Here is a 71,788-nt window from a genome sequence, read left to right as displayed (position 1 = left end):
AGGAACATGTGGAAACGTGTGTGTTTGTGTGTGTGTGTGTGAGGCAGGCAGTGTCTGTGTACGGAAAACCTAAGAGGAGGGGGCAATTGAAAGGATGGAGAAAGGCAGGCTAGGAAGTTCCAGAGTCCCAGGAGTGGGGACCACCAGCCCAGAATGGCAGACAGCAGTGAGCAGGCAGCCGGAAGAGCCCGGAGCAGAAGGAGAGCCCCCTGGACTTGGAGTAGGGGGGCTTCTGGCATTATTCCAATGGCTGCAATAAACCCAACACCCTTTTCTCCTTGTTTTAGAGGGTCTCTTTAAAGAGACCCCCCCAGCTAAGAAATCACTGCCACTCTCAATTAAATGTATATGATATGTGTACATTTAATACATAATCACACACACAAATTCACACACCGCACGTATTTATGTAAGTAAATGAAATCAGGCACCATCGGCCAGGCAAACAGAGTTAACTCCTCAAACAGCCACCATGCCTTGCCTTGCTAAGCCCGATTATTTTTATTCCTCCACGGCACTGGTTCCTCCATTTCACATGCTCACGCCTGGAGTGTGAGTGGTGTGTGTGGACCTGCGTTTGTGTGTGTGTGTGTGTGTGTGTGTGTGTGTGTGCGCGCGCGCACACTTCCCCTCTGGTCCGTGTCGGATCAAGAGAAGCCCCCTCCCCATGACATGGCCCATGTCCCTCTCCCGTCACCACGCCACAGTTTTCAATAGCCAAGCACACAGCCCGTCATGGGGATGGGGGGGCACAGAACGCCCCCTCCCCCCAGAAAAATCCTGGCCAGACCCAGAAAGTCCCTCCCGAGGCTGCCCCTCTCACTCACCGATCTGGATATTGTTGGGGAAATTGGCACCTACTACCGCGCCCAGGAAACCGGTGCAGAAGAAGGCAAAAATGTGCTGCATATTCCTTTTTGCATTGGCGAGAAAGAAGCCCAGGTCCAATCATAGATTTGGTGTTTTCCCCCTTCCCTGTATTCCGTTCTCTGTTCTGCCTGTTCTTTTCCTCCTGCAGCTCCTTCCTTCCTTGCTTCCTTCCTTGCTTCCTTCCTTCCTTCTTCGAGGTGTGTGTTTCCCTGGGAATCCGAGCACTTAAACTGCAGCGTTAACACCAACTGACAGCCAGATGAACTGAGCACGGGAAAGAGACGCCGTCCTCATGCTCGCCGGAGCGCTGGCTCCCCTCTCCTCCTCTCTTGCAGCCTGCCTCTCTCTCCCTCCCTTGCTCTCGCGCTCCCTCGCTCTCCCCCTCACACTCACACAGGCTGCAAGCTGTGTGCTCATGCCCACCGAGCCAGCGCAGAGTGCCACCACTGCCCTCCTCTCCCTGTCGCTCCCTGCCTCCCGTCCTCACCTTACCCTCCTTTCTGGCTGCTGGCTGACCGGTGGGAGGGTGGGTGAGGGAGCTCGTCCTGAAGGGGAAGATGCCGCTGTCCCCTTCACCCGCCTCCACCTTGCTCAACTCTCTACCCCCTCCCCCAGCTCCCAGCCAGGCAGATGCTCCTGGGAATGTGGGTTCAGCTGTAAGTCAGTAGGTGGCAGGGGGTCCCCGCAATAGTCCTCCATGCACACGCTGCTTGATCTAGGTCACTTTTTCTAGGAGCGCTCGGGCTGTGCTGGATATATCCTGCACTCCACTGGCCCAATTATTCCTACAACTAATTCCTGAGGGGAAGACCCTAGAAATCCCTGCTAGGAGCTTTAAAGGAGAAAAATGCTTTCCCTCCCTAATGGGAGGGGTGACAGAGAGACAAACCGGAGGGTCTCGGATGATTGGCAGGTGCCTAGACTTGGCGAGAGCTGGCTGTACCTGTCTGCCTTTACACGTGGAATTGGTGATCTTTAAGTCCCAGCGTTGGAAATGGGCCCCCTTCCCCACAGCCCTGCATTCCACAGGAGACTAGCATCACGATGTGTGGGTGTATCATGAAGGCGAAGGATAGATACTTACACAGAGCAATTACATGAGTCATTTTGCAGGGATTCTAGTGAGAGAATTCAGGCTTCTTACAGTTCTGGATGCTGGTCATGCCAGTATAAGCTAGAGCTCCACAGACCCTCCTGGGCAGGGGCGTGCACTGAAATACCCTGTAGAGGGAATAACTGTATTCAGGGAAAGAGTGTGGGTAGCTAAGTGGCCGTGGCTACCAGTCACAGCACTTTACAGTTTCTGACACAACTTCCCAGTGTTAATCTGCTCTCTCCTCCTCACACCCATGAGGTGGTCACAACCCTTATTTGGCAGATGAAAAAAAAGTGAGACTCTGGGGATTAAATCATAAAGACATAGCCTACTAAGGTGAAGCTGGACCATCAGGGCCAACATATGGTCCAACCTATGAACTTGAATGCCCTGGGCATTACCGATGGACCCACGAACTGCCCTGATCGGAACTCCCACCTGACAGATGATAATCCTGGAAAGGAAAGCTCACCATTCCTCCGTTGGAAAGAGGGAGAACAGACCTGATCGTGCTTTGATGCTAGACTGGACCATGTCGTTTCAAAGCTCCTCACCTCCCTCACCAACACTGTATCATCTCACACACTTGCAGGACAGCTACAAGGGCTGGGCTGTGCAGGAAACATCTGACCGTGTTTGATGGAGCTGCAAGACTGGGAACAACCTAGAGGTCAGATGCTTCATACTTTCCTATGCATGTTTGCATATATTATTACTATATATAATATATACATATTACATATCATATATTGCATATATTAGCTCAAGTGATTTTTATTTACTGACCATGTGCTGGGTACCATGCTAAGCAGTGTGTATACATTGTTTACTGATGCAGTAATACCTGTGGGAGGTCATCTAATCCCCATTTCACACTTAAGGAGACCAAGGCCTAAAAGTTACCCAAAGTTTCCACTATGAACAAGGAAGAGATGAGGGATTTGAACACAGGAAACTTCGCTATCCAGCCCAAGCTCTTAACCCTTTAGGCTCTAGTAGTGGACAGCACCGGGCAGGAGCATTCTAGAGTTCTGTAAATGTCAGCTTGTGGCGGTGGGATCACAGGTCAGGAAAGATCACCTCTAAGGTCCCTGCTGACACTTGAAGTCTGTGATGCCATGATGCCATCTTTAAAATATAATTTCCCCATTTGCATTTTTTGCCTCTTACTATTTTAAATGGTACTTGGGGAATCTTTAAAGATGTCTGAGCTTTATGCCTGGTAATAATAATAATTAGGCTGTCACCAAAAGCGTCACACCTCTCTGTCACCTTTCAGAGGAAGGTCCCAAAGCCCTCTACAAGAATTAATTAGCAAAACCTCCGCCCCCACCTGGAATAGGCAAGTCTTGTTTCACTTACTTTGGGAAAGAAGGGCTTAAAGGAGTCAAAACCCTGCATTTTCTGCAATCATTATAAAGCATACAGTCAGATAGATGTTCCTAAAATACAGCTGTAGGTATTGCCCTCCTCAAGTAGGGTGAGTGATTCCTCTTGGCCTATTAAATATATGTAGTTTAGTTGTTCAATGACTCAACAAACATGAGTGTTGCATATTTCAAGCTGGGGCATCTAAATCTAAGTATCTTTAGACTCAACTGTTTATCTTCAGAATTCTCTTCGAATATTACCGGGGAGCCTAGTCTGTATCTGACAGAGTGTCAGGTGCTGGGCAATATGGAAGCGAATCAGAAGCGCTCTCCACCCCCAGGCAGGTGAATGTGGTGGGAGATGGGAGAGCGAAACAGACGAAGCCAGCCAGCCGGAGCCGGCCATGACACGTGCTCTGATAGAGATGTAAACACAACGCGGGGGAGCGGAGGAAGGAAGCAACCCATCTGTCTGTCTGTGGGGAGCCAGCAGGGCTTCCAAAGGCCTGAGCCGTGAAACAGGAAACGACAGGCCGAAAGCGAGGGCCCAGGAAAGAGATACAAACCACAGGGAGAGAGCGCCGGCAAGGGCCGGGGGGCAGGAGAAGACGCCATGTGCGGTGCAGACGAGGCGGACAGGGCGGGGAACGGAGAACCCACAAGAGGTCAGGGTCAGGATTTGAAAGCTGCGGAATTCCTGGTGGGCAACGGAGAGCCGCAGGATTATTTTTTAGTATGATAGTTTCTATGACCAGGAATGTGCGTGAGGAAGAAGAGACTGGCCCCAGCATCGCAGGTGAGGACTACCTACTACACCCCACCCAGAGAACCTATTCTGTTGTCATCCTTCATCAGTTTACCATGTTGTCGCTCCTCATGGCTTCCAACCCTATTCGCCGTCCTCATCCTCTGTCCTGGAAAGTTTGACTGTTCAGGGTCTGTTGGACTGATGGCAACTGAACTGTACAGGTCCAGGGCACACTGTGATCTGCACAGCATTCGTCCATCCATTATTCCTGTCATCCTCCCAGCAACCACACAAGGGCAAGGGTGAGATCCTAATTTATACATTAAACAAGAATCAGAGTGGTAGATGTTTAGCTTGAGACAGTGGTTCTCAACTCCGTGAATTTCTCCCCCAGGGGATATTTTCTGATATTGACAGACATTTTTGGTTCTCACACCTGGGGAGGTGCTACTGGCATCTAGTGGGTGGAGGCCAGGGTTCTGCTTTGCCTCTGACAAGACACGGGGCAGCCCCATGACAGAGACTTACCTGGTCCAAAACATCAGTAGTGCTGAGAGCGAAGCACCTTTCTTAAGAGGACATAACAACTGGCACACCAGGAAGGAGACACCAAGGCCCCTCTCTACTGTATTACATTGAAGCACAATTAGATTCGTCTTCTTTCTGGACTTTTCATATCTTAAAAAGGTACATACCTGAAGCTGGGTGTTCCTGAAAGTCCAAATGAGTGAGTATTGTGGAGGGACCCCAGGCAGTGCACAGATCTGAGGAAGAGCCCTCCTGGCTGTGTTCCAGAAGCAGTGTGGCGTCCTCTTCCTAAGATCAATTATAACCTATCCCAGTCCGTATTTTTGGCATACTGTAAGTTCCAATACCGTGAAGCCAAAATAACCTAAAATTCCTTTATTTGGCTTTGGTTTTGCACCGCAAATAAAGACAATGGTGTTGGGCAGGGATTTCAACGGCAAATGCCTCCTGGGGCCAAGCAGGGAAGTGAATGAAGTGAGCCGGGTTGGGGAGAGGACATTGAGGACACAGAGCTAGAGCGCAGGGACCCTGTCCACAGGTGGTGACAAGGCATCGGTGGCAGCTGATGGTCACCGTAGGGTGGCCAGAGCTTTTGATTTATTTTTCAAGAGAAAGCAGACTTACTTCGTTTCTCTCTCCTTTCCTTTCCTTTCCTTTCCTTTCCTTTCCTTTCCTTTCCTCCCCTTTCCTCCCTCCTTTCCTTCCTTCCTTCCTTCCTTCCTTCCTTCCTTCCTTCCTTCCTTCCTTCCCTTCTTTCCTCCCTTCCTCCCTCCTCTCTTTCTTTTTTCTCTTTCCTTTCCCTCCCTTCTTTTCTTTCTTTCTTTTTCTTTTCCTTCCTTCCTTCCTTCCTTCCTTCCTTCCTTCCTTCCTTCCTTCCTTCCCTTCTTTCCCTTCTTTCCTCCCTTCCTCCCTCCTTTCTTTCTTTTTTCTCTTTCCTTTTCTTTCCTTTCCCTCCCTTCTTTCCCTCCCTTCCTCCTTTTCTTGCTTTTCTTTCCTCCCTCCCTCCCTCCCTCCCTCCCTCCCTCCCTCCTTTCTTTCTTTCTTTTTTCTTTCCCTCCCTCCCTCCCTCCCTCCCTCCCTCCCTCCCTCTTTCTTTCTTTCTTTCTTTTCTTTCTCTCTCTCTCTCCCTTCCTTCCTTCCTTCCTTCCTTCCTTCCTTCCTTCCTTCCTTCCTTCCTTCCTTTCTCTCTCTCTCTCTCTCTCTCTCTCTCTCTCTCTCTTTCTTTCTTTCTTTCTTTCTTTCTTTCTTTCTTTCTTTCTTTCGTGTACCTTCATTGCAAGAGCCAGAAAACAAACAGGGGATGTAGCTGGGCTTGATCTGGCCACAAGCCACATAATGCCAGTTCTGGTTCTGTGAAACGCCAGAGACAGGGTACAACCACCCTTGCCAATACCAACTTGGGAGACAGGTCCATTTTGTCTCAGGGCCCCTGTTTCCTTGTCTGTAAAATGACGAGACTTAGGTTAGGCCTTGGTGACACACTGATCTGTCGCTGACCCTCGGTAAGTCCATAGGAGGGCATGGACCTGGGCAAGGAAGAATAAAGAGAAGGGATGGATTAGGTCCAGGTGGCCTGGGCTCCACGCCTCCTGTCACCAGTGGCGGTGGCATTAGTGGGCCCCTTCCCCTCCCTGGGCCCACAGCTCCCCTGTAAATCATGGAGGTTATACTAAGGTGTCTTTTGGTTTGTACATTTTAGATTTCTGGTGTGAAACAATTCAAGGGGGAGGGGGAAGCCATCAAATCTGTGATCTGAAAACAGATCACTGACAGCTAAGAAATTGGCAAAAGAACAGCAGAGAGAGAGAGGGTGCCTTTGCGGCTTTAGCAAGGCCCCGTTTTAAAAGATGCATGAAAATTAATAATGACCACGTGGTCCCTGTCTTTAGCCCAGTCCCTGAAGAAGCCTCCCCCAATACTCCACCCCCTATGTGTGGTGAGGGCAGCGCCCCAAAGTCTGTGCCTACCCACCCTGGCGCTCTGCCAGGTTTAGCTGCACTTGCTACGCCCTTTTTTTTCTTTCAGTCTCCCTCTCCCAACACCCCCCTCTCCAACTCATACAGCATTTTCATAGGCCCTCAGCATCACTAGGTAATTAGGGAGCAGTGCAAGTTCTAGAAAACACCCTGGGGCAAGATCAATGCCTGGAAAAAAAAAGGTCTATCCCGGGGGAAACTCCTACGCAGCCCCATGGTTTCTGGTCGAGGTTGGAGGCGCCAGCACTGTCCTCAGAAAGGTCGCCAGGGCGATGCTGGCGCGGGGGTGGGGTGGGGGGCTGTTCCCATCGCAGCACGTTCCGAGGCCTTCCCGGAAGGCCCTGGTCTGCAGAGCAGGAGCTTGGCCCCACGTGCTGTGCTGTCCTCACTGGACGCACGGCCTCCAGTGAGCCGTTTAACAACCCCTTTGTCTCAGTGTCTTGTCTGTACAATGGTAGGAGGGCCTGCTTCCGGCAGCTGGCCTGAGGATTACTGAAATGTGGTCCGCGAGAACCTGGCTAGGCTCTGAGCACACAGTCAGGACTCTGCCAGCTATTACTGTTACTGTCCAGAGATGTAAAATGTTGTGCTTGTTATTATTTAAAATGATCTCCAGTATACCTTTCATTGTTTTTGCCGTTTAATGCTTTTATTTTATTTTATTGTTTAATTTAAGTATAGTTGGTAGACACCATTATATTGGTTATATTAGTTTTAGATGTACAACAGAGTAGTCCCACATTTTTACACCTTAAAATATGATCACCTCCCCAGAAAGTCCTCAACATGCTTAGAATAAAACCCCAAACCTGGATCCCAGCTCCCTCTTCAACCCCATTTCCTGCACATCGGTCTTTCTTGCTGTTCTTTGCACACACTCAACGCCATCCTGTCTCAGGGCCTTTGCACTTGCTCTTCTTTCTGTCTGGGCAGTTCCTTCCACAGAAAACTACATTGCTTCCTCTCTCACTGCACCCAGGCTTCTGGCCACAAGTCTCCTAGGTACTTTATCTGAAATAGCACCCCACCCCACCATAATTTTTATTTCTCTTACCCTGCTTTATTTTTCTTTGCAGTGTTTTTACCACTGCCTACATACATTATATATTTATTTGTTTAGCATTTGACCCATTACTAGACTGTATCTTGCACTCTCCAGTGCTAAGGAGTATCTAACACAAAGTAAGTTCTCAATAAATACTTGTTACAATAATGAATGGATGGCCCTTATCCACCCCAACCCCCCTTCCCACCTTGAAATATCCTTCCTTTTCTTTGTTACATTATGATTTTTCAAAAACTGCATTCATTTTCCATCTTCCCCATAAGACCTTCCCACACATTTTGGACTCCACGTGCTGTGCTGTGAGTGTTACTTATCACTTACTGCTTTTAACTGCTATTTCACTTAGCCCCTCCCACTTGATTTTCAGCCCCTTAGTAAGAATCATGCCTATTACGTAATAAGAGCTGGGTTTTTCTGAGTACTTACTACGAACTAAGCACAGTGCTAGGCTACATACCTGTGTTATGTCATATAAATTTATAGCAATCCTATGAAGTAGGAACCCTTATTATTCTGTTTATAGGTGGGAAAGAGGGTTGAGATGTTAACTTACTTGTCCAAGCTTATACAACTAATAGAGGCAGGGCTCAGGTTTCAACCTAAATCTGCTTTGGTTCTCCTAACCACTATTCCTATACTATCTCAACGGCCATGCTCATCAATTTGGTAATTTTTCACTGGGCAGGCCCTTGGCAATGTATATCATACTTCTGGAAAGTTGAAATGCTTTGCCCCAGAACACATGGCTAAGAGGTGACCTAGCCCTTGAACCTAGTATTAAAACCCCATCCCATAGTAGCTCAGCCACAGGCTTATAGGAAAGGGATCTGAGAAGCCCTTGAGAAAATGTGTATGAGACTGGCCCTGGCTGGATAGCTCAGTTAGTTAGAGCATTGCACTGAAGCACAGAGATGACTGGTTCGATCCCCAGTCAGGGCACATAGAGGTACAGATCAATGTTCCTCTCTCTCTCTCTCTCTCTCTCTCTCTCTCTCTCTCTCTCAAATCAATAAAATAAACATAAAAAAATAAAACATGTACAAGACTGGAGTTTGCTTTAAAAAAGTTGTCTTAAAAAAGAAGAGAAGATGAATCAATGTTTCTCTCCTCACATCTGGTAGCCTTTTTTGAGGCCAAACAGTAACTATGTTGCTTGTTATAGTCCCCACACACCTTCCCAAACCAAAGGGGGATTTTAAGTTGTCAGGAGTCTCAAAGCACCATGAATTTAATTGACTGTCATACTCCTAGTATTAAATTTTGCTACTTGCCTAACTTCTAGCTTCTCCTCTAAGATGAAGAAAGACAAAACAATACAGAATTGAAAGAAAGGGCTAGGAGTGGGGCATCTCTTACGGCAAAGAGAAACAGGTAGAATGTTAGAGTTTGAAGAAAAGTTTGAGATTGTGGAGTTGAACACCTTCATTGTACAAATGAAACAGGGTCTCAGAAAAGATAACTCGTGTGTCCTGGGCCGCCTGGCCAGATAGGGGCACATCGGAGGCTTGAAACCAAAGCCTGACTGCTTAATGAGTTTTGTATATCTTCTGTATGGGTCACCATGAGCCTGACACAAGGCTCAACTAAAATGGTTTAAGTAATGGCTGTGAAAACTACAGCCCATAGACACACAAGAGACGGGAACTAAGTTAGATTCAGCTTTTAGAAGAGGCAGATGGAGCCCCAGAGAATGTGGTCTGCCCATCAGTCCATAGCTCATGCGGTAATGCTTCCACTGAAGACTTCTGAGACGATATTTCAGCATAACAAAGGTCAGATGCTGAGCCTGCATGCTGCCTGACAGTTGGAGGGTGGAGAGTGTCTTATATGAGAATAAACACAAGCGAGAGTTGAACTCCCCCAGTGTCCTTAACAGAGATCCCCTAATTCAGGAGTCCCCAAACTTTTTACACGGGGCCAGTTCACTCTCCCTCAGACCGTTGGAGGGCCGTACTATAAAAAAAACTATGAACAAATCCCTATGCACACTGCACATATCTTATTTTAAAGTAAAAAAACAAAATGGGAACAAATACAATATTTAAAATAAAGAACAAGTAAATTTAAATCAACAAACTGACCAGTATTTCAATGGGAACTATGCTCCTCTCACTGACCACCAATGAAAGAGTTGCCCCTTCCGGAAGTGCAGCGGGGGCCGGATAAATGGCCTCAGGGGGCTGCATGCGGCCTGCGGGCCGTAGTTTGGGGACCCCTGCCCTAATTACAACTGCACTTCCCCCTCCTCTACTCCTCACTTTGACTCTATCTCTTCTCTTCTCTGTTTGTCCCTTTCACGGACCCCTTGGGTGAAGCATTCTCTGAACCTCATTCCCTGTTCCCACCCTCCTTCCATCCTATGTTATTGCTGGGATAGATTCACATCCCAGGGACCCAGGTCAGTCCCTGCCTGCTCTAAGATGGCCACCTACTCCTCCATTATTTCCATATTCAAAGCCAAGCAGAAACAGCATGTTGGCTTTTAAAGAACAGAACAGAGGGCAGGGATGGCAGAAGGGAACCAGTGCCTCCTTGGGGAAAGTAAGGACAGTAACATAATAATGTCATTAATATCAGCTACCAGTTTTCATCATATAAAAACAGTTTACACATTATAACACTCAGTCCTTCTGACAGCCCTGTGGCACTGTGGGGACCCCATTCTACTGGTGAGGCACACCTTGGTCTATTAGCCTTTGCAGCCTTTGCCACCCACCATTCAGCTCTGTGTGTGACCCCATGAAACCCTCTGGGAACAGTATTGTCAACTCTCCTTTACTTAACTAGTGATAAGACTAACCCAGGAGGCTAATGCACACAACTAGTAAGTGGGAGAACCAGGTCTCAAACCAGACCCTTTCCTTACTCAACACTCTCAGTACCTGCTTCCTATGATGCTCCTCACTCTTTGGGGGGGGACAATCTCCCCACGTCACCTTCCCTCTTCCCTTGAAATCAGGCAAAAGGCAATGAATGATTCCTGCCTTTAACTCTTCAGATGAGGCTCCCAGGGAGGACCAGTGGTTTCATGAATTTTATGGACTCCAAATCATATTTAAAATGATACAGTGTTTAAATAAAATAATACCTGATTCCACAGTTTTGTCTTCTATTATTCTTAGGGCAGAAATACAGCATTTCAACTGTCGTATTGTCAATCGGGCTTTGGTGAGCTCATCTGGAAAACTAACCACCTCATATATAAAAATTTCCACTGAAAACTAACCACGACTTGTTTATAACACTTTCTACCTGAATATAAGAATATACGCTCCCTGGCCTGACCAGACGGTGGTGCAGTGGATAGAGTGTCGGATTGGGATGCGGAGGACTCAGATTCGAGACCCCGAGGTCGCCAACTTTAGCGCAGGCTCATCCAGCTTGAGCAAAAAGCTCACCAGCTTGGACCCAAGGTCGCTGGCTCAAGCAAGGGGTCACTCGGTCTGCTGAAGGCCCACAGTCAAGGCACATATGAGAAAGCAATCAATGAACAACTAAAGTGTCGCAACAAAAAACTGATGATTGATGCTTCTCATCTCTCTTCGTTCCTGTCTGTCTGTCCCTATCTATCCCTCTCTCTGACTTTCTCTGTCTCAGTAAAAAAAAAACAAAAAACAAAAACAAAACCAACCAACCAACAAACAAACAAACAAAAAAAACACCCCAAGAATATACGTTCCCTGAACTCAAACCAATAGGAAGACTTAAAGTCACTGGCAAACTACTTAGGGCTCAAGCTTCTTTCAATGGGCGGGGTCTCCGGAGCTCCCTTCCCCACAGGGGAAGGCACAGTAGCTGGTAAGAGCAGTGCGGAGCTCTGCCTCCAGGGGGATGCAATAGCAAACAGCATCTGGAAGCACCTGGGCATGACTGCGCTTGCTCAGTGCCAAGCACAGGTGCCTGCCTTTGCCCTGGAAATTAAATATGAGATGCACGTCTCCAACTTCAACTCTCCAGGGCCAGCCCTCCATGATGGCTTGACCCCTGCCAGCAGCGCCAGTGAGTCTGCCCAGCCAGGACAGGTTCTCACGGCCAGGGACGCCGCCAGAATGGCTGGTCTCCGGCACCACCTGCCCTCACTCACTATGTGGCAGCCCTGGAATAGAAATAGTTCTGGGGTATCAGGTTGTCCTAATGAAGGGCAGAGGTGAGAAAAAAGAACCGGTCGGAACCGGGGAGCCAGAGTCTGTGGATCTGAAGGGCAGCCCTCGAGTTTCTGCACCCCTCTGATACGGACGTGCACACCTACCCGGGGGTCTGCAGCAGATTTTTGGCAGGACAGATGTCTGAGAGGCATGGGCAGTTAAGAGCTACGACCAGGGCAAAGGTTTCCGTGCGCGGCAGACAGGCGGACCTTTGCCTGCACAGTCTCCGCAGTGTGGCTGAAGGAACCCTCCGCCTTCCCCACAGCTGCGCTCTCCCTCCCCTGCGCTTGCTGAGCTGTGGCTGTTTGTGCGACTGTGATGGCTGACCAGGGAGGGCACTGCAACCCAAGACTGGAAAGCGATGAGAGAAGGGAACATAAGACGCCAGCTGACTTTCTCTCCAAACCCTTCTTTCACTTTAAAGTGTCGGGGTCCTTTGGCCACAGTGTACTCCTGCCTCCTGGTGGGCCCCCCAGCTCCTGACATGGGAGAACAGCCCGCTTTGCCCCCTCTAAAGCTAACCAGCCCATCCTGCTTTGTCTCCCCTGCTCCGGCCCCCCGAGGGCCCCCTCTCTGACTCAGCCTCAGCCTCTCAAAGCTCTGAAGCCATCTCTCACGTGGAAGTCCAAGTGCAGCTAGGGGCCGGGACCTCAGCAGAGGAAGCAGAGTGAATGGCTCAGGATTAGAACCCTGAACACAAGGGCCTCTGGGGGCCGGCTGGGGAAGTGCAGTCGCCGTCGGCCATGTTGGAGCAGCCCTCTGCACTGAGCAGTCAGAGCAAGAGAGCAGAGCTTCTTCCATTCTCACTTCAAACTGTGACAACAAGGAGAAGAAGACAGGTTGTTCAGGAAGGCTCTCCACGCCTGCGCTATGGGGCACACCCAGGGGTATCAGAGACCTGAAGTATGTTCTCTTTAGAATGCCACCAGAAGCGCTCAGCTGCCAGCGGGACCTCTGCTGGGACATCTGGAGTGGGCGGTGGGAAGAGGTGATGGGCATTATTTTTCAAGGAGCCCTTGGTCACTATGGCGATGGCCCAGATATTAACTTAAAACAGTAAGTGTCAAAGCCAAGCTTGCCAAACGGTAACCCACATGATTATTAACTATTCACCCAACTCATACTTACAGCATGGGCTTTGGAATCAGAATGCCTGAGTTTACAGACTACCTCGAAGGCATATTAGTGGTTGACCCTGGGCAATTAATGTTAGGCCCCTGAGCTTCCCTTTCCCTGTCCATAAAATGGGGATGATCATACCTCAGAGGGGCAGGTGTGTGGGGATTGAATGAGAAGCTGCATGTGTAGCACTTGGCACAATGTGTTAGAAGCAGCTGGCCTGCAGGGTATGTCCATGGCTAGCTCTGATTCATTGGTGTCTCATCTGGGCCAGCACTGAACTGGATCCTTGGAACGGAAGAGGCCCCCAGCGAAGGTGTGCACATTCCCAGCAGAGGGAGTGCAGAGACCTCTGGGGCTGCCCTTCAGATCTGCAGACTCTGTCTCCCCAGCTCCGCCTGGGCTCCTGCTTCTCACCTCAGCCCTTTATTAGGACATCCTGATGCCTCAGGATTTACTGTCGGTTTCCCCACCCCTACTGCACTGTGTGGCTTCCTTGCAGGTTGTATCCAGAGTTGCTTCACCTGAAGTGAGCACACAAGAAGTGGTTGTTTATTTCTCAACCGTCTGAACTATTCATGCTTCTTTGATTTGATGGGTTGGAATAAAACAGGCACTAAAAAAAAAAAGTCTGTCTTCTTGGTAGATTTCTGATACAAGCTGTTTCAACAAGCTGGAATGTCTGGAGTCAGAACTCTTGTCTGGTAGTAGCTTTACCGAATACACTCTGGCCTTCTTTAAAGACCTTGGAGGTAAAGAAGCAGGTCATTCAAAATTAGTCCATTTATTATTTTCAGTGCAATGTAATTCATGGGATTCAGAATAGACGGATGTCCCCTAAAAAATACATCTGCACCAAAGGATGACTTAAATATCACTATTAGTACGATACAGGTTTCTGCTAACGGAGAAATCTGTCTCCCCTCCTCTCTACTTTCTTTTCTCAAAAATGCTGGGAAAATGCCTCCAGCTATTTGCATTCGTTTACACTTGAGTTCAAATGAGGTTTAGAATCTTTCCCGAGAGCAGGCTTGCTTTAGGAAAACCATCTGGTCTTCTAGTAAGGGCAGCGGGGCTCAGAGGTCGAAGGCTGGGGTCTCTGCACTGTGAGGCTTTGGGAAGGTGAACGAACTATTCCAGGTTCAAGTGCTGTTATCTGCAAATGGGAGATTCCAATTCGCACTCCGTGTATCTGGCTGATCCCAGTGATAACCTTTAACAGAGAAATTTAGAGTCTGTCCAAATCACCCTTTCTCTCTTTCTCTAAGAAACGTCCTCCCATTCCCCCCCCCCCCCCAGCTGAGGAATGAAATTATGTGTCACCTAAGTGACACGCCTCACCAGCCAAAGCTGCAGGGGCGCCCCGAATTTCAGCAGGGCCGATCGCATCTCTCTTCCAGAATGTTAGCGCTGTGATTTAAAGGTGACAGCTCATCTGTGCTGGTGGGCTGCTGCCACCTGGGAGCCATGGGGTGTCTTTATGCTTTTCAAGTTAACCGAGTAGAGTAGTCCCAACATCTAATTTGCAGAGAGAGAGAGAGAGGATGAAGCAGAGGTACCAAGATGAGCGAGGATGAGAGACTGAGTCACTCCTGGCTTCCTGCAAGCATTTCAGACCTTTATTCCAGGCATTGCTTGATGTCTAGGAATGACATGCCCAGCCTTGGGCTTCTCGGGCATTCTGTTATCTCCGTAAGAATGTAACCTCTTTTTGCCTAAGCTAGCACAGGGTGATTTCTATTTCTTGCAAGCAAACTGACCTTAACCGATTAAGACACTGGTCTTAGGGAGTCCCCCCCCCCCCCGGGAGGGTAGGGGGGAAGGGCGCCTTGTTCAGGAGGAGTGACGAGGCAGAGAAGCAGCCAGCTGGGGAGCTGTCCCCTGTTGTCGGGGTTCCATCCACTGATCCAGCTGAGGTCCCCGAGGACCTCACAACATCCTGATCTAGTAGCCGTTTCTCACTCTGGCCTTCAGCTCTCTGAAACAGCCAGTGCCTTAACCAGTCAATTCTTTCTCTTTTTTCCCCTATAATGCCATTTTTATTTTATGCTTTAATGTTTTTTACGGTTTAGGGAGTTCTAGTCGGTAGACAGGAAGTGAATGGCACATATGTAAAGGGTACAACTTGGTGTTTCTGATACCCGTACACACCTGTGAGACCACCCTACAATCAGGACGATGACTGTATCCATCACCCTGAACGTCTCCCAGCGCCCCTCTGTCAACTCTCTCTTCCCTTCACCCCAAGTTCCCTGGCAACCACAGACCTGCTTTCTGTCACTACAGATTAGCTTTTATTTGTTTTGAATTTTCATATACATGGAATTGCATAATACCTATCTGTTCTTTCTAGAAACCTGTCCTTCAATAAATATTTGAGCACTTAGGCCCCAAGGATACAGCCAAGGACTGAACGGACATGGTTCTTGCCGTCACAGAGGTTCAGTCTACCGAGGAAGGCAGATACTGAATGATAATTACAACGATGTCTCCTGTGTGTTTTTGTAAGAAGGGAAGCAGTGAAGGAGGTCTATAGCAGAAGGACTTAACTTAGGGCTATGAGAGACCGGGAGAGTAAACACGGGTAAGTCCAGGAAAGCGTACAGGGGTGGTCCAGGCGGAGGACACAGAGGGGAAGGGTTCCGGGGAATGAGAAAACATGGCATAGGGCAGGGACAGGAGGAAGGGCAGTGTGGCTGGGGACCTCCAGGGCTGCAGCAAAGAGAAAGGTATGGAGAAATAAGTCCCTGTTGTCCCACCACCTTAGAGTCTCTGTCCTCCCCCTTCTGACTCTCCTTCAACCCTTCCGCCGGTGACTGGTCTTCTTCCATTTCTTTGTCAAGACATTTTAGCCATTTTGTTTGAGGCAAAGCAAAAAACAAAACTAGAGGAGGAATTTCATTACTCAGAGGCCCACAGCTAGCTGGAACCAAAGTGTGGTTATAACTGTTTCCCAAACTCCAAGTCCAGCACTTCTGCATGCCCAGATGGTAGGACAGAACGTCAGTTACCCAGGGGTTTTGAGTACTTGACACCCTAAAAGAGTCCCGTATCATAGTAGGAATCAAGGTGAGTGGACGTGTCAACTGTCAAAGACACGGGACTGAGAGAAGTGGCTCCGCTGACATATTGACAGCCCCACGCCACTTAGCACTTGATCACCTATAGGCAGGAAAGCTTGTTGATGCCATCCCTCACATTTTCCTTCAATTTAATGAAGTAATTAATGCTATAAAAAGTGAGGAAGCCTGACCGGGTGGTGGCGCAGTGGATAGAGCATCGACTGGGATGCGGAAGACCCAGGTTCGAAACCCCGAGGTCACCAGCTTGAGCACAAGCTCATTTGGTTTGAGCAAAAGCTCATCAGCTGGGACCCAAGGTCGCTGGCTCGAGCAAGGGGTTACTGGGTCTGCTGAAGGCCCGCGGTCAAGGCACATATGAGAAAGCAATCAATGAACAACTAAGGTGTTGCAACAAAAAACTGATGATTGATGCTTCTCATTTCTCTTCCTGTCTGTCTGTCCCTGTCTATCCCTCTCTCTGACTCTCACTCTGTCTCTGAAAAAAAAAAAGCGAGGAAAATATAAATGTAAGAAAGCATGTTGCATAATTAATAATATATGCATATGCATGGCAGGGTGCTGCTTTCTGGCATATATATGCGTATGTCGTTAATTGAAACATAATCACTTTGTTTTACTGCCAGGTTGTTGGTATAAGCCACGCAGTCTCTACGCCAGCTCCCAGCCTGACTCCAGGGTTTATTACATTGATCACAGGGAGGACTGGCAGGGAGCAGGGGGCAGCGTGCTGGGGGCAGAGAACTGGGGTGCACTGGCTTCTGGCATCACATCCCTATTAACTCACTTTGCGACGTCAGTTATTTTCCTCTGGGCCTTAGCTTCCCTGCCTGTTCAGTTGGGGGTTGGGCTGCATTGGTAGTTTACACAAGTAAAGGAGCACGTCTCTTTAGTCAAGCAAAACCTTAAGCGGAAACTGATGTATAAAAGATAGAAGTAGAATCTCTACTTAAGTTGAGGGCAGGGACTACCCTCTGGTTCAATGCTCCATGCCTCTCTTGTGACCCTCAAGGATCTATACATTAATTCAAAACATTCTGGGCTAGGTAATTGGAAGAGTTCCTTGTAGCACTGTCCCCTCCCCACCCCTCATCCAGGATTAGCAGCTGCAGAGGGTCACATCGGGCCATGTACTGTGTGGGGAAACTGGACACGGGGCTGAGAGAGTTGAGTTGCCACATGGGCTCTGTTCTGTCTGAGCTCCGCAGCCTCAAAACTGTCTCCTTCTCTACTTGCCTGTCTTGCACTTTCTGTTTGTCAAGAAAAAAAGCCCTCCTTTTCCCCTCTTATCATATAGAGATGTTGAATTAGATATTCTGTATCAACATGCTCTAAAAAAAACGTGGCTGAGCCCAATTGTTTCACTGTGTCCTGACTCTGATCTTGAATCAGTTACTGAACCTTTCTGTGTAGCAGTTTCCTCATCTGGAAGGTGGGCATCGTGATATTACTACGCATACATTGTTGCATTAATTTATTACGTTTTAAAGCAGTGCCTATGTGCAATAAACATCCATTATTAGTGCTATTTTTATATCATCATCAACATTGGTGGAAAGCTTGAGGAGGTTTAGATTCTTACCCTGAAACAATTCCTCCCTAAATGTGAATCCTACAGATCAGAGAATTTTCTTCACAGAGAATTCTAAAGATCACATCAGAGACCAAATGGGGCATTGATAGTAAAATGATTTGTGAAACTAGCACATCTTTACTAATATTGAGTTTAGCTGTACCTTCCAAAGACAAAGCTAAATTAAGTAGTGGTATTAAAAAATGATCCTGGGGGCCCTGGCCGGTTGGCTCAGCGTTAGAGCGTCGGCCTAGCGTGCGGAGGACCTGGGTTCGATTCCCGGCCAGGGCACACAGGAGAAGCACCCATTTGCTTCTCCACCCCTCCGCCGTGCCTTCCTCCCTGTCTCTCTCTTCCCCTCCCGCAGCCAAGGCTCCATTAGAGCAAAGATGGCCCGGCCACTAGGGATGGCTCTGTGGCCTCTGCCTCAGGTGCTAGAGTGGCTCTGGTCGCAACATGGCGATGCCCACGATGGGCAGAGCATCGCCCCCTGGTGGGCAGAGCGTCGCCCCATGGTGGGCGTGCCGGGTGGATCCCGGTCGGGCGCATGCGGGAGTCTGTCTGACTGTCTCTCCCTGTTTCCAGCTTCAGAAAAATGAAAAGAAAAAAAAAAAAAAAGATCCTGGGGGTTAAAAGGAAAAGGTAACAGGTTTAACGTGACATTCAAATTTCTTGGCATAATTTTTGGTTATATTATGAATAAAACATGCTGCATTTTAAAGGACGACTTATACAGAATGAGAGAAAAGGAAATGGCAGATAAATAGTTTGCCACCCCGAGTCAACCGCCCACCTCAGCCTGACAGTCGGGGAGGCCGACACTCAGAGGACAGACCGGGAGAGGGACCGTGGAGGGACAGTTGGTGTTCTGTGAGCCTGTCTGCCAGCCAAGGGGCATGTGGGCAGGAGCCTGCCGCTCACCGGAAGCCTAGGGCGCGGGGCTGTAAGGAGGCTCCTTAGAAAGGACCTCTGTCTTCCCGGGGGTAGGCAATATTGCAGGAGACTGGTGCGCTCATTCCTGAGGGCTGACTGGCTCTTTGAATGGCAGAGTGCAGGGGAGGAGACGAAGAGGACCAGACAGTGGTCCCACAGTGAGGCTCTCAGGACAGGAGATCCCTGAATAAGTTCAGTGGACTTAATGTGGGCCATGAGTGATTGACACTGAAGTGGAGTCACCTCAGGCCTTTCCAAGGTGGCCTCCTGAAACAAGATACGTTCTTACCCAAAAGGGGTGGGAGGTGGACTGCCCATGTCTCAGGGCTTGATCAAGGAGATGCAAGAAATGAGGCATAAGAAAGATGCCTTGGCCCTCTTTAAGGGACCTGTAGGTTCCAGATAGCCATGACTAAAAACTCTCTGAACTGCCCATTCCAAAGAAGAGAGTCCACTGTGGACGGCTCCTGAGCCCTGGGGGGCCGCTCCGCTCTGCAGCTCCAGCCCAGCCAGACCTCCCCTCTGCACTCGGCGCCGCACACCCTCAGCCCTGCGGAGCGGGAAGCTTGGTTAGTGATGTGGAGGAAGGGTTTATGCACAGGGCGGGGAGGAAGATTAGAAGTGATCCATGGTCTGTGTTCTTGTACCTCATTGGCAACTTTCTACCTGTGAAGGGTATAAATTGGATATGGGGAGTTTTTTTTTAAATCTGAGTATATGATTATGACATAAGAGTAGGCATTTTATCTCTGGATTAAACCATGCATATTACCTTGGAAAAGCCATGAAATCACCATGGGCAAGGAGGAGCTAGTCCCCCTTGGTCAAAGGGAGAGAATGAGATGAAAATACAGTTGCTTGATGACATCATTTCTCAGATCGTGGTTCTTTATTTTCTTTTTTCTTTCTTTCTTTCTTTCTTTTTTCTTTCTTTCTTTTTTTTTTTTTTGGTAAGAGGTGGGGAGGCAGAGAGACAGACTCCTGCATGGACAGCAACTGGGATCTACCCGGCAAGCCCATTAGGGGAGGATGCTCTACCCATCTAGGGCCATTGCTCTGCTGCTTGGCAACCGAGCTATTTTAGCATCTGAGGCAGAGGCCACAAAGCCATCCTCAGTGCCTGAGGCCAACTTGCTGGAACCAGTTGAGCCATGGCTGAGGGAGAGGAAGAGAGAGAGAGAGAGAAGGAGGAAGGGTGGAGAAGCAGATGGTCACTTCTCCTGTGTGCCCTGGCCAGGAATCAAACCTGGGACGTCCACATGCTGGGCCAACACTCTATGCACTGAACCAACTGGCCAGGGCCAGATTGTAGTTTTCAAATTAATAATTACCAGGTGTTAAACTGAATGATATGGAAGTCAGTTCTCCTTTATACAAATAGATAAAAACACTTGTTGTTGTTATAATCTGAGAAAGAATGAGGAAAACAATAAGTTTCAGTTCTTACACGGTATCCAAAATGTCAGGGACTCAGAATTAAGTGGCAAACTCAGGGTTATTCAGGGACAGGGCTGAATTTATACACAAGTTCAGCAGTTAACCACTCAAATTATATAATTTTCGAGGGATTGGAAGTTCCGGTCATATCCTCTACCTTCTGCATAAATATATAATATGTTCTTAATATTGCATTTGGTGCTCACAGTTATTCCTTTTGTTTCAAACCTTTGGTCTCTGAGACGATTACCATCCTTCTGGGCGAGTCACATTTTGTCATTCTCTGGAACAGTGTTTGGATTGAGACCCAAAGGAGGTGGGTAGAGACAGTAGTTCAGAATTCCTCGGTTCTAACCTGCCTCCTTTTCCCTCTCCTGCTATAGTTAATCGGGCCTTACATGGCTCAATCTCAATATGCAAAACAGGATATGTTATTGTCCATTTTAAATAGCCAAGCGCGGGGAGTGGTCCAAGGTCACCAGGAAGATAGTAGCTGAGAGCGAAACCTGTCTGTGGACTCCCTCTCTGTGGCTCTTTCTGTCTTATTCCCAGGTGACATCCCAATCAAAAACAAATTTCCAAAAGTTGACAAAATAGCCTCAGATGCAGCAATCTAGACTCCAAATAGGCAACACAGCTTTCAGAATGTCTGCTCTTGTTATTTCTCTCTTCCTGGTACCTAATCAGAGGCTCTAGCGGCCTCTGCTATCAATTAGCAACTCCTGAGATCTGTGGTTCCATCAGTTGTCTGAACCCAGAAGGCTCCGTCCCTGAATTTTCTCTTTTTTTTTTTTTTGACTTTTCTGAAGCTGGAAACAGGGAGAGACAGTCAGACAGACTCCCGCATGCGCCCGACCGGGATCCACCCGGCACGCCCACCAGGGGCGACGCTCTGCCCACCAGGGGGCGATGCTCTGCCCATCCTGGGCGTCGCCATGTTGCGACCAGAGCCACTCTAGCGCCTGAGGAAGAGGCCACAGAGCCATCCCCAGCGCCCGGGCCATCTTTGCTCCAATGGAGCTTTGGCTGCGGGAGGGGAAGAGAGAGACAGAGAGGAAAGCGCGGCGGAGGGGTGGAGAAGCAAATGGGCGCTTCTCCTGTGTGCCCTGGCCGGGAATCGAACCCGGGTCCTCCGCACGCTAGGCCGACGCTCTACCACTGAGCCAACCGGCCAGGGCCTGAATTTTCTCCATAGGAATTCTATAGGGACAGGTGGAGAAGATGGGACCGTGCAGATTGAAAATGCAATCCAACGATTGTTTTTAATTCCTAGCATCAAAACCAAGCAGAGCAGAAAACAAATGTGAAATGAGAAAGATCAAAGGATGTAGATTAAAAAGAGGGGGCCGGGACAGGAGGAGTTTGGCATGGCAGCAATTGCCATGATTCAACACGGCTGGCAGAGATACCATCTGCGTGGCGGCAACAGCGTATCCCAGATTCCTTTGCAAACACACCAGAAAAACATGCACGTGGGCCGCGCCTGAAATGACTGATCATAGACTTTCTAATAGTCAAAAGAATCAAAAGTTTGAATGAGACTTGCTTATTCAAGGGGAAGACGTGACCATTTTTATTCCCTGTGGCAACTTGAGGTCCAGTTCTCCTTTTCCACCACCCTCCTCACAAGTCAGCTGACTAACCATGAACTGCCACACGGCGCAATGTGTGAAAGCCCCTCCCTGGAAGCCACAGCCTGCCTCAGCTCAGTTGCTGCTCAGGCTCCGTGGATTCTCAAGTAGTTTTGTATCCTTAGACAAAGTGCACTTGGCTTTGTTAGCAGATTATTTACTGTTCGTTCATTCATTCATTCATTCATTCATTCATTCATTTGTATAGCTGTTGGGCGTTTACCTTGGCCTGGCACAATTCTAAGCACAGGGGAGTACAGAAGGCCATAGAAGACAAAGTTGCTGCCCTCCTGCGCTCATGGAGTATCCATTTTAGTGCGCTTGGACTATTCACCTGTCTTCCATTTCTTGAACACATTGTGTCTGCTAGGATTTGTGCCAGGTGCTGGGAAAACCTAAATGAATGAGAACATGGACCCCACCCGTTAGTGGTACCAGGGAGTCAAGCAGAGAACTGTATCAGCCCATGGCGGGGCAGTACGGGAGTCTATGAGGGGTGACTGACTTAGTAATATGTGGGGGAAAATATAAAAATAAAATTTCTTAAAAGGACTTGGCTTCATCTTTATGTTTTATACTTACTCATAAACATTTATTTATATCAACAAATAGTTATTTATTCATAGATAGATGACTATACATAGTAAGAAAATTTTAAATATTTATTTATGAAATGCTTAGTAGATTATCTAGCACACATAAGTCCTAGATAGATGATGTTGCTCATATTCCTTAGCAGGGCCTAGGATTAGCCACATAGTAAAATGAGGAATACTGAGCCCAGGGGCAGCTAACTCCACGAGGAGAAGGAGATCAGAGAAATTAAGTAACTTTTCCAAGCAGGAAGTAGAATGCCAATCCCCAGACACCTAGTCTGGGTTCTTTCCAATACGATGCTATTGTACACACTACGGGCAGAGCAGTGGAATTCACTGCATAGGTCTCTATTTTTAAAAAATGAATAATGAGATTTTAACACATTCTTTATAGACAAGCCCAGAGAGCAAATGTGGCTGAATTCCTCCTTTCTCAGCTGTATCAGACCTAGAAAATTCTTTTGGAGTAATGCTCAGTGAGAGAAAGCTTGGGGTTCTGTCACCATCTGTTCTAAGTAAATACCACCACTGGTCTTTATTTAGCAATCTCTCTCCCTAAGATCTCCACGCTCGGGTTTAGAGGAGAAGGATACAGGACACAGGGCAGCCAGCCAAAGTCAAGTGGGAATAGCTGAAAAACAAAACCAAGGCCAGCTAGCCACAGTCTCTGACAGAAACCAGAGTCTGGGGAGGGCACCATGGTTTGGGTTTGGAAAAACCCTGGAAAACAGAAAATTCCTCAAATCCTGCAGCAGCAAAATACAGTTTGGATGTTTAAATCCAGGCATATCTTTCATAACCCTGTGGGTTCTGTTTCCAAAGGCAAATAGTGTTGAGCCAGTCATTCCATCCTGCTGGGCCGTGGGTGGCAGCAGGTTGAGGGGACCGGGAACAGAGCCAGGCCTGGGGAATGTGGCACAGAGGAGAAGCAGGGTGTCGGGGGAGGGCTGGGGTCAAGCCAGGCAGCCAAGTCACCAGAATTACGGGGCAGAGCAAGGTAGGAGGGGCAGGACCCGCCAGATGTTCAGTGGTTCAACATTTGGGAGAAGAAGCAGGAAACTGAGCCAAAGCAGGTACAAGCTACTGCGCGGGGACTGTTTTTGGCCCAGGCTCACCTGTCTTGTACCTCTTTTCATCTCAAGGAGAGCCACTTGTAAGCAAGTCTGACCCCGAGCGCCTGGATGCTACCTTTCGGCTGCCACAGCTGCTCGTGCAGGGGGGTAGGGAACATATAGAACTGCGGCTGTGGCATAGTTATGATATTAAGCTCCAATGAAAGATCTGCAAGGGGTGAGCCCTTTGTAAGAAGTAGGAACAAAACATTGGTTCTTTCATTCAAATATTCATTCAGCACCTTCTATGTGCCAAACATTGTGCTGGAGATAAATCTGACAGACAAAAGCAGCTGTGGTCTCTGCCCTTACATAGCTTACCGACCTGATGGGGAGAATAGATACTAATCAAAAATTTATAAAGAGAGAGAGAGAGAGAGAGAGAATGAATATAAATCGCTATGGTACACACTCCATGATTCTGCCCTTCAGGATCTTAAAAACGTGCAGGTCATCATAGCATGGTAACTGGATGCGATTGGTACTCATAGTGTGTTACCAAGTCATAAAATGTCAGTACGTTAAACCCGCCAAGCTCTTTAATTATCATTTTAATCAACTGGAGGGTTTGTCAAATAGTGCTCCTCAAGAAACTTCATTCTGAAAGAGGTTAAGGTGTGAAGTAGAGGGAAATATATGATATATATTTGATCAAATAAATTTGAGAAACATTCATTTTCTTTTAAGCCATCATGGATCTTAGAGCTACAATGTCATACTGAGAATGTGGCCTGACAGGGGGAAGGACTATACAGGTCTTCCTAAGAATATTTAGCTCTGGAAAGAAACGTGATACTCTTTCCTGGAACACAATTCGTGCAACAGAGGTCATTCCAAGCCACTTGTTTGTAGCACAGGAACATAAGCAAAGAGACTGGCTCTTCTTTTACCCATGATTATTGCCAAGTTTGGCACAGCCCGGACCACTGTCTGAGGGCTCAGGAGGGATTGTAAGGCATTGTTCTGACCCTTTCCCCTGTCCTTACTTGAACAAATAAACCATATTTTTGTGTAGATTTGGGGACTGACAATATACCATGTTGAAATTCAGGTTTTCTTTTTTTTTTTCCTTTTTTGTATTTTCCGAAGCCAGAAACGGGGAGGCAGTCAGACAGACGCCCGCATGTGCCCTACCGGGATTCACCTGGCACGCCCACCAGGGGGCGATGCTCTGCTCATCCGGGGCATTGCTCTGTTGCGACCAGAGCCACTCTAGCACCTGAGCAGAGGCCACAGAGCCATCCTCAACACCCGGGCCAACTTTGCTCCAATGGAGCCTCAGCTGCGGGAGGGGAAGAGAGAGACAGAGAGGAAGGAGAGGGGGAGGGGTGGAGAAACAGATGGGCGTTTCTCCTGTGTGCCCTGGCTGGGAATTGAACCCGGGACTCCTGCATGCCAGGCCGATGCTCTACCATTGAGCCAACTGGCCAGGGCCAGGTTTTCTTTTTAATCCTCACTTTTTTCCCTCTCTGTACCAGGGTCAGGAATGAAAATAGTTAAATTCGACAAATAACAGCCTGCTCTCAGGTTTCAAAGAAATCAAGGGAGAGAGAGGTATGGTTTTTAAGATTATTCAAAGACATAAATAATTTGCTATTATTGCCTGAGTTTTTCAGGACATAAGAGCTCCCTGGGGCTTTTGTCTTCTGCCTTGTAGGGCCTGGTTAATGTTCATGGCTTCAGAGTGGGCGGTGCAGGGACGCCAGACAGCACCATCAGAATGCTCAGTGATTTGTGTAGAAACCTCCGGCTTCAGTACTATAGGGCTTTTCTGCTCCAGACTCTGTGATTACGAATTGTCACCGTGGAAACAGTTCAATATTCTCTTAAAAATATAAAATCAAATGAAATGAAACAACTCCCCAGAATCTCAAGCTCTCTTCAAGTCCATGCTTTCTGTAGAAGCAAGCAGATTGATTTTGTGTTGGGTGATGAGCATGCTTGTCCCCTAAAACAAAAACCAAAACCAAAAGCTCTTTCTTTCATGGCCTGATGATGTGTCCAAAGCCCCACCATTAGTGAGGCATGAGGCTCAAAGAAGGACAAATACCAGCAAACAAATTGGTAGAGACTGTTTGACCGCCAAAGAATAAAAGGAAGGAAGGAAGGAAGGAAGGAAGGAAGGAAGGAAGGAAGGAAGGAAGGAAGGAAGGAAGGGAGGGAGGGAGGGAGGGAGGGAGGGAGGGAGGGAGGGAGGGAGGGAGGAGAGAGGGAGGGAGGGGAAGGACGAAGGGAGGAAAAGAAAAGTCTAGGTGTGTCTAGAAATTTGCTCAACGTTACCAGTGTATACCTACCATATGCTTGTCAGCATTCTCTGTAACAATGGTCCCCAACCTTTTTTGGGCCACGGACCAGTTAATGTCAGAAAATATTTTCATGGACCGGCCTTTAGGGTGGGACGGATAAATGTATCACGTGACCGAGACAAGCGTCAAGAGTGAATCTTAGACAGATGTAACAGAGGGAATCTGGTCATTTTTAAAAAATTAAACATTGTTCAGACTTAAATATAAATAAAATGGAAATAATGTAAGTTATGTATTCTTTCTTTCTCTGCAGACCGGTAACAAATGGCCCACGGACCAGTACCGGTCCATGGCCTGGGGGTTGGGGACCACTGCTCTATAAGACTATTTTATCAGACTTAGACAGTCAAAATGATAAACTTGATGGATTATATACAGAGCTTTAACTTGCTGAATTGAACTATGTTAATGTGGTAAACTGAAAAGATTGAGAGCAACTTGGGGATTTAAATGGTTGCCTTTCCAACGTTAACCCTCCCATTCACCTCCTGCACAGCCAGGAGTCACAGTGAGCTGGACCATGTCATGTGGCACTGCCAGAGTGGGTCTTGCCCCCCACCCCGCTTTCATGGTGGGAACATCTTCATACAGTAGGACTTCATGGATGAAAACATGTATTTTTGTTCAACACAACAAAATACCCATTCTTGTTGACTTAATGAAAAAAATTTTAAGGGTAATTTTAACAGTTCCAGATAGTATTTTAACACATTGATCAGATGCTTAGCCCCATATAAGATTAGACTCTACCATATTAGCTATCATTTTTGTGTGCGCACTGAGGTCCTGAGTGGTTGCTTGTATGATGTCACATAGCTGATGACATGAAGAACCAACTGCATAGAAGGCCTGCCCCTTGCAGGCAATCCTGATCTGTAACATGTTGACTTCAAGGAGCCACTCCCTGAGGATGCTGGGGATTTCCTTCTTTGTGTGCTATACCCATTTTCCTTTCATTCTTAGCAAGACTGTATTCTTGGGTGTGGCTATTTGTCCAGACCGTCGCAGCCACCCTCACAGAGATGAGTTATATGTACAACTCATTGGTTAGGACTTCAAAGGAAGCTGACTTTTCTGGGAACTATACCCTTTCTTTCTCTCTCTCTCTCTTTTTCTTTCTCTCCTTTTAGCTGCCTGGAGCATTCACATAATGACAAGAGCCTCAGCAGCCATTAGGGACCATGAGGCAGCCTAGAAGAGAGCAACTGAGGCTTTAGAACAACCTGAGGAAAATATTAATGAGATCAGTTTTAGAAATATCACATTAGCTAAACTTCTGTTTTACAAACTATTCATGTTCATTCTAAAAGGGCAGTAGTTTAGAAAAGCATGAGGAAGGAAAAAATACCTGAAATTCAATCATCACAGCCAAACTGGTTTAAAACAACAAAACCTAACTTACTACTTTAATGTGTTTCCATGGGAGGAAGATAGGAAGAAAGAAAAAGAGAGGAAAAAAGGAAGGAAGGGTATAACCTTACATATTCGATTGCCTGCTTTATTAAACATGCTCCATGAGGCACCCTCACACACTGGGGAAAGGTCCAGCAGCTAGATCAGACTCCACTCACCACCCCCAACAACAGAACCTTCCTACTCCAAACAAAACCATTCTGCTTTTTATCCTATTTGCTTATAAATGAGATCAAGGGCCATATCTCAGAATTGGGCAGGCTAGATGAAAAGCCAGGAACCAGCAGACAAGTATGTAGGCCAAGAGAATGACACCCTCCAAACATGAAGAGCTGCTCACAGAGGCAGAGCATGGGCTTGAGTGGAGTGGGAAGAGGTCTGGTGGAGGTAGGACTGAACCTCCCCTCCCTTGTTGGGGGGAAACTGGACTTAGGCCCAAACCAGCTTACATTGCTCAGCCAATCTCTTTAGGAAGAAGTTGTATCTGGTAGGATAGTTTTAGCTACGAGTAACAGAAACTGGACTTCATATTGGCTTAATTATGAGGAGATTTATTGCTTGATATGACAGGAAATGCAGAGGTAGGTGGTGTTCAGGGTTGGTTGAGTCCATGTATCTAGTACTTAGTTCTTTCTCTTTATCTGCTGTCTGCAGACTGTATGCTTATGGTCTTGAGCTGGTTTCCAATAGCAACAGAGTCACCCCCCCACACACACCCCACCCCCAGCAAAGGCCAAAAAGAGAAACTCAGTTCATGGAAAGATGAAATAAGTCCTTACCTCTTGTCCAGCTGGGTTAGCATAGGTCCTGTGCTCACCCTTGTTCCAATAACACCCTCCAAAGAAACACCAACAGGGATTGGCAAACTATTTCTACAAAAAAACCATACAGGAAAGAATCTAGGCTTCGTTTAATACATGGTCTCTGTCACAACAATTGAACTCTGCAAAAGCAGCCACAGACGGTATGTAAATGAGCATGGACATCTTCCAATCAAACTTCATTTATGTGTATGAAATGTCCAGGATAGGCAAATCTATGGACACAGGAAGTAGATTAGTGGCTGTCTAGGCTTTGAGGGGAGGGGGAGACATGTGAGATTTCTTTGGGTGATAAAGAAAATGTTCTAAAATTAATTGTGTCTATGACTGCAACCCTGTGAATACACGAAAGGCCACTGGATTACTAAAAATGGGTGACTTGTATAGCATATAAATTATAGACAGTCCTCAGGTTATGAACAAGATAGGTTCTGTAGGTTGGAAAATGTTTATTTATATGCACAGAAAGGCAAAAATAAATACTATATTAAGACAAACATTTGTCTAACAGGTCCACGTACCTGTTCCAACTTACATTATAAATTCAACTTAAGATCAGACCTACAGAACCTATCTCGTTCGTAACCCGGAACTGCTTGAGTATATAACAAAGTTGTTAGAAAAATTTTTTTAGAGACACTGAGATTGGAATCTTATATAATTTTCATAAGTCAAGAAGCACTATGCTTCTGATTCCCCCTCCTCCCCAATCATTTAAAATGTAGAAACCACTCGGGCTGCAGGCAGCAGTGGGCAGCCATGTCGGCCCAGGGGCCTCAGTTTGCAGACCGCTGGCTCAGGCCAATCAGGATGTCCTTCCAGAAGGAGTGTTTCTCTCCTGGGTCAAATGGGGGAAGAGTTTTCACTTGAGAAGCAGGAGTCCCTAAGGAAGAAGAAAAAGGAAATGGTAGCGGGAAGGCAGGGCTGAGCCCTTGGAGGCAGCTTGGGAAACATCTCTTCCTGGCCAAGCACCATCTTTGGGAAGGAAACCCTTAGCCCTTAGCACTTTATCAAAATATTCTTTCCAATCCCTCCTACAGTCCCTAGGAGGAATTCTCATAAATAAAAATCATCTCCCTCTTCTTAAATTCCTAGTGACATGTGAGCATTTTCATAGATGTCCCCAGGGGCCCAGGGCTGACGGGTACCTTTCCTGCCAGAGGTGGACAGGCAGAGAAATAAGTCCCTTTGAACCACTCCCTGTGTGCCTTGCTTCTGAAACAAAGCTTCTGGGCTTAGGTCACTGCCTTTTAGCTGCCTGGACAGCAATTAACCTAAGAAAGGTAAGAAACAAAAGCTTCTGCTCTATTCCTTTGGCTTCTATTCTGGCTTCCGGAATCTGCCTTCCAGGGCTGGGGAGGAAGTTTGACGCGTTACAAAGATCATAAGCAGAAAGTCAAGAGACCTGACCTCAGATTGCTTCCTGACCTTGGGGTAGTCGCCTTACCTATGAGATAGGCAGTATAACAAGCACCCCGAGAACAGTAAAGATGAATTGCTTTCCTGAACCAGAAGGTTGAGGTGATCCCTTCTAGCCTGGAGGAGGGAAGAGTGCTTGGAGCAAGAGCCTGCACAAGACTCCAGGGAGTGGTGGTAATCGAGAAGTCAGAGAAGGGGCCTAAAGTGGCAAGAGGATGAGAATAAGTTAGGGTTCCCTGAGTGCTGGAACGCTTGAAAGGGAGGGGTGTGGCCACAGAGCTGGGAGGCGGAGTTAGGGGCGGATCAGAGGGAGGGACTGGGTGATTCTTCCCAGGAGCCTCTGACTCAGGCAGGGAGGAGCATGCGGCATAAGGGTGCTCACCGGGCACTTTGCCTGCCACCCTAGCCCGGGTGGGGGATGGGGTGGGGTGGGGTGGGGTGGGGGAACCCAAATCTCTGCTTCCTTGAATGAAAATGGGGAAGAAACTCTCTGCCACAAATCCACTTTCCTTGTCTCCTGGTTAAAATTTCCCTCTTGTTCCCTTTGCCACTAAGGACTGCCTTGTCTGCCTGGGCGTGCGAAGGTAGTTTGTTTCACTATAAAGTGAACAAAATTGAGTTGATTGACTTTATAAGGCTCCTGGTGCACACTCCTTATGCTTTCTCATCACTCTCGCCAGAAAAGCCCTTCTGTATCTCAACCTAGCCGGCAGGCGTGCGGAGGGCTGCTCCGTGTTTCCAAAGGGGGTAACCGCCCGCTCCGGGAGAGGATTTTCCATTAGGTAGTGAAGAGCCCAGGGCCGCCGTGGGGGTAGAGAGCTCACTCCGGGGTAATCGGAGGGGCCATTTTTTCAGACTAACAGGGAGCTGGGTACTGAGAAGAGCGTGCTAACAACCTCAGGAAATTGCCTTTGCCTTCGAGATTTTTGCATTGAAGTTTCCATTCTCAGTAATGGAGCAAGCCCTTTAGTTGCCTAATTGGAAAAAGATGTGGGTGGAGGGGACTGGAGGCCTGGGGCAGGCAGGCAGGTGTTAGCATTTGCTTGTGCACCCCAGGTGAGCCTGAAAAGGCATCAGTAGGCTTCCCTGCACCTCCCAATAGGCTGGGCAGGACTCTCCCTGCTCCTGAAAATTCTGCTGTACCCTGTCACACTGACCTGTGAGTTCGCCTTGAGCATTTAACTAGGTTTGTGTTTGCGAGCTCTATTCCAGCATCCTCTTCAGGAGGGCATTCATTGTAGGTGAGTCAGTGTTTACTACGGCAAGCCCTGCTGAGATGGCTGCTTAATGTTTCTGAACCTCAGTTTTCTCAGCTGTAAAATGGGATGATGATAATCTACCTTCTTGGGTTGTTGTGTGGATGAAGTGAGAGGTATGGGCATGTGCCAAGCATGATCTACGTGCCTTCACATGCATGACCTTATCTAATCCTCACCACTGCCCTATAAGGCAGGGACTCCCTACCAGCATTCTGGCTGCATAAATGAGAAAATGAAGGTGCCCAGATACATGGCAGAGCTGAGATTTGAACCCAGGTTGCCGGACTCCAGAGCCTGAGTCCCCTGGTGCACACTTTGGTACACCACAGGGCTCAAAAAATAGGGCTTTGGAATTACTAGTGTACAATTTTATAAAATCCCCTTTCTTAGTGCCCAAAGGCTCCCAGACTGAAAAGCCCAGAGGGCATAAGGAAGGGGCAGGGAGAAAAGAGACAAGCAGGCAAGCTTAGGGAGGGCCTGTTGCTTCTCTGGAATCAGGCTGTGGCCCGTTTTACAGGGTGGTGGGTACTCCCAGGGTGGTTCATACTCCCAGGATGGTGGGTACTCCCATGGTGGTTCATACTCCCAGGGTGGTAGGTACTTCCAGGGTAGTGCATACTCCCAGGGTGGTGGGTACTCCCAGGGTGGTGGGTACTCCCAGGGTGGTTCATACTCCCAGGGTGGTAGGTACTTCCAGGGTAGTGCATACTCCCAGGGTGGTGGGTACTCCCAGGGTGGTTCATACTCCCAGGGTGGTTCATACTCCCAGAGTGGTGGGTACTCCCAGGGTGGTTCATACTCCCAGGGTGGTGGGTACTCCCAGGGTAGTGCATACTCCCAGGGTGGTTCATACTCCCAGGGTGGTGGGTACTCCCAGGGTGGTTCATACTCCCAGGGTGGTGGGTACTCCCAGGGTGGTTCATACTCCCAGTGTGATAGGTACTCCCAGGGTGGTGGGTACTCCCAGGGTGGTGGGTACTCCCAGGGTAGTGTGTACTCCCAGGGTGGTGGGTACTCCCAGGGTGGTGGGTACTCCCAGGGTAGTGCAGACTCCCAGGGTGGTGGGTACTCCCAGGGTAGTGCATACTCCCAGGGAGGTGGGTACTCCCAGGGTGGTGGGTACTCCCAGGGTGGTAGGTACTTCCAGGGTAGTGCATACTCCCAGGGTGGTGGGTACTCCCAGGGTGGTGGGTACTCCCAGGGTAGTACGTACTCCCAGAGTAGTGCATACTCCCAGGGTGGTTCATACTCCCAGGGTAGTGCATACTCCCAGGTTAGTGCATACTCCCAGGGTGGTGGGTACTCCCAGGGTGGTTCATACTCCCAGGGTGGTGGGTACTCCCAGGGTGGTTCATACTCCCAGGGTGGTGGGTACTCCCAGGGTGGTTCATACTCCCAGGGTGGTGGGTACTCCCAGGGTGGTTCATACTCCCAGGGTGGTGGGTACTCCCAGGGTAGTGCATACTCCCAGGGTAGTGCATACTCCCAGGGTGGTGGGTACTCCCAGGGTAGTGCATACTCCCAGGGTGGTTCATACTCCCAGGGTGGTGAGTACTCCCAGGGTGGTTCATACTCCCAGGGTGGTGGGTACTCCCGGGGTGGTTCATACTCCCAGGGTGGTGGGTACTCCCAGGGTGGTTCGTACTCCCAGGGTTGTGGGTACTCCCAGGGTAGTGCATACTCCCAGGGTGGTTCATACTCCCAGGGTGGTGAGTACTCCCAGGGTGGTTCATACTCCCAGGGTGGTGGGTACTCCCGGGGTGGTTCATACTCCCAGGGTGGTGGGTACTCCCAGGGTGGTTCATACTCCCAGGGTGGTGGGTACTCCCAGGGTGGTGCATACTCCCAGGGTGGTGGGTACTCCCAGGGTGGTTCATACTCCCAGGGTGGTGGGTACTCCCAGGGTGGTTCATACTCCCAGGGTGGTGGGTACGCCCAGAGTAGTGCATACTCCCAGGGTGGTGGGTACTCCCAGAGTAGTGCATACTCCCAGGGTGGTGGGTACTCCCAGGGTAGTGCATACTCCCAGGATGGTGCTCACAGCACTCCTGTCTGCTTGTCCAGCCAAGAGTCATTCTGTGACCATGGACGTGGGCTCAAGACGCAGAAGGCATGGTCTGGGCTGGGCTGGGCTGGGCAGCCAGCAGACTTGGATGCCAGGCCCTACAGATGAGCTTTGGCTTGGGAAATGTAGGAAAGTTGTGAGTCCCCACTCCTGTCTGTGAAGGAGGGTGACCCTCTCTGCATTCCTCATGATAAGGTTTTGTTTCTGTGTATTCATTCCAGTTCTGTTAAAACATAGCACTGAATAGGTTTAAACTGTGCAGCAGGATGATATGACTTACACATATTGTAAAATGATTACCACAATAAGTTTAGTTAATACCCACCATTTTTAGATACAAGAAAAAAAATGTTTCTTTTCCTTGTGATGAGAACTCTTGGGATTTGCTCTTTTAATGTTCAAATTTCCCAGCCAATGGTGTTAACTAGAGTCATTAGGTCGTACATTACATCCTTGGGACTAATTTATCTTCTAACTGAAAGTTTGTACTTTTGACTACCTCCCTCCATTTTTCCCGCCCCCGGCTCCTTCCTCTGGTAACCAGGAGTCCGATGGCTTTTTCAGCCTCCCAGGTGTTCCTGGTCAGCCGCACTCAGTGGTGAGCTGGGCTGTGACTCAGCAACCTTGCCGGGGCGGGCGTGGGCAGACCAGGCTCCAGGGCCTGCAGCTCTTCTGTTTGAGGACTGGAATCAGCTGACCTGCACCTTGAAGAGTTCCCGGGTCAGACTGTGCCCCAATCTCGTCTCTGCAGATCAGCAAAACAGCTGTTTGGAACAACTACTTGGGCGTCGAAGGTAATACATTAATTAGCCAAAATCTGAGCGCTGCCTGCAAGCCCCTTCCCATTCTCAATCACAATGAGATTCCCAGTGGCCAAGACCCACAGATTTCCCAGCGGCCCCCATGGAGCAAGACCAAAGTAGGGGCTCCCAAGAAGCAACCTATAATGCTGGGGGAGCTGATGTCCACTCTGGGTTCTCTTTGCCCACGGGAGGAACTGGAAGCTCAGGGGAGACCTCTCGGGGTGGTCAGCCTCGGGGAGCAGTTAGTGTGTAGCCGCTCCTCTACCCTCCTCATGTAGACTGATCCAGTCTCTGTGGTAAGGGACTGCTTCAGCCTCACTTCGTATTCCGGATTTTCTCAATGGTGTCTCTCTATGAATAGTTGCCTGTTGTTCTCGGGAGGAGGGGTGAAGTTAGGAACTGCTGTGTTGCTGTCTTGGTGATGCCCAATGAGGTTTTGAATGTCTAGTGTAAATATGGGAGTAGGGAAGCATTAGGAAAACACAACATTCATCTGAGCAGAAGGAGAAGGAGAGTTGAGTTTGGTTACTCAACTCCTTTAGACAGGCATTCATTCATTAAACAAACATTAGCCCAGAACCTGCTTTAGGCCAGACCTAGAGAGGAGAACAGTGGTGATGTGACCAAAAGAAAGTCCCTGTCCTCAGGAGTTTTATTCCAGAGGTAGAAGTGCACACAGAGTGTGGCACACCCCTCCATGCTCATGTTATAAAGTGATATCAGAAGAGAACATAATTCTGACAGCTGGATAGATACTAATACACTGGATTCTCATGAATTCGTTTATTTATTGTTTGTGTTACATAGGGAAGGAGCTAGAATTCTTAATTAGAACCCATTCCCAAGTTTTTGGAACAAGAGACAAAGAAGACTAAAGAAATCAAGATGACACGGTGACTTTTTACTTAGAAAAGTTTTAACACCTTTTAAACAAGCACTGGGGAGCAGCCTACCTCCTCTCTTATTCTCCAGTCGCACATTTATTTCTGAGACGTGGGATAGACTTCCTATGAATCATTCCAGATGGACCAGCCACAGAGGAGCCCGAAGATCAGCATTTCTAATGTTAAGCGTAAGGACCTGGGCCCACAAGGACATGCCCAGGGTCACGGGAGGAAGACAAATTATTTTCATTTCACAGGATGTTGCCTCTAGTATTTTAAACAGAACTTTTAACCAGCACAAGGGTCTGATGGGTTTATGTTTTATTAAACTAAAATAGCCAGTTTAATCAAGCTCCTATTACTTCAGTGATGTGGTAGTTGAGTGCTAATGATATCTATAAACTACACAATGACCTTGGATAGCAGCAGGTATGGAGAAAAAAAGCCATCACTTGGAAAGGTCAGTTGGGTCAGCCTGAAGGCATCATAGTGTTAGAGCTTAATATTTTCCCCTCAACTAGTAACACAGACATGAAGCCTGAAACACCGCTATGATTTGCCCAGAGCATGACACCAACTATGCCTTCCTTCCCAGAATGGCTGCCGGAGTTCAAGTCCCTGTTACCATTGTCTTTATTGTTGAGTAAATCAAATTATAGCAGTGAAAGTCCAGTATAATTTCCTATATTCAACAAGGAGACGTGATTCATATTCATTAATTCAGTACATTTATTTGGTTCCTCTGAGGTGAAGGATACTGTTGAAGGGACTGAGGACACAGTAATGATCAAAAATGTCCTTGACCCGATGCAGCCTGTATTATAGGGAAGGGAGACAAATGGATAAATAAACCAATAATATACTTTGGTTTAAACCAGGGATAAATGTTAGTAGTGAAGAACTGAGTTAAAATAGACCAATAAGAAGGAAGAAAGATGTTGCTTCAGACAGGTGATCAGCAACTTCTTGGAGGGGAGAGTATTAGAGCAGAATCTGAATAAAATTAGGCATCAGGTAAATATCTGGGAGTGGAGCTTTCCAGGCAGAGGAAACAGCAGGTGCAAAAGCCCTGAGGCTGGCGTGCTGGGATTAGTATTCTGGTGAAACAACAAGAGCAGAGTGCCTGGGATAGAACCGACAAAGGGGAGAGGAGTTGGAAGGATGAGAAGTCAGACAGTATAGGGCTTTGAATACCACAGTAAAAACTGATATTTTTGAGTGATTTGGGAAGCCATTAAAGGGCTTGACATGAGCAATGGCATGATCTGATTTACTTATAAAGGATGACTTGAGCCTCTCTGGTGGGAATAGACAAAGAGGTGGGTAAACTACATCTTCTAAAGTCAGAATAAGATTGCTAAAATGGATAGGAAATGTCTTCCACAGGCCGGTAATGGGAGGAGGTGCGGACAGGGATGTGCAGACATGTAGACGCATGCCAGTGCCTCCACTGTGGGAGGGGGTTTAGGCTGGGCAGTCAGACTACCACTTCCTAGCTGTCTGATGATGTGCATATCACTTACCTTGGGCATTACCTCCCTCAGCTGTCAAGTGGATAAATGCATCTCTTAGGGGCTTTTAAGTGTCCCAAGAGACAATATGTTGTCTGGCCCATCAACGTTCTGTAGCTGTGAGCCATTATTTATCTCGCCTCTCAGTTTACAGAGAGACAAACTGAGGCCCAGAGAGAGAGAGCAGGCTTTGCTCGACCACCGCACTGTTTACTGGCAGGACCTGAACCAGAATCCTATCTTCCCATTCTGGAGCAGTCCCAAGCCGGGCTGGAAAGGGTGGTGAGGACTGGGGGGCGGGGCGGAGGCGGGAAGGCTCAGAGGGTGGTGAGGACCGGGGGGGGGGGGGGGGGGGGGGGGGGGGGGGGGGGGCGGGGCGGAGGCGGGAAGGCTCAGAGGGTGGTGAGGACTGGGGGCCGGGGCGGAGGCGGGAAGGCTCAGAGGGTGCTGAGGGCTGGGGGGCGGGGCGGAGGCGGGAAGGCTCAGAGGGTGGTGAGGACTGGGGGGCGGGGCGGAGGCGGGAAGGCTCAGAGGGTGGTGAGGACTGGGGGGCGGGGCGGAGGTGGGAAGGCTCAGAGGGTGGTGAGGACTGGGGGGCGGGGCGGAGGCGGGAAGGCTCAGAGGGTGGTGAGGACTGGGGGGCGGGGCGGAGGCGGGAAGGCTCAGAGGGTGGTGAGGACTGGGGGGCGGGGCAGAGGCGGGAAGGCTCCCAGGGGCGCTAGAACTTGAACTGGGCTCCTTCCTCCCAGTCCCCCCCCTCGAGGTTGGAGTGGGGGATATCAGGCAGGAATGCGTACATCACAAAACAACTACTTGTCCGTTGTCCCTGTTCACTCGGGTTCAATCTGAAGATGACACACCACCACGGGCCCTGACTGTCCCGGAGCTTCTCACTGGGTTTTCCCATCATCTGCTTCCTGTGTATTCGTTTCGTTTATAACCGGCTACCACCTCTGTCCCAAGTCAGAGTGAGGTTTGAGGGCTTTATCTGTGTCACGTGGTCGCCTCCTCCTAGGCTGTGTGTGCGAGAGTGGGTGGGGATGGGTGGGGTTCCCCTCACTGAGTCTCGTCCCCTACGACACTTTCTTCTGTCACTCACCGCCCAAATACACCTTCTCACACCCCAACACACTAGTCCAACCAGCTCACCGCACAAATGAGTAAACCGAGGCACGGAAGCCAGGCTCAGCCAAGGGCACACAAACTCGGAGGTAGGACGAGGCCTGCAGTCTTTTGCTTCCTAACCCAGTGCTCGCTGCATCACCCCATTCTGTTGCCAGAGCGACGGCTCAGCTCTCGGCTCACCATCCGCAAAGATGGAGTGGTGGAGCTGCCAGGAGGGCTGCAGGGAGTGATGGGGGAGAGCAGCAAATGAGTAAAGCGGGAGAGACATCATCGTCACAAAGCCCAGAGAATGAATGATGGACCTCTCCAATGAGGATCAGTCTACCAGGTCTCTCAACCTCACTTTCCAGTTGCCCTCTGTCATTTCGCATGGTGACACATTTGGCTCTGGTGACTGACACATAGCCCTGTGTCGCATCACGTCTCAGGGATGGTATGAAAAAGGTCCTTTATCCTGCTCTCCCTTCAGTGCCAGCATCAGCACCGGATGCACACGGACTGCTAACAAGAACAGGAGAATAGGAAGGCAGGTCCGTAGCAGCCTAGCCAGGAAAGGATGGGGCTTGTATCTCAGTCTCCCCTTCCACCTCCTCCCAGCCGACAAGTCTCTTACACGTTCTGAGCTTCCAAGGGCTCCTCGCAAGTCAAACAGGAATACAAATCCCCAGCCTGCCTGAAGCTTGGGGATGACTCGTGTCCCCACGCTGAGAGGCAGGGACTCAGTGGTCACAGTGACACAGAGCCAGTGGAGGTCCAGGAGGAGCACGGGCCTTGAGCCAGAACCCATGCTCAGCACCCAGCTCTGCGCTCCAGTCCAGTGTCCTTGGGCAAGCCACTCAAGCTTTTGACTCAGTTTCCTCCACTGAAAATGGTCAGGCCATAGTGTTTACCTTTTTTAAAAATTTTATTTATTTCTATTATGATTAAGTGAGAGGCAGGGAGGCAGGCAGAGAGACAGACTCTTGCATGTGCCCCGACCAGTATCCACCCAACAAGCCCCCTACCAGGCAACGCCCTGCCCATCTGGGGCTGTTGCTCTGTTGATTGACAACCAAGCTATTTTAGCGCCAGTGGCAAGGCCTCGGTGCCATTCTCAGCACTGGAGCCAATATGCTCGAATGAGCCATGGCTGAGGGGTTGGGGGCGAGAGTGAGAGAGAAGGGGGAAGGGAGGGGTGGAGATGCAGATGGTAGCTTCTCCTGTGTGCCCTGACTGGGAATCAAACCCGGTACTTCGACACACCAGATCAACGCTCTCCCACTGAGCCAACCGGCCAGGGTACCTCATAGGGTTTTCATAAGCCTGGGTTAGGTGAGAATTATGAAAGCCTTAGCCACCATCACCACCTTTCTTGGTATTGTTACTTTTGTTCTGCGTACCTACCAACTCTCAGGGACCATTTCCCCTGTTTTGATGATGATCATGAGAAAGTCTGCTGCCTCTGCAGTTCTTCCTTTAATGCATCTCTCGTGAGGTCTTCCATCCCTCTCACCCCTGCAGGTGAGAAACAGAAGTATCCCTCTTCTGACATTGCACAACACTGTTCTCGTACCATCTTTCTAGCAGGTATTGCGTGGGATCGCGTCATGGGCCGTTGTCTTTCTGAGCGCTTCGCCTATAAGTCCTAGTCTTGGCTTGTCTGAGCCAGAGGGAGCCCAGTCTGTAGGCACCGGGGTCAGACCAACCGTGCTGTGCCCTTTCCCAGCTGGGGCATTCTCGTGTAAATTACCATCAAAGCCACATTTTCAAAAAGCATGCATGACCTTTGTACAAATATATCCTGAGCATACATCAGAGATTTATAATCATATTAAAGAAGGAATCAGCAGGATGATAAAACTCAGAGAAGTATTTGAGAACTGGTATCGAGTCACTGAAGAATAAAAACATTGCCGTGAGATAGCTAAGTGATCGACAAAGGCAGTGATCCCCTCCAGGGAGATAAATAAACCCCTGTGACACTAGAGTTATCTTTTTTTTTTTTTAAATAAGTTTACTTTATTTTTTATTTTTTTGTATTTTTCCGAAGCTGGAAATGGGGAGAGACAGTCAGACAGACTCCCGCATGCGCCCGACCGGGATCCACCCGGCACGCCCACCAGGGGGCGACGCTCTGCCCACCAGGGGGCGACGTTCTGCCCACCAGGGGGCGATGCTCTGCCCCTCCCGGGCGTCGCTCCCCAGCGCCCGGGCCATCTTTGCTCCAATGGAGCCTCGGCTGCGGGAGAGGAAGAGAGAGACAGAGAGGAAAGAGAGGGGGAGGGGCGGAGAAGCAGATGGGCACTTCTCCTGTGTGCCCTGGCCGGCACCCTTGCACGCCAGGCCGACGCTCTACCACTGAGCCAACCGGCCAGGGCTAGAGTTATCTTTTCTACTGGACAAACATCAGTCACTCTTTACCAGCCAAAAGTCATTTGTGACTTATACATCATGTACAAATTAACATCTAAGATGAAGGAGTCGGGTGTAATCAATGGTCAGTCGAACAATGGTACATTCCCTTTAAGAATCAGCTAAAACTCGGGTGGGTCTGTTAGACAGTGATTTCCAAGTTTTGGATCATTTTTCATTATTATTAACTTTTCTAAGCCTCACTCCTATATATATTATAAAATGGGGTAACAATGTCTATGTCCCAGAGGAAGTTTTGTGATTAAACGGGACCATGCTCCTAAGGCGCCCAGCGTGCTGTCTGAAGTTCTAACGGTTGGCACTGGGCTAGCCAGATATTAAGGTTCATGCTTTGGAAGGGACATGACAACTGAGTGCCTACTATGTGTCAGACGTGATGCTTTATATCTGTTTATATATATTCCACTTACCTTCAGAATAGGTCTGTCTGGTGGGTAAACCTTACTTGCAGCTTCTATACAAGAAATCTCAGATTACCAGGAGTTATGTGATTTGCTCTAAAATCCCAGAACTAGTGAGTACAGAGTAGGTCTGTGATTCTAAAGCTCTTTCCATAATGTTGCTGTCTCTTTAAAACAACAATAACAAAAATACAATAGAAATAAAAAAATCGCAAGACAAAAATTTTTAACGTCATTTGCATTGAACTCCAATTGACTTAGAAGGATTTATTCATTTTCCTATTACTCATCCAGGTTTTCTTTCTTCCTCCCCACTTCCCCAGCCTACCCGACTCCTAAACCAAAAAGACTTTTGCCTTTTTATTTCCCCCATTCACTCAGCACTTGAAAGCCGGGAAGGATGTGCCTCTGAGTGAAACATTGTGCCGGCAAAATGACACTCCATTTTCCAGGGGCCCTAACAAAGCCTTTTGATTTGAATGTCAATGCTGTGAGCATGATTAAATGTAAGATCCACTTTTACATTCCCCAGCTGCAAAATAAGTTGTACAGTTCAATTAGTTTTTCCATGTGGCTCAGGATAGGGTCCCTAAAAGTTGCTATGGTGATGCGACAGATGAGAATGGCGTTGGGACTGGGGTGGGAGCCCAGTGAATTTCCATGGGCTGAGACTGGAAGGGTTTGAGGTTGCTGGGAGAATGACACAAGTCATTTTACTTCAGAGCCCCCTCAAAATGCTGTGTCCCCGCTATTCATGGGGTGCTTGAATGGGGGGCTCTCCATACAGATGCACACAAATGATGTCTTTCCTAGAAAACAAATTGGCCACCGGCTTTCTCTTTTTCTTGCTCTCTGTCTCAAATTGTTTGCTATCCTGTGACATGAATTAAATGAACTCTGGAAAGACTAATCTAGGAAAAGAAAAATATCAAGGCCTTTTAATTGATGCACAATGGCCTTGAGTTCCTGCCAGGTTCCTGGTGGCATGGGCCTCCAGCTCTCAGTAGGATTTGAACAAAGGCCTCAATGAATGAAGTCAAGGAGCAGAACCTGCAAATGTCTGAGGGAACAATGTTTCCTGTTTGTTATCTTGAGGGTAGTTTTTAGAAAGTGTCACGATTTGTTGTTCTCTTTTTGTTTGTTTGTGTCTCCTTTCCTGGGCTCTTGAGGACTTGGTAGCGAAGACCGTATTTATTAACTTAACTACTGTTCTTCCCACCTGCAGCCTAGAGCTTGGTTGTAGGAGGCTTTCATTAAATACTTGTTAATGAAATGGACGACTGCGTCTGAAAATGAATCCTGACTCCTGCCTGCGGCTTTGGGTAAGCCGCTTTGCTTTTTGCTAAACACCCAGTTCACTCCTTTGTAAACCGAGGATGACCAACTTTCTCTTCTCACCTCTGGGGTTGTGGCAGGAAAGGGTTAGAAATGGACGTGTGGCAGCATTTTAAATGGCAAAAATGAAAGGGCTTCATAGAAATTAGAGGGCATTGTTGTTGCGATGGCCGGCATGTTTGGATGGTGGGAACATCGAGTAATTGCCCAGCTAGGCGAGAGCCTCTCCTGCACAAGAACTGATTGAAGGCGTGTGCAGTATGAGTTTATCAATATCCTCATTAAAGTAGCCCCAGAGACTCACATGAGCAAGATGTTTCATTAAGGTCTTCTGCCGGAGCATCATGAGAATTCATTAAGGTTGGTAGAATAGATTTGATAACCTTGGATAATAGGTGTGATGGGAGTGTAAACTTATATTATTAAAACATGAATTGAATTGTTTTCTGGGTGACTTAAGCAGGCAATGGGGTGAAGGCAATTGAAGAAGGTGCTTCGCGGTGCCTAGTGAAAAATGAATGTTGAATCTGGATGTTATCTGCTTCTTTGCGTAGAAGGGCACAGTGCTGGCTGTCGAGGGGCAGCGGGGGAAATAGTACTGATAGTGAGGAAAATAGGTTCTTATCTGACAAGCAACTATCCAGGGCCCTTTGGACAGAGCACAGACCTTCCTCAGGGCTCTATTTCCACTTAAGCGAAGAAAAACACTTTCAAATCTATTCCACAAAACCCAGGTTTACAAGCCAGCAGTTAGAATAACACAGGGAAACGAAAGGGGAATCTTTGGTCTACAGAGATAAATAGACTTTGAGTTTTAAATTAAACAAGTTTGACTTAGGACCACACTTCTGAAAGCTTTTAATAAGTTCTTGTCAATCTAATGAAAAAGAGGAGATTAAAGGCAGATGTGTTGTATTTTTTTAAAAATATATCTCTTTTTATTTACTTATTTTTTTATTCATTTTTTTAGAGAGGAGAGACAGAGAAAGAGACAGAGAGAGAAGGAGGGAGGAGCAAGAAGCATCAACTCCCATACGTGCCTTGACCAGGCAAGCCCAGGGTTTCGAACTGGCGACCTCAGCGTTCCAAGTTGACACTTTATCCACTGCGCCACCACAGTCAGGCAGATGTGTTGTATTTTAAAAAATTATATTATTATATGTGTATTTTTTTTCTGTTAACATCTTGACAAGCAGTATTCTTTGAGACCTTTGGGAAATACTGGACCCAAAAATGATGTTTTAGGGGACTCTCCATCTATAAAAGCCCCTCAAGGCAACCTTCCAAGACACACAATAATTTCAGTAAGACAACATTCTTATACTTACTACATCAAACATTAAAAATAAGCAAGCAAAGAAATAGGCAAATCCAGTGTCCATCCAGAAGTACACTCTTTTGATACCTCCTTCTGACTGTCCCACAGGCAGTTGAAATCAGCCTGTCCAGAGCCCAAACTCAACATCCCTCACTTCTGTATCACACCAGTCCCAGACCTGTCCAGGTGTTCACTCTCCCGGTGAGTGACACTGTCACAGCCATCTGTGACAGCTTCTTTTCATCCTCATCTCATCTCCAAATCCTCACTAGGAGTCTTGATTACAATCACTTGTCTCCATCTCGTGTAAGAAAATTGCTGGCTGGCTAGGCTGGTGTTTATGATCTAGCCTACATGATCTCCTTTAATCCTGGGGAGGGGGGGGGCGTAGGTGTTTACCACAGTGTACAGGAAAGGATATTGAGGCACAAGAGGCACAGGGAGCTTAAGGAATTTGCCCAAAGTCACACAGCCAGCCAGTCACAGCTAAGCCGAAAGACAGACCCAGCTCTAAATCTCCCTTTCAGTACATTCATTGCAGTCTCCTGAGAGCAAATCAAGTCAAAAGTGCCCATTGTTCAAATGTGATTTTTTAAAACAGAATCTTTCCTTGCCTGCATCATAGTATTGATAAGTAGAAAATTCAGAGGAGAGATGCATAGCACTTCAGAAATGTAAAAAATGGCACTACAAATGCAAGCTCTTATTACTCAACTAGGCTGCAGAATTCAAACAGGCCAGGAGAGTGCATCTCAATTGGTGTAATCTCTGTGATAACAGCTTCAGGCAATCTTGGGAAGGAAGGTGCTGTCTGAGAGAGAGCTCTGTCCACCTCCTCGAATAAGAACTCTTACAAAATTCATGAAAGGCAGGCAACATTCAGCTATTTGAACTGCATTTCTGATTTCTCCACATGGGTTGATCCAGAGCCAATGCCCAACGTCGGTGCTACAAAACTGTCCAGTAGCACCCAGTTCACATCCCTCATGTTACAGATGGGGACACTGAGGCCGGGAGCAACCTTAGTCAAGGTTCTATTTCTTTCTCTCTCTTCCCTGCAATGCCCAACCTAGGCTGTTGCTCAGAGATTTTTCTTGACTCCATGTAATCTCTCAATTTCTAAACCTGAGACCCAAGGTCTCATTTGACAGGTGAGAGGCCCATTGCAGCCTAGGGCAGCATGCATGGCCTGTGGCGTTTGCCTTGGGGAGAAGGAAAGCCAGGATGGGGCTGAGACACAGTGGTGCTTTCTGCATGTTCTTTGGGCAAAGCGTTTTGTGCGCTCTCCCAGGACACCTGCGGCTGATGGCCGGGAGACAAAGTGACTCCCTTGGAAGAGGAAAGAACAGGAGTCAGAGCTCTTTCCCTGGAGATGTCCCACTTTGTTCCCAAAGGCTCACGCTGCAGCTGTCCGTTCAAGTTGGGACCAAATGTTGTTTGAAGATTTTAATTCTCCTCTCTAATATTTACAATTTTGTCTTTTTAACTTAATTAAGTGCTACGGGCTCTCCACAAGAGATAGGCTGTGTGCGGGTTTTTGGAACAGACCGTGACTGCCTGTTGACCTGAGCCCCGATCGCTCCTTCCCACCCAGACAGCGCACTTGTGTCCAGGTGTTCTCTGTGCCTCTTCATTACCAAGAGGGAGGTGTGCAACCAACATGCCTATAGGGGCTGTGTTTGAGCGTGCATGTCTGTTCTTCAGGGGGCAGCTGTGACCCTGTCCCACTGTCCCAGCTGTCACTGCTGTGTGACATTGTAGACCCTCAGCACTGTCAGATGCTGTAGTTTAGACTAGCCCCAAATCTAGATTTGGGGGGTAAGAATATCTGACTTTAAGATGATGGCATGAATCCTAATTCTTTAGAAATGCTGCACAGGCCAAATATGATCCTGGTAAGCCAGCCACAGCCCATAGTTTGCCAACCTCTAGTTTTATTAACAGATGTCCATAAATGGCTGTCTACTTTAGGCATTGCTCTTAATCCCTCTGGTTTCCCTGACTCCACAGGGAAACCTGTTGGTAGAGATTGTCCTGTTGACTCCTACAGATCACGCCAGAGATTGTAATATATAGTTGCATAGTATTCTCTGACATGGATGTTAGAGTTCACCTTCTATTTGTCCTATTGATAGGCATATGGATGTTGATACTTTTACAACATCACAGAGGTTTAAAGGAATCTCTTATACCTAAAGGAAGCACCTGTGAGGACTCTTTAGAATGATCGCTGGTTACTTTTTATCCTGACTCTTGCCACCTTGTCTCATTTCCCTCAGTGGATTTAGAGATCATAGACACCCCCCCCCATCTTCATTCTGGTGTACTTGCTTCAGTATTTAAACAAGTATACAGCCTTTGAATGAATGATTAAATTAATGGACCAAAAAAAAAATATCATAGAAGTAAAACTTATCCAACTGTGTTTTTTACCTCTGATTTTTTTTTTTTGTATTTTTCTGAAGTTGAAAATGGGGAGGCAGTCAGACAGACTCCTGCATGCGCCCAACAGGGATCCACCCTGCATATCCACCAGGGGCGATGCTCTGCCCATCTGGGATGTTGCTCTGTTGCAACCAGAGCCATTCCAGTGCCTGAGGCAGAGGCCATAGAGCCATTCTCAGTGCCTGGGCCAACTTTGCTCCAATGGAGCCTTGGTTGCGGGAGGGGAAGAGAGAAACAGAGAGGAAGGAGAGGGAGAGGGGTGGAGAAACAGATGGGCGCCTCTCCTGTGTGCCCTGGCCGGGAATCAAACCCGGGACTCCTGCACGCCAGGCCGCACTCTACCCCTGAGCCAACTGGCCAGGGCCTACCTCTGATTTTTTTATTAACTTTTAAGCAAGGTGTTTTTCTTGTCCAAGACTGTATCTCCATCTGCAAAATAAGCCTCATTTATTTACTCAACATATTTACACATTTCAGATGGTTCCCGAGTGCCTTGCATGTATCAGCCATTGCATTAAGTGTGAGGGATGCAGCAGTGTTCTTCTGTGGGTCCTAAGTTACATTTCTGTCTAACCTGCTCTGAAGCAGTGATACCCTGCCAGGCTCTCAGCCCCAAACCTAAGCAGATTTGAAAATGGAAATAGTGCCACCCTCTCCCGGAGCAAGTTCTAAGGGTTCTCCACTCAACACATACTGCGGGGATTATTAAATGCTACATATATTGACAACTGCTGAGAGAAATATATTCATAAGCAGATTTCACTGTTGAAATGTTTTACGCTTTGGATAATTTTTTCTGTCCTGTGAAAACTCATTACAGACTCTTTTCAAAGAGCATGACTTCTACCAGCGAAGCGGATGCTAACTGGAAGGCATCTTCCCTTTTCCTTCTGTCATCTGGGGAAGGTAGGGTATCCCAGCTTTGCTACACCTTACTCCCTGAGGTCAAAGATAAGTCAAAATAGGAAAAGTTAAAACAAATAGAACTTCATACAGTGGGGAATAAGGCAATAAACTCAGGAGCCACCAGGGAGGGACACGGGGGGAATCAGCATCCTGTCGTAGAAATAAAATCACTTTGAAAAGGAAGGCAATGCAGAATGGTATTTTAAAGCCCTGGCTTTTGAACCAGTTGTCCTGTTCTTTGTCTAAAACATGGTGATAATATCACTTAAATCACTGGACTATTGAAATCATCTAAATAAATTTTTTATTATTACTATAGGACAGGGGTCAGGAACCTATGGCTCACGAGCCAGGTGTGGCTCTTTTGATGGCTGCATCTGGCTCGCAGACAAATCTTTAACAACAACAAAAAAATAACATTAAAAATTTAAAACATTCTCATGTATTACAATCCATTCATTTCCTACCGCTCATGTTCATCGTTGCGGGTGGCTGGAGCCAATCACAGCTGTCCTCTGGGACAACACCAAATTTTTATTGGATAATGCATAATGTATATGGATCATTGTATGGCTCTCATGGAATTACATTTTAAAATATGTGGTGTTCATGGCTCTCTCAGCCAAAAAGTTTCCCGACCCTTGCTATAGGAGATACAAATGACCTATTGTCTAGTTTTATTTGTAATAGGACGTTGAAAAAGACATTTATTTTCTTGGGGCTTCTGTTGCCGCATCTCTGAAAAGGAAAACAAACCTGCCATAGCTACTCCAAGAGCTCTAGTGAGACTCCAGGAAAGTGGTAAATGACTATGACAGCATTGTGTGACCTCAGGTGGAGCTGGCAGTTAACCCAGTGACTCAGGTTACACACTAAAGAAAGTTATGGATTGGTAGATATTTCCATCATTTGAGGTAGATTGTTATTTCACAATTACCCCAAGCAGTGGAGAGCAGGGCCCACAACAACTTAGATTTACTTTTCTGGGTCATTCATTCACTTAACTGAGCATCTCTTGGGTACCATTTAGGTTCTAGGAAATACAATAGTGAGTAAAAGGGAAAAAAACTGCCCTCGTGGAGTTTACTATCGAATGGAGGGCATGGGTACTGATTAAATTTTCACAAATAATAATTAGAAACTGAACTAAAGACTATGGCAAAGAAAAAAAAGTAAAAAATAAAAATAGAGAGAGAGAGAGAGAGAGATGAAAGGATGACCTAAGTTTAATTGAGAGTTCTGGGTATGTAGATGACCACCGTGTTAAAGTAGGGTAAAGATTGCATGAATGTGGTTATCAACCCCATGCCCATCCTAGTTTATTATTTCAGAAAATTTCAGTTAGAAGATGATATATGGGAAAAAGCTCATTTTTTTGTATTTATATATTATTCATCGAGCCTTTAATATGTGCCAAGAAATATCCTAAGTCTTTTACAAGGATCAATATTTATTTCTCAATATAAAAAATCCTATCTTTTAAATCTTTGTTTCTCCAGTAAGGAAATAAAGGTGTAGAAGTCACAAGTTCAAGCTATAATTCACCTGTTAGGGAGAGGGGGACCTTGAGCAATGACTGGGAGCCTCATTGCTCTGTATGGGGAAGGTAAGAGTCGCAGCCAGCATGTGCGGTTGGCACAAAGATGGCATAGAATAATAAATGTCTTTCTGTATGCTGCAGAAAATTACCAAGTGCATATAATGAGTTGTTCTGTGGGGTATTTAGGGCATAGCCTCGTAGGTTCATGGTGGATGCTACAAAACCTGCCAGTCAGTATCACTTCATTAATGTTTGCTGTTATGTATTTGAGTCATGCCTTGCCATTTGCCAGAGTCCTTTTTCTTTTCTTTTCTTTTCTCTTCTCTTCTCTTCTCTTCTCTTCTCTTCTCTTCTCTTCTCTTCTCTTCTTTTCTTTCCTTTTCTTTTCTTTAGTGAGAGGAGGGGAGGCAGAGACAGACTCCCCCATGTGCTGATCTGGGCTCCGCTTGGCAAGCCCATAAGGGGGTGATGCTCTGCCCATCTGGGGCCCCTTGCTTTGTTGCAACCAGAGCCATTTTAGCAGCTGAGGTGGAGGGCATGAGCCACCCTCAGCACCCAGGGCTAACTTGCTCTAATCGAGTCATGGCTGCAGGAGAGTTGGATAAGAGAGAGAAGGGAGAAAGGGAGGGGGTGGAGAAGCAGATGGGCACTTCTCCTGTGTGCCCTGACTGGGAATCAAAGCCGGTACGTCCACATGCCGGGCTGATCCTCTACCACTGAGCCAACCTGCCAGGGTCTTGCCAAGGTCATTTGTCTTTTTTCTCCATTACTATATATATATACACACACACACACACACACACACACACACACACACAGTGTGTCTGTAAAGTCATGGTGCACTTTTGACTGGTCACAGGAAAGCAACAAAAAGACGATAGAAATGTGAAATCTGCACCAAAATAAAAGGAAAACTCTCTCAGTTTCATACCTATTCAGTGCAGTTCAATGTGGGCTCACGCACAGATTTTTTAGGACTTCTTAGGTAGCTATCCCGTATAGCCTCTACAGACTCATCACTGACTGATGGCCTACCAGAACGGGGTTTCTCCATCAAACTGTCGGTTTCCTTCAACTGCTTATCCCACCGAGTAATGTTATTCCTATGTGGTGGCGCTTCGTTATAAACATTCCGATATTCACGTTGCACTTTGGTCACAGATTTGAATTTGACGAGCCACAGAACACACTGAACTTTCCTCTGTACTGTCCACATCTCGACTGGCATGGCCGTGGGCTCCTCCGCTGTGTACATGGTGTTACATCATCATCTGTGCATGCGCACATGCTGCCACATCATCCTACAGAAACTGGGAGGGTTTTCCTTTTATTTGGTGCAGATTCCACATTTCTATCATCTTTTGTTGCTTTCCTGTGACTGGTCAAAAGTGCACCATGACTTTACAGAAACACTGTATATATATTAATATTTATGTCATGGTATTCCTGGACTTGCTTCACACTTTTGCTGGCACATCTGGAACTTCACTGGTTGCTGGAGAGGGTTCTCAGCATCCCTGATTTTGTGTTTGGGGGGCTGTCTTGTGATTCAGCTCCTCTGAAACACCCTTGTATAACTTTGCCCTATATGACATAATGGAGCAAAAAAAATCAAGATCCTGTGCATGCAAGAGCACCGACTGTGGACAAAGCCAGGGCAGGAGGCTGGAGCAGTGGTCCCGCCCCCGAAAAGCTGCTGACAGCAGAACTAACTCTGTACCTCCTTAGAAATGGAACAGCATCAACACTGATAACAGCACTGGTAATATAATTCGTGCCATCACCAGTGATTTTTCTGACATGCTTTCTCTGCCTCGACACAAAGAACTTCAAATCTGACGTCCTCCAAATTATCCTGACTCTCCCAGGGGGTTGTGTAGGGAAAGTAGCATGAGTTACAGGCCCGATTTCAAATTTGCTGAGGGAGAAAACCAAGGTGTCTTCTCCCTGGCCGCACGGCTGGTCCCTGTGGCTCTCCTAATGGATTAGGCGGTACGGTGCACAGAATGATGTCCACACCCTAATCCCTAGAAACCGAGACTGTAACCTTAGATAACAAAAGGGACTTTGCAGGTGTGATTAAACATTCAGGCTCTTGAGATGGAGAGATTATCCAGGTTATTTCAATCCAGTGTGATCATAAGGGTCATTTTAAGAGGGAGGAAGGAGGGTCTGAGCGACAGAAGATGTGACAATGTAAACAGAATTTGAAGCGTTGAACCAAGTAATGCAGGCAGCTTCTAGCAGCTGAGAAAGACAAGGGACAGTTTCTTCCCGAGAACCTCCAGAAGGAATGTAGCTTTGCCAACACCGGGATGTGAGTCCTCTAAGACCCATTTCAGACTTCTGACTTCCAGAACTGTAGCGTAAGGAATTTGTGTTGTTGTTTTAGCTACTGAACCTGAACCTGAGGGAACAGGCAAGTGAATTCAGGGGAAGCAAGCCATCATTCAGAGAAGTCAGAAAGCCTGGTTTAGCTTGAACAGCATCTGCGGACTGCGATGGCTGCTGTCCTAGGTATGAAAGCTCTGGCAGGATGTCGGTGTACCTTGCGTGCCCGCATCTCTGCCGCCGTGCGCTGCACAGGCTAGCTCTGATCTGCCAATCAGCTATTCGCCTGGCATCCTCACTGCTGAAATCAGCAGGTTTCCACCTGTGCATGACAGCACTTTATAAGCACTAGATTTTCTCATCAGGACTTTCTCTTGGGTTTTCAATAGTTCTGACTATCAATGTAGGCAGAAATCTGACTAAATCAAAATTAGGAAGACAATTGGGATCTTCTTTAATTCTCTTCATTTTTTCCCCCTTTAATAAAACTTCAAGTTCTGTTTTTTTTTATTATTATTATTATTCACACCAGGCATTTTTATTCTTATGAAAGTTTTAAACAACACAAATACATACAATAAAATGTGAAACACTTTTATACTTTCTTGCTTATTCTACTCACCATATATGTCATCTCTCTTGGGTACATATCATACTATTTTTTTTAAACTAATATGTACCAATAGGTACATATAGATTGTCTTGTAGAAACTGATTACACCCTATCCATGAAAGGAACGTATCTTAATTTAATTAGTTCTCCATTGATGAACATGCAAGTTGCTTCTGCTTTTCACAATAATACTCAATCTGCAACGTAGCTTTATAACCACCTCTGTGTGTGGCCAAAATGTGTCAACAGAACAGAGCGCCACAAGTGGGCTTGCTCCGTCAGAGGACTGCCGTGTGAGATGATAGAAATCGCTGAATTGCTCTCCAACTGCTTTTCCTGATTTACATCCCCATTAACAGTGTATGAAAGCGCCACTTCTGTACACCCTTATGATTATACACTGGGTATAATTCATCTTTATATATATTTGCCAGTCTGATATGTGAAAAATGCACACTGGCTGTTGCTTTTATCTGTGTTTCCCCAGTTTGTAATGAACTCGAGCATCTCATCCATTCATTGGTAAATTATTATTTTTTCCCTGTGTAAGTAGGATCCATTTCCAGTGGGTTCAGCCATGGAAAGGTAGTGACAGTATCAGGCAACGATATGAGCTGCAAATTGAGGCACGGCCGCGGGAGGCTCAGACTCCAGCACCTTCCTGTGATATTTACACTGCAGCCGGGAGCAGCCTGTGTATCTGGGAAAATGCAGTGTCTATTTTAAACTCACCAGGAAGAGGAAGAGTATCGAGTCCATTGGCACTCTTATTTTTCTACCGCCTCCGCGCTTTGTAACTCTTGGTGTGTGCCTTCCACTTATTTATTTATTTTATCCATTTGAAAGAGAGAGAGAGAAGGGAGGGAGGAGTAGAAAGCGTCAACTCCCATATGTGCCTTGACCAGGCAAGCCCAGGGTTTCGATCTTGCCACCTCAGCGTTCCAGGTCAAGGCTTTCTCCACTGCACCACCACAGGCCAGGCCCAATTTTTTATTTTTTTTACCCCTTTGCACCATGAAAAGCCTGGGGAAGGTGATAGGTCTGGTACCTTTTGCTCTTAATTTATTTTTAGGTTCAAAAAAACACATGGGTCAAATTTTCACCAATCTTCTCTAAGAATCAGCCTTCAGCAAAATTAAGGCAGCCCTGGATTCTTTTTTTTTTTTTTTTTGTATTCTTCTGAAGCCAGAAACGGGGAGGCAGTCAGACAGACTCCCACATGTGCCCGACCGGGATCCACCCGGCACGCCCACCAGGGGGCGATGCTCTGCCCATCTGGGGCGTCGCTCTGTTGCAACCAGAGCCATTCTAGTGCCTGAGGCAGAGGCCACAGAGCCATCCCCAGCGCCCAGGCCATTTTGCTCCAATGGAGCCTCAGCTGCGGGAGGGGAAGAGAGAGACAGAGAGGAAGGAGAGGGGGAGGGGTGGAGAAGCAGATGGGCGCTTCTCCTGTGTGCCCTGGCCAGGAATCGAACCCGGGACTTCCGCATGCCAGGCTGATGCTCTACCACTGAGCCAACCGGCCAGGGCCAGATTCTTACAGTCACTGACAAAGACTGGGAGAGAGGGTCAACTGTTCTTCTAGGCAGAGCAGCCCCGCAGAGGGAGAGAATGGAGACCATGTGTGAGGCAAGTAGGGCAAAGGGTAAAGTAATATGGAACGAGGCTGGAAGGGATGATAAGAACTGAGCCATAGAGGCCTTTTGGACCATGTTACAGATTCTGTTCTATTTCTAAAAAGCAAAGGAGAGTCACTGTGTGTGTATGTGTGTATATGTGTGTGTGGGGGGGGAGTGTTAAAAAGGGGAATGATCCTATCTAGTGTGCTTTACAGAAATCACCCTGGCTGCAGCACTGACAATGAATTGGTGAGTGAACTAAGAGGATGCAATGAGGCCAAGTAGGAGGATCTTGTTGACCAGAGAGGGGAGTCGTGTGGACCAGGGAGGTGGTGTTGAAAATGGAGAGAAGTAGAAAGGCTTTAAGAGCACTGTGCCCTGATTGAGTTTATTACACTAACTGGGGAGGCAGACACGTGAACAGAGAGCGTGGGCTGTTTAGTATCTTTCTTTCTTTCTTTTTTTTTTTTTTTCTGAAGCTGGAAACGGGGAGAGACAGTCAGATAGACTCCTGCATGTGCCCGACCGGGATCCACCCGGCACGCTCACCAGGGGGCGATGCTCTGCCCCTCCGGGGCGTCGCTCTGTGCAACCAGAGCCACTCTAGTGCCTGGGGCAGAGGCCAAGGAGCCATCCCCAGCGCCCGGGCCATCTTTGCTCCAATGGAACCTTGGCTGTGGGAGGGGAAGAGAGAGACAGAGAGGAAGGAGGGGGTGGGGGTGGAGAAGCAAATGGGCACTTCTCCTATGTGCCCTGGCCGGGAATCGAACCCGGGTCCCCCGCACGCCAGGCCGACGCTCTACCGCTGAGCCAACCAGCCAGGGCTTGTTTAGTATCTTTCTTAAGCAGACATGCAATGACTCTTCTCCTTTCAACTCCAATTAACCACAGGACAAAGACTACCATATTTCTAGCAGCTGGCCCACAAGAAGTGCACAACAAGTATCCATTCGCTAAGGGAATGGTACAGCTAAAACAAGGATTCAGAACAGCAAGATATCCTGCTCGTTGGGGGCGATGGGCCTGACGCTGGTCTCCAAGGGGCAATAACCACACTATTATCATCTCATCTGATCCAGCCCTGAAAGGCATTCATTTTCTACAGTCAAAATCTAAGGCTCAGTGAACAACTTACCCAAACTTATTTATTTGAAAATTGGTAGATTGAAAATTGTAGCCCTCATTTGTGGATTTATGAGGCCTTCCGTTCCTTGATGTATTTTTGAACTCACACAATAGACTATCAGGGAGAGATTTGTCTACCCAGGGGAAATGATTTTAGAACAATCTCCTGGAGAGAGCCCAAGCTCCAGAGAGAGAAGACTTCACTCTTTGGATTCTCAAACTGTTCATTTTCAGGTTTCTGATTCTGATTGCCCATTGATTAACCAGTTACACATGCCGATTGACCATTGATTAACCAGTTACACATGCCCCTCAAATCACTCTCCTTTTGCCTATATCGTATTTAACCACCATGACTTGATTGGATAGCTAACATCCCCATTTTAATGTAGCTAACTTAGATTCAGAGAGGCTGACATTCACAACTGAATAATGTATATGTAGCAGAGTCATGATTTGAATTCAGGTCTAACTGCATAGCCTTCACCCCAGATGGCTGTGTGATCTGATATGAGTCAAGGTCAAGATAATCTAGGGAGGAAGGAGTGTAATTACCTTGACTAAAGATAGGCTCAATATCTGTGTATCTATATACTGTGTTTGGCTCTTTTGTCTCTTACATCAGTGGTCCCCAACCCCCGGGCCGCGGACCGGTACCGGTCCACAGGGAAAGAATAAATAACTTACATTATTTTTGTTTTATTTATATTTAAGTCTGAACGATGTTTCATTTTTTAAAAATGACCAGATTCCCTCTGTTACATCCGTCTAAGGCTCACTCTTGACGCTTGTCTCATAAGTTCAACAATTATATTAATATTTAAAAATACCATAGTTTTTACGCTGGTCGCATAATTTTATATAGTGTATTTATCCGTCCCACCCTAAAGGCCAGTTCGTGAAAATATTTTCTGATATTAAACCGGTCCGTGGCCTAAAAAGGTTGGGGACCACTGTCTTATAGGACCATGGTCTCACATAATATGTTCCCAACCTAACTGTGAGAGTTCCCCAGATGTTTCTCTGTTGAAGTTTACTCTCAGCATAGGAGTATTGCTGGAATCTCATCCTGATTTTTCTATTCCTAGCTCTGTGTGACCTTCTTAGGCAAGTTATTTTACATTTCTGTGCTTCAGTTTTGACATTTAAAAATTATGTATAACAGTAAAATATCTCTCAGAAAGTTGTGAAGAGTTAAGTACCTAGCACACAGTAGGCATTCAGCACATGCTATTCTTACCTCTCTAGGATGCCCCACTGGCCTTTATTCAGTTATTGTTCAAAGATATTTGTAATTTTCTACTGTATAGCAAACATTGTGCTAAGTGTTGAGGATAGAAGGGTGTTCTGGTTATGTACTACTGTGTAACAAACTAGTCCTAATCTGAATGGCTCCGATGACAACATTTTATTATATTTCATAATTTTGTGCATCAGAAATTTGGGCAGGGCTTAGCTGGGTGATTCTTCTGGTATTCAGTTAGCAGCTGATTCTTCTAGAAGTTTCAAGATGGTTCCACTCACAGTCCTAGAACCTTGATGAGGGCAGCTGGAAGGCTGTGTTCAGTGAGGCTTCTTTCTCTCTCTCTCTCTCTAGAATCTTAAGGCTTCCCACACAGTCTCTCTAGTAAGAGATTACAAAGAGGGTGAGTGATAGAGCCAGCACGTGAACCTGAATTAGATGAATCCAGAAATCACCACTCTGTACCTGCAACCTAGCACACTATTTAAGATGAAGTCTGGCTCTCTTTTCTGGGCTTGCATACAATCCCCAGGGGAGGATGTCATTGGGGTTAGGAAGCCTGAGCTCTAGACCTACCTCAGTTTGCTTCCCAGCCCTGTGATCCTGGGCAAGCTACTTCTTTATTCAGGCCTCCTTATCTTCACCTATAAAATAAAGAACTTGTTCTTTCCCGTCCATTTCTCAGTTTCACTTGGAGGACTATATCTGTAGCAAAGACAGCAGGGGGCAAGGAGACCTTGATTTTCGTCCCAACCCATCTCACTTACTGTGTGCACTGTTGAACATATCTTTCTCCATTTCTGGAATGTAGATTTCATAAAATGGTCTTCATAGTTCTTTTCAACTCAGATTTCAAGGAGAATATTAACAAAAACACCATGAACAAACTAAGTCTGTTACGCTGGAAGAGAGTATTGTTATGATTAAGATCACATGGGGTGGAATGTGCTGCATGTATCTTTAAGAAAGATGGGCCCACCTGCCCTTGGGGTGAGCATCCTGTGACCAGCCAGGACTTGGGACAGGCTGGGTCAGAACAAAACCCAGTGCTCAAACCAAATGAGACAGGATTGATGATCTTAGCCTGGTAACTTGGAAAAATCAACCAACCCATTGACCCCCTGAGCATCTCCACATATGACCTGACATCACACATAGTAAGCTTTTCAACACATTGATTAAACCATTTGAGTTAATTTAAAATTAACAAGAGTAGTCCAAGCCTTAATGATGAAATACATCAATTTTTATAAATAAGGGACTTTTTAAAATTCACTTTGGTATCCCAAGCACCTAGCACATAGTAAATACCCAAATACTTGTCACTGAATAAAATGAATAATGCTATGTTTAATGAAAACATAATTGAGTCCTGCCCATTATCGATGTAATGAGACTCTTTAAATCCATGCTTAGTACTAGCAAGTGTCATTCACAAAAAGCCCACTTCAAATTATTTTATCTGCTTCATGGGTCATACTTAATTGATCCTTAATTGAAGGAGATATCATATAAGAAAGGGTTTGTGTTCTAGAAAACCAAAGCCATGAGCCCAGAAGGGCCCAGCAAGGGTCTATTGCCCACGAGGCAACCCACAGTGATGCTGTATGATGTGGAGTGAACTTCACTGTTTGATCCTCAGTTGCTACATCTGTAGAATTACAATAAATTTAAAGTTCACTACAGCCCTAAAAGTCTACGATCTTAAAAGAATTTCTATTTGACTACATACAATAGGATATGACAAAGATTAAGTGAGATTCCTTCTGCTCTAGATAAAGTCTGGCATAATAACAATGAAAAAAGTATTAGCCTTGGGTTTTAAGCTCAGATTTCAGTTTGGTTCTTCCATTTGTCAACAAGATTCTAAGCAAGTCACCTTACCCCTCTGGGCTTTATTATTCTCATTTGTCAAATCACCCACCCGTCTTGGGGGAGGGGGGATAAAATTTAATAACAGGACTGCCGACGTCTTCTGCATGAAACAATTTCCTCCCAGTCTCTGCATGGCCCTTTAGAGGTAATTTTGCTGAGTCTTCTAAGATTCCTGATGAAGAAACTAAGAATTACAGAAATAAATTAATGTATTCAATGTTAAATAACAAGTTCATAAAGACGTGGGACAGATACTTTAGCCTTTTATTCATGAAATAAATTTGTTCATCAAGCATCTTACTAATAGCAGCTCACATTGGAGGACTTGGGCAGTATACTAGGAACTTTACATGAGTTAACATGTAATTCTCAACATAACCCAATGAGAGAGGTCCTATTATTGTCCCTGTTTCACAGATGAGGAAACTGAGATTGGGAGAGGCTCAGTGGTTTTCTACAATTTATATCACTAATGAGAGAGGGAGCCAGGAATGAAACACAGAGAGTTTACTCTCTTAACCGTTAACCTATCCTAATCTCTGCTACCATGCTAAGTGGTACAGATGCACATTGAACCAAAATGTAGCACAGTCCACAAACTGTTATCTTTCTTCTTCTCCTCCTCCTTCTCCTTTTCCTCCTCCTCCTCCTTTTCCTCCTCCTCCTCCTTCTCCTCCTCCTCCTCCTCCTCCTCCTCCTCCTCCTCCTCCTCCTCCTCCTCCTCCTCCTTCTTCTTCTTCTTCTTCTTCTTCTTCTTCTTCTTCTTCTTCTTCTTCTTCTTCTTCTTCTCCAAGTGAGAGGAGGGAAGATAAAAAGACAGACTCCCACATGTGCCCCAACTGGGATCAACCCAGCAAACCCTGTCTGGGGCTGATGCTCACAACCAAACTATTTTAGCACCTGAGGCAGAGGCTCCACAGAGCCTTTCTCAGTGCCTGGGCTAATGTGTTTGAACCAATTGAACTATGGCTTTGGGAAGTAAAAAGAGAGAGAGAGAAAATAAAGAAAGAGAAAGAAAAGGGGGATGGGTGGAGAAGCATATGGCCAGTTCTCCTGTGTGCCCTGACCGGGAATCGAACCTGAGACATCCACACACTGGACCGATGCTCTACCACTGAGTCAACAGGCCAGGGCTTGCAAACTGTTATCTTATGTCAGCCTCAGTGACAATACAACAGAAGGAGTACTATAAAGAAGGGGTCCAGGGTGTTCTGAACTATAGGGCAGAACCCAGGGGAAAGGAGTGAATGCCTAGGTCACATATCCTTCCAAGAAGTTCTGCGTGGGCGGTGGCTTAGGGATGGGGGTGAGAGTGGGAAGGGGAGACTGGGGTGTTCCAGGCAGGAGGAGCAGCGTGTGTGAAGATCTGGGGAGCAGTAGGAGCACAGCTCACTTGGAGAACTGTAAGAAGTGTGGTTGGGATGATAAGAGACAGGAGGCTGGAGGACACAGCATTGGCTGGAAGGAGATGGCTCTGTGAGCCTGGGTGCAGAGTTATATATCCTTCTGGGGGCAGTTAGGAGGTGTGGGAGGGTTAGAGATGGCAGTGACACAGTGTGACTCATCACTGAGTACAACGAAGAGTGCTGTGCAAGATTGGAGGCGGGGCCACAGGTTAAGGAGCATCACAGTAATTGTGTGCGCTTCTTCAAGTTCCCTAAAGAAAGGGGGCTTTGGAAATACACGTATACGACGCAACCTTACCATTTCCTACCTTCTGCCTGAAAATCAGCTGTGCTGGCTCCAGGAGGGCCCTGATGATAATAAATCCATACCCAAATAGATGTTGCCAGTGTTTTCTGAGCCAGAACTGGCGCTTTGCTCTTTTTTCTTGCTCCCTATCTGCCCACAGATGTAAGAGCTGCCCAAGACTCCGTGGTGACTTGTTGCGAAGCCACTGTCAAGCTGGTGGCGTCTTCACCTCCCCGACCACGCTCCCTGCATTGTAGACAAAAGGCAAACGCGGATGAGGCGCTTTGGAAGCTGACAGATAGAGAACCAGAGCCTTTTGGAGGCATTTAAACTTATTTCATGGTTAATACAGCATCTGGGGCACATTTTCCTACTTTTATGCCAATTTTTATGTGTTTCTGCCACACAGTTGGAAGCCAGGATCATAAAAAAGAAGGAAAACGGTACAAAAAATAAAAGTAAATAACGCGTTCTGCTTTAACGCTCCCAGGAGCACTGAGTCCGGCGAGTTTATGAGTTAGAGAAAAAATAAAAACAACAACAACCAAAAAAACCAAAACCTATATGGCTGTATGTAAAAGAAAGGGAATACTATCACTCTGTGTTAAAGGGCCTCAAACAGAGACGGGAGAGGAAGCTCTGGGTGGAGGGGAGCAGAGCGCTGCTCGGTCCAGAATGTGTCATCTGTCGTCCAAGTGTCTTAGAATCAATCGGACCTCTTCTTAGGTCTGTCTCACTTGGAAAACACAAAGCTTGCATTTAATGATCGCTGAGAGTCTCTAGTTCTGCGATGCTGTCCAACATCCTTCACATTGCGCTAGGCACAGAGGACCAGGCAGATCGACAGATCTAGGTGACCTGGTTTCTGATCTTGGTGAATTCAAGCATGTTGTAAAAACCAGGTTCACCTGTCTTACCTCCTTCTAAGCAAAAAATTCTCTGTCTCCACAACTGTGAAACAGACCAACGCCATTCTTAAATACTGAATAATGTGATTTCTTTTTTTTACTTCTAATTTATACAGAGAAAGTAAATGAATGATAGCATTTTCAGTGTGAGGGACTCCTTAGGACTGATCACTTCCAAACCTCGGTCTATACCAGTGGTCGTCAACCTGGTCTCTACCGCCCACTAGTGGGTGTTCCAGCTTTCATGGTGGGCGGTAGCGGAGCAACCAAAGTATAAATAAAAAGATATATTTAACTATAATAAGTTTTATAAAGATTTTTTTCTGCCAAACAGCGAAAATCTGACATAAATTACTTGGTAAGTAATTATTATTATATGCTTTAACTTGCTGTAACTCTGCTTTATAAATTTTATAAAGTAAAGTTGCGTCCCTACTTTATAAATCACCATTACTGTGGAACCGGTGGGTGGTTAGAAAATTTTACTACTAACAGTGATACAAAAGTGGGCGGTAGGTATAAAAGGGTTGACTACCTCTGGTTTAGATAATACATACTAATTTTAAATGTTCTTTGATTTAGCAGAAAACAATATTTGGCTACTTTGATTTAATATAACTATTTTCATGGTTTTCCATAAGTAGCTTAGAGTTTTAAGCTCAGCCGCGAAACTGTGAATTTCCGTTATGCTTGAATTTGGGCTTAGGCTCCGGCATTCTAGCTATGAGTCCTTGTGAAAAGTTATTTCAGAGCCATTTCCTCAACTAGATGGAGATGGAGCAACCATAGCACCTGCCTCACATATTTATGATGAGCATTAAATCAAGAAAGGGCCTAAAGGATTTAGCATATTGTCTGGTAAAATAAGTGACGTGTAAGTATTTTGTAGTAGGATGCACAGCAGGAAAACATAATGAGTTTTAACTGGGCCTCGAAGGAGGAGAACTTAAACAAATAAAAATATGTAAACAAAAATTCCATTTGACAGTTATGGTGCCTTGCAAACATTGCCCCAACCCTCCCTCACTTCTTATATTCATACTCCTTGTAATATGACTTCATAGCGCCTCCCATGAAGAGGTGGAATCTATGTCCTCATCTCTGGAGTGTATAGCTAGCTCCATGGTTGGCTTTAACAAATAACATGTGGCAGGAATAATGATATGCAAATTTCATGGCCAGGCTTCCCAGTTGTGATCATTCTTTTGGAACCCAGCCTCCACTGTGAGAACTAGTCCAGCTGCAGGATATGGGGTCCTATGCAACCAAATCAGCCAAGTTGTTCAAGCTGAGGTCCCAGACACCTGAGAGGACCACCTGACGGCCTTTAGTGGACCTCAAATGCTCAAGTGAGTCCTGCTAGCTCAGCTCCGAGCAGCAGAAACACCCAGGAAGCCCGTTGACTTTTTTTTTTTTTTTTGTATTTTTCTGAAGCTGGAAACGGGGAGAGACAGTCAGACAGACTCCCGCATGCGCCCGACCGGGATCCACCCAGCACGCCCACCAGGGGGCGATGCTCTGTCCCTCCGGGGCGCCGCCCTGCTGCGACCAGAGCCACTCTAGCGCCTGGGGCAGAGGCCGAGGAGCCAACCCTGGCACCCGGGCCATCTTTGCTCCAATGGAGCCTTGGCTGCGGGAGGGGAAGAGAGAGACAGAGGGGAAGGAGGGGAGGTGGAGAAGCAAATGGGCGCTTCTCCTATGTGCTCTGGCCGGGAATCGAAACCAGGTCCCCCGCATGCCAGGCCGACGCTCTACCGCTGAGCCAACTGGCCAGGGCCAAGCCTGTTGACTTCTGCGCAATAAGAAATGATTGTTGTTTGAAACCACTAGGTTCTAGGTTTGTTTGTTACACACAAATAGCGAAAGGATGCTGTGTTGGTGGGAGTGGTAGTGGAGAAAAAGGAATGGAAAAATGTTTTCAAACTGTCGGAGGAGAGAAAGCTGAATAAAATGGATGTCACACATCTGTGAGCCAGGGAATATTAGGTTTTGTGGCAGAAATAAAGATAAGTTATAGAGTATATTAAAGCACACCCAAAGAGAAATAAAGAGCCATTTATTATCATCTGTATGAAAGCAAAAGAGTTTCTGAGTGAAAACATCATGAATTAGAGCATAAGGAAAAGGGCAAACAATGTTTCTAACAAATGACGTTTAAGATTAATACTCTTAATATAGAGAGTTCTAAGATATCAAGAAAAATGAATCCAGAAAGCCCCCTGAAAACCAGCAGCAAATATTTTTCTTCTCTTAGGGCTGTTGTGCATGATGGGCCCCACCTTCGACCTTTATCTACCTGCCTGTTATTCATATTATTTATCTCAGTCTCTTCCTCAGGGACGTCTTTCCTGAACATCAAGATTACAATAGGTCCCCTGATACAGGCTGTCTATGCAACCTCCTTGTCATTATTTGTTGAATGTCTGTTACCACCACTAGATTATAAATTTCATAAGGCATGAATTGGAACAGTTTTGTCCACCAGTATAATCCTGGCATCTGGCAAAATACCTGCCATAGGAGAGACATTCAATAACTATTTGAAAATAAATGAGCCCTTGAGTGAGGGCCATGAAAAAAATAATGCTTTCCCAAAACCAAATTAAAAATCAAATAATAGGCCCTGGCCGGTTGGCTCAGCGGTAGAGCATCGGCCTGGCGTGCAGGAGTCCCGGGTTCGATTCCCAGCCAGGGCACACAGGAGAAGCGCCCATCTGCTTCTCCACCCCCCCTTCCTCTCTGTCTCTCTCTTCCCCTCACGCAGCCAAGGCTCCATTGTGCAAAGTTGGCCTGGGCGCTGAGGGTGGCTCTATGGCCTCTGCCTCAGGCGCTAGAATGGCTCTGGTTGCAACAGAGCAACGCCCCAGATAGACAGAACATTGCCCCCTGGTGGGCATGCCTGGTTGATCCCAGTCGCACACATGCAGGAGTCTGTCTGACTGCCTCCCCGTTTCCAACTTCGGAAAAATGAAAAAAAAAAATCAAATAATAGCATGACTTTTTTTTAAAAAGCCAATATTCATGAATAAAAATTCCAGTTCATTTAATCAAGAAATGCAAATGAAGACAAGATATTTCAGCTGGCTAAAAAATGACACCTAAAACAAACGAAAAGTATCTATGCTAGAAGGACTGTGATAAGCATGTAGCACTAAGCTGATTATTAATTGATACAATTGTTACAGAAAGCAATTTAGCAAAGTGTTAATTTAAATATTCACATCCTTTAATCCAGCAGTTGCACTTCTAATGGAAAAAATAAAATCAGATGTTTATCCCAAATTTTAAGACTGAGAATGGCCATTGATCCTCACTTTAATAGAAACCACATATATGCTCAGTAGTATTATTGTATTAAGAGTTAGCATAATTTAGAAGTTGAGAATGTGAATTCTGAAATAAAAGAGATCGGTTTTAATCTTGAGTCTATTACTATTAGCTATGTGGTCAGAGCCTCAAAATTCAACCTCCCTGACCTTAGTCACCCCATGTATAATGATGACAGTGCATTAATCAGTAAATCTCTGGGTTTTAAAAATTGTCATTTATCTTATTTTCAATATACACACTCATTACTCTTTAAGGAAGCAGTAGCCCGCATTATTTCAAATTCTCAATTTGCTTTTCTCTGTTCTTTATGACCCTAAAGAGCTGAAAGAGATTGATCTGGCCTGTGTATTAATGTTTAAATATAACTTAGAACTACCAGAGGCAACAATGAAAAAGGAATAAGAAATGAGTTTTCCTCCCTTCCTTTTCTCCCTCCTTGCTCCCTCTTTCTTTCCTTCCCTCCCACCCTTCCTTTCTCCCTCCCTTCCTCCCTCCCATTTTTCCCTCCCTCCTTCCTTCCATCCCTCCTTCTTTCCTTCCCTCCCTTTCTTGCCATTCATCCCACCTGCTATAGTTTTCTCTCTTTTGAGTTCTTTGTTCTCATAAATGAGAGTCTATACTTGAACATAAAATATCCCTCCCTGAAAAACAGACAAACAAACAAAAAAACAGTGACTGCAACTATATAATGATTAATAGCTTTACTAGGCTGTGTGGCATGTCTAAGTTCTTAAGATTCTTTTGGATTATTAGGGTTATAGAATTAATACAGTAGCTCTATATTTTCAAAATGTTTCTGAAACCATGTTTTGTGTGAAACTCAACTTAAGTTTAGAAATAAGATATCTAGTTATCATTGTTTCCAGATTTTTGTGTCCATTGATGGACGCTTGGACTGTCTTCATGTCTTAGCTACTGTGAGTAATATTGCTATGAACATAGGTGTATAAATATCTCTTTGAGACTCTGCTTTCAATTCGTTAGTGTGTGTCTCCATACATGGCATTGCTGGATCATGTGATAATTCTCTTTATAATTTTTAGGGAAACATCCAGACTGTTTTTCCACAATGGCTGTACTATTTAGTGCACAAGGGTTCCAGTTTCTCCACATCCTCACCAACACTTTTATTTATTTATTTGTTTGTTTGTTTGTTTGTTTATGAGAGGAGGGAGGCAGAGAGACAGACACCTGCATGCAACCTGACCGAGATCTACCTGGCGAGCCCACTAGGGGCGATGCTCTGCCCATCTGGGGCTATTGCTTTGTTGCAACCAGAGCCATTTTTTTAGCACCTGAAGTGCAGAGAGAGAGAGAGATAAGCGAGATAAGCGAGAGGGGGAGGGGTGGAGAAGCAGATGAGTGCTTCTCCTGTGTGCCTTGACTGGGAATCGAACCTGGGACATCCACACGCTGGGCTGATGCTCTACCACTGAGCCAGCAGGCGAGGGCTTATTATTATTATTATTTTTTAATGGTTGTCCTAGTGGCTGTGAGGTGGTAACTCACTGAGGTTTTCATTTGTATTTTTCTAATAATTAGTGATCTTGAGCATCTCCTCGTGTGTTTATTGGCCATTTATATATCTTTGCAGAAATATCTATTCCAGTTCTTTGCCCACTTTAGAATTGGGTTGTTTGTAATTTTGTTGTTGAGGTTTGAGAGCTTTCTATATATTCTGGGTATTACTCCCTTATCAGATATATGATCTACAAATTCCATCTTGTTATTTACTATATTACTCTGTGGACAGTGTCTTTGGGTGCATATTTAAAAAGAATTTTCATTATGTGCAATTTGCCTATTTTTTGTTCTGTTACCTGTACCTTTGATGTCATAGCCAAGAAATCATTGTCACATCCAATGTTATGAAGCATTCTGTGGACTTTCTAGACAGTAGGTAATACTGTCCCACTTTCCCTTCTGTTTTTAGTCATTTGAGTCTTCTCTCTTTTTTCCTTAGTCCATCTAGTTAAATTCTTGTCAATTTTTTGGATCTTTTCATTGATTTTCACTTTTATTTTCTTTTCTCTATTTCATCTACCTTTGCTCTATGCTTTCTTATTTCCTCCCTTCTACTAGCTCTTCTTCTGAGCACACAGAGGTGGTTGTCTTCCAGTAATCTCTCACTGTCCATCTCTTTATATTACCAGTGAAATGAGTAAACCAAAAACACGGCACTTAAGGATGATGCCCATAAATAAAAAGAAAATATCAATAAGAATATGGCGGATTAAGCCAGACCTCTGTTTCTAACAACTCTAGTCCTTGAAGCTTGGCTAAATCTCCGTTCTATGGCCATCACTAGCCAGTTGTAAGTAAGAGGACATGCCAAGAAAAGTGAAAGAAAACATGATTTTTGGAAGTATTCAAGTGCAATATGTAACAGGAACGGAAGTAGATAGTAGATGATTTGCTGTTTGACTAATCATAGCTCTTCTCCAGGATGAGACAAAGTGGTCGGGTGAAAGGAAAGGGGAAGCTGAAAAGACACATTATGTTCTAACCCTTTGTTCCCTTAAATCTCTCATCACCATCTCCCCCGCTCTGATCCCCCTAAGGATTCAGGCTGTACCCAACCCATGGACACACTAATGATGCTGAGTCACACGCACTTTCCATCAGGATTCTATTCTCTCTTCCTGCTAAGTGGCATTTGCAGAAATATTCAGAGCTGGCTTTATCCACCTGTATTGCATGATGCCAGCAAAGCCAGGGGTTCCTTTAGCCTGTGCCAAGCTCCTGCAGGATATTCAGAGAATGAGCATTGCAAACCACACCTTCCCATTTCTGTGCATTTAGTCAAACACGGGGCCTAACTTGGGCATTTTCATTACAACTTTAGGCTTCATTCACTGTAGCTGCAGTGTGCTCTGGGGGTGAGACCTGAACACTTGCTCTTTGTTTTTAAGCAAAAGGCCATAACCTTAATTCCCTGGTTGCCACTTAAAAAAAAAAAAGTCCTGGTCTGACATCAAAGGACTTCAGTTCCAGTCAAAAGTTCGCTCTTAGACTCTATAATTTTTGTTGTATTGTTTTGACAACCTTAAAACTTGAGGAAAGAAAAACTGAAAACTGAGAAAGAGCTTTTATTGAAGATAACAGGATTCTAGCAACCAAAATCTGGTCACAGTTAACTATCAAGGGCACTCTGAAATCAATTATAATCTTTGAGGACAATTGCTGGAGCCTGCAGTTGGTCCCCTGTGTCCTCCAATCCCTTGTCCACATTGTCACCAGGGTGATCCTTCTCAATGCCATTCCACCAATGCCACTCCACCTTGAAGAGCCCGTCACATACTCTACCAAATCCTGTAGAGCACAGCTTCGCAAACTTCCAGATGCGTCGGAGTCACCTAGGGAAAGTACTAGAATGTGAACCCCTAGAATTCAGTAGGGTGGAAACGAAACCACTTTTAGCAAGCACTCCGTGGGAGGCAAGTGGCTTGGGAGCCACCCAGAGTAAAGCTGGACCACAGGATAAATCCAGATTCCTTATTCTGGCATGCAGAGACTTTCTAAATCTGTCATCAATTACCCTTTCCTCAGGTTCTTTATTCCACATCCCAATTAGCTTGGCAACTAACAGGAATGAAGAACATGGACCTCTCTTCTTTAGGAAGTATGCCAATGTCTGAAAGTATTCTTCCAGCCTGGCCTCAGTCCCCACCTGTCAGGGTCTATTCCCAGTCCTCACCAGCCTGTAGCAATGTCTTCCTCCGCTGAACTTTCATTGCATGAGAATTACTGAATCAAATTTTGGGGAAAGCGAAGGGAATGGCAATGAAACAAGTTTTCCTACAAGTACAAGAAGGAAAAACAGCTTCCACCAGGAAAGTTCACACATACATGAGAAGAGGCGCTTCAGCTAGAAAATTTAGCACCAGTGAAGGTGGGTTCTGTGCCCGTTTTACATAGAAGTGGTCTGTGTCTAAATCATGCTTAATAAACATGGAAGTTGAAGTTTAGGCCAAGGTCAGGTCACAGAGAAGACCTTAAATGCCTGGCAAAACACTGGGGACTTTGATCCTGGCAGAGAGAACGTGGCGATTTTGGGGCTGTTATGATGCTGACACGCACAGAGTAGCCATTCTGCGCTAACGCTAGTGCAGGAGACACAACAGAGGGCTTCTCTGGGGACCGCTTAGGGGTCCATGTCACCCTGACTATTCCATAACTCTGTGACCCTGGACCAGTTATTTTGCTTTTGTGGGCTGATTTTTCTCACCTGGATTATAACAAACATAACATCTCATTTTATAGCTTTCTTGCATATATAACAAGTAATTATATAACAATAAATACTTAATACTCATATACATAGCTTACAGGAAATGAGTATTAGCCCTCTTTCCAAAAATAAAAATAGTCTCAGAAGATAATAACTTGCTGATAGCAATACAGCTGGTAAGAGCAGAATTGGACAGCGTTTGGCCCTACGTAAAAGCTGGATGAGACTTAGGGGTCCATTCGTTTCAACTGCCTCTTTTTGTAGTAAAGGAAACTGAGGATTGGAATGGCAAAGCAATCTGGCCAATGTCACACAGCGAGCCCTGTGGGCACATCCCAGTGCTAGGTAAGAAAGGGGACGTAAAGGTGGACAGGACAGACAGTCCCTGCCCATAAAGAGCTGTCGGGCCAGCAGGGAAGATACAAGTACGGCGAGCAAGTCCGAACAGGAAGAAGTCACGGGGGCTGGGGTGACCAGGTGGAGGTGATTGCATCTGCTCCTTGAAATGTGAGCCCACTGATCAATCTGTTGATGGAGGAGGCCTACAGGTCAAGTCAAATGATATTGGAAGTCACTGCCAGTGACTTCTCAGCAACATACAGTCCGGTGTTTGGAAGAAAGCAACATTGGAGCAACCACAGCCTCTTAAAACTGCTATCTAAAATTATGTCTGCTTTTTAAAAAGAGAGAGAGAGAGAAAACTGGAGCAGCAGGGAACAGACCCCATAGTTAGTCCCAAATCCTCCACCTCTCAACACACACACACACACAACTCCCAAAGGGCACACGCAGTGGCATCTGTCACCCCCCAAGCAGCTTTAAATCCTGAGGAGGCTTTGAAGCAGAGAGTAGAGCCAAGAAAACTGCCTCTGCCCCCACCAGGGTGGCCTCACCCAGGGTGCTGGCAGCTGCCTTTGAAACGCAGCCCAGAACCCAGATGCACCACAGGCCTGAGCAGTTTGCTCCTTCCCCTGACAGCCAACTGCTGGGCTTCAGTGGGCGCCCCTCTCCCAGCTGACAAACTCTTAAGACAGATCTGAAGGCTGAAATCTGTCTCCAGAGCCTTGTGGGGCCCCCCGCATTGCTAATCACCACCACGGTGTCCTGGGGGAGCAGGGCAGGCGAGGAGGACTGGCCATTACAAAGAGAGCACGTTTGCTCTCATCCTGGAAGCTGGCATGCCACTTGCACCTTTCCAGAGATCTTTAATTGGAAAGAGGCTGGCGCAGGTTAAAGGTGTAACTCTGGTAAGAAAGGCCATGTGACCCGAAGGGAATGAGAATTGTTGTTGAGAAGAAAATCTTCCCCCGTGCTTTGCTGCAGTGCGATCCCTCCAGAAAGGGCAGAGGTTTTCTTTTCTGGCCACGTGTCCCTGGACGGTTTTCCGGGAAGGATAACCTTTGAGACAAGTTTTAATTATCAACTAATGCTGTCAAGAGGAATTTCACTTAGGCTTCCTTCCAAAATCTGAGGAGCTGGCCACACTGAACACGGCATTGAGGTCCCCTTAGGAACACTGAGTGGGCAGGTGGCAGTTACCTTGGTTACATTTTTGCCACGACCATCCTTGTGTCTCTGTTCCCGGCACTGCCTCCACTTCGCCAGCTCAGCAGGCGCTGGAAAGATTGGAATCAGACCAGCCTCTCTCTATCTCTTCGGCCGGCTGCTCTCTGTCATCTCAGCAAGGTGCTTTATGATGGTGTGTTCGGAACAACTGAGAATGGCCATCCAAATTGTTCCCTTCAGAGCATGGTCTGACCCTTTGTCCTGCACTTCCTTTGAAGTCCTGCAGTCATGTCACCTGTCCAAGGGACCTTTTCTTTCTTTCCTTCCTTTCCTTCCCTTCCTTCCCTTTCATAGACACAGGGAGGTCTCTCTCCTTCCAATGCAATAATCAATACTATAGCACTTTGTATCATTCTTAGAAATCAAATACAAGTTTGATTTGTTTTAAGAATGAGGGATTATTCCCCTTAGCTGGATGTTTACTGTATTTTTTTCACTCTTAGATGTTGGTATGAAAGGAGAAATCATTAATCCCAAACCTTTATTAATTAATTGAACCCTAATCAAATCAGGGCCCATGTAGCCATCTCCATTTATTTAACAACAGCGTCAGTTCACAGCAAAGAGTGGCAAATCTTTTTCTGTAAAGAGCCAGTAGTAAATATTTTGGGATTTGTGGGTCACACGAATTCTGTCACAACCACACATTTCTGCTATTGTAGCATGAAAGCAGCCATAGACGATATATACATGAATGGGCGTGACTCTGTATCAATAAAACTTTATTTACGAAAACAGACCATGGACCAGATTTGGTTCTTGGGCTGTAGTTTCTTGACCCAAATGTAGACCATGATGTCACCTTCATTTGACAATTTTATAATGACTGTCAAAGTTTAGAGTTATAACACAATGCTGAGCAGCTACAAAGTCATTTTGCAAAATGCAAGACTTTTATGATATCTATAAAAGTAATGTGGGATAATAGCTTGAGTTACACTTAAGCCGTGGACAAATGAGAATTTGACAGAATTAAACCAGTGAGCAAGAAAAAAATCAATAAGTATCACAACTGTATAGAAGCTTCAAGCAAGATGGACTTGAATATTGAAAGATGTACAATAGCCCTTGAGAAAACTAATAAACCATCAAATATTTATTTAAAAATTACTCATTTTATGCTTGTAGTTTAGGAATTCAACACAGAGCAAAATGGTGATATATCTTGCTACCACGAAACTAAAGAAAAAAATATACCAACAGATAATGTGATTTACATTTTATGCATCCTATGAATTGGGACACAGTTGCATTTTTAAATTATATGCTGCTAAAAAATGATAAACCTGCTTTTATATTTTAATTTTATTTTTCAAAATAAGTTTCTGGCCCAATTTATTCTCTCATATATTTATAAAAATTAGGTCCCTAAAGAGTGTTTACTTCCAAAGGGGTATTTTTTTTAACGTGTCTTATCCTTACATAATAAATACTTTATGTGAAATGCTCATCTTCTTAAAGGAGACCTTGAAATGCTTGAGGATAATAACCACTTCTAATGCATTCTTCTTTTCCACTGTCCCCAGAACCATATTGTATAGCCAATAGACATCAAATGAATATGTGCTTCTTTTGTGACTCATGTCACCTATTTTCTCCCGTTTAAAAAATATCGCAGATGCAGCTTTCACTTTAGATCATAGTACGGGGCCATGACAATGACTGTGCAAACTGCAACCATGCAAAGCAATCTTGATTATCAATGTAATCATTATGATTGTTCTATGACCTTTAAAGATTTTGTTAAAACATTAAAACTTTCTTGCTGTTGGTAATAAATATAAAGATATGAAAAATGTAAAACTAATATTTATTTCTATACAATCATTAAGCTATTAGAAATAGTGAGTATTAATGTATTATATTTACACACACACACACACACACACACTCACAGAATTTATGAAGTGTAGTTTGAGCAGGGCTCTTGCAGTTTCGTAGTATAACTTACCTTACAGAGTGAAAATGTTTTCTGTGCCCTAGAGAAGTCATCCTCCTTTCTAAGTTTGGATTCGCTTTTAACACTGAATTCTTTTCTCTTTCAAAGTCAGGAAATGTCTCTAAGAGTTCCTTTAATATGAAGTGTGTTGCTTGTGTCACTTTATCAGGAATATCTTCTTCCGTCTTATCAGGAACACTGTCCTCATTAATATCAATAAGTTTCATTTTTGCTAAATCCCCTTAGCTGCACATTTAGAGTCTCTTGAATGGCAGCAATGCCAACACACGGTCAGATCAGTGGATTTTTTCTATTAACTCCATTATATCTGATTCAAATTTCACTTCCAGCATTATCGCTCTGTGTGTGTGTGTGTGTGTGTGTGTGTGTGTGTGATGTCGCACTTTTGTCTTTGTGAGCAAACTCCCTTTTCTGATTACCCATTTTTATAAAATGTCCTGACCTAGGGGCTTATCATGGGAACACAAAGAGGCCACACAGCTACTCACTTTGCTTGCTGTGAATGCACTGAATTTCAGACACAATGGTGACCGGTTACCGACAGCCTTTGAGAGAAGTGACATGACCGGTCACTGATCGTGATGTGTTATTGATGGAGTGGTTGGTGGACTGAAGAGCCAGCAGCAAAGTTCGCACGCTCTTCAATTATTCACAGTGAATATACTGTGGTGTCCAAACTATGAACTGTACTGTTGGGGGACTGGCGTCATCTGACTAAACCGTGGTGACTGAAACTCGTGCACATCGGACCTGCGCAAAGTAAAGACTGCCAGTCCGTAAGATAAAATTTATTTTTCAACCACAGAAGTATATCACCAGTTCAAAACCTCAGTAAAAGTTTTTGTTTGTTTTTTTTTTTGTATTTTTCTGAAGTTGGAAACGGGGAGGCAGTCAGACAGACTCCCGCATGCGCCCGACTAGGATCCACCCGGCATGCCCACCAGGGGGCAATGCTCTGCCCATCTGGGGCGTTGCTCTGTTGCAACCAGAGCCATTCTAGCGCCTGAGGCAGAGGCCACAGAGCCATCCCCAGCGCCCAGGCCAACTTTGCTCCAGTGGAGCCTTGGCTGTGGGAGGGGAAGAGAGAGACAGAGAGGAAGGAGAGGGGGAGGGGTGGAGAAGCAGATGGGCACTTCTCCTGTGTGCCCTGGCCGGGAATTGAACCCGGGACTCCCGCACGCCAGGCCAACGCTCTACCACTGAGCCAACTGGCCAGGGCCCTCAGTAAAAGTTTTTAAATTTCATTATTTTCTACACATATGCCCCAAACAAATTCATGGTACCATGAGATCTGTGCATTTTTCATCCAGTGAAATAAAATTTGCTTTTTGGACAGCGATTCAGCCTGTTCCTCATGTTGGGGAACATAGCTGTCCTTGGGCACAAGCATATGGCTCTGCCCCACCTTCTGGTGACCCAGAACACAAGGAACTTGCCTACAGTTCCCTCCTGGGCCCACACCCCGAGGAGGCATGTCTGGTGCAGGGCAGTGACAAGGTCCCCTTTGCTGGGAAGTGGTGGGGACGAACACTGGGCTTGGGAATGGGAACAGGCTGAGAGGAAGGTCAAGCAGACTCTCTGGCAGCCCACACATTATGATTTCAAACCTGATCTAGAAGGCCTTTTGACATTTTGTACCATTGAACTGACTCTATGGAATGACGTTCTCAGGGATGGTCTCGTCTCCAGAAATCTATAGCTGATGCCCACACACCTGAAGACTTTGCCATCGTAACACCAGTGCCCCACAGCTCACATATATAACTCATTCAGTTTTTTATAACACACCAGAAAGGAGAAGTACATTTATGTTTTATGTCATTTTCTTTTCAGAAGAGGGAGCTGAGGTCCGGGTGGTGTGCAGCATACCCAAAGCCCCACTGAAGTCTCCCTGCAGAAGCGTGACAGACATCATTATAGATGTCCTGGAAATAAGCTAAAGGCAGCATGTCTCCCGGGGAAGAGATGATACTCCCCACAGGCTCACGAGAGGCATTCAGTGATGGAACTAAACTACATGGCAAAGTAGGAGGGACCTAGAAGAAGGTGAAA

General features: G+C 46.3%; 2 protein-coding genes across 3 annotated transcripts in view; both read right to left on the bottom strand.

The window, feature by feature from the left end:
* The window catches only part of GRIA1 (glutamate ionotropic receptor AMPA type subunit 1), a 307,663-nt gene extending 306,406 nt beyond the window's left edge, over window positions 1–1,257 (bottom strand). The window contains exon 1 of one of the 2 annotated variants that reach the window (XM_066273071.1): window positions 828–1,257. In XM_066273071.1, the coding sequence (XP_066129168.1) occupies window positions 828–909 (82 nt within the window). In that variant the 5' untranslated portion in view covers window positions 910–1,257. The remainder of the gene's footprint in view (window positions 1–827) is intronic. The other variant, XM_066273070.1, reaches the window with a different exon arrangement.
* A 27,339-nt stretch (window positions 1,258–28,596) lies between these two features.
* LOC136335608 (uncharacterized) lies at window positions 28,597–35,782 on the bottom strand. Its single transcript, XM_066276791.1, has 3 exons — window positions 35,774–35,782; window positions 31,014–32,502; window positions 28,597–28,703 (listed from the first exon to the last, which is right to left on the bottom strand). The coding sequence occupies exons 1-3, from the start codon at window positions 35,780–35,782 to the stop codon at window positions 28,597–28,599; spliced, it is 1,605 nt and encodes a 534-aa protein (XP_066132888.1).
* Window positions 35,783–71,788: the final 36,006 nt, after the last annotated feature.

The sequence above is a fragment of the Saccopteryx bilineata genome, chromosome 4, assembly GCF_036850765.1.
Source record: "Saccopteryx bilineata isolate mSacBil1 chromosome 4, mSacBil1_pri_phased_curated, whole genome shotgun sequence".
Classification (NCBI taxonomy): Eukaryota; Metazoa; Chordata; class Mammalia; order Chiroptera; family Emballonuridae; genus Saccopteryx; species Saccopteryx bilineata.
The sequence above is the reverse complement of the archived record's forward strand: the minus strand, read 5'-3'. Positions and strand labels throughout refer to the sequence as shown.

Bases quoted from the DNA above. Each gene is read 5' to 3' on its own strand.
- LOC136335608 (XM_066276791.1), bottom strand. The intron at 28,704-31,013 runs GTAAAACGGGCC...CTTCTTCCTTAG, and splicing joins CTGGGAGTACCCACCACCCT to GGACTCCTGCTTCTCAAGTG.